This window comes from Thamnophis elegans, chromosome Z (genome assembly GCF_009769535.1).
Source record: "Thamnophis elegans isolate rThaEle1 chromosome Z, rThaEle1.pri, whole genome shotgun sequence".
NCBI lineage: Eukaryota > Metazoa > Chordata > Lepidosauria > Squamata > Colubridae > Thamnophis > Thamnophis elegans.
In genome coordinates this window covers 124863615-124935703 of record NC_045558.1, presented here as the reverse complement: position 1 = coordinate 124935703, position 72089 = coordinate 124863615, and the positions used below count along the sequence as shown (strand labels likewise).

At 38.7% G+C, this 72089-nt stretch overlaps 3 protein-coding genes and 1 pseudogene across 3 annotated transcripts in view; all 4 read left to right on the top strand.

Annotated features, from left to right (window-relative positions):
- The window catches only part of LOC116521640 (vomeronasal type-2 receptor 26-like), a 13793-nt gene extending 8909 nt beyond the window's left edge, over positions 1–4884 (top strand). The window contains exons 3-4 of the mRNA XM_032236300.1: positions 2993–3119; positions 3962–4884. Coding sequence (XP_032092191.1) covers positions 2993–3119; positions 3962–4884 — 1050 coding nt within the window. The remainder of the gene's footprint in view (positions 1–2992; positions 3120–3961) is intronic.
- A 15771-nt stretch (positions 4885–20655) lies between these two features.
- LOC116521639 (vomeronasal type-2 receptor 26-like) lies at positions 20656–29547 on the top strand. Its single transcript, XM_032236298.1, has 6 exons — positions 20656–20692; positions 21291–21459; positions 22485–22776; positions 26166–26393; positions 27717–27843; positions 28625–29547. Exons 1-6 carry the CDS (start codon positions 20656–20658, stop codon positions 29545–29547), a joined length of 1776 nt encoding a protein of 591 aa, XP_032092189.1.
- Positions 29548–37121: 7574 nt separating this feature from the next.
- Positions 37122–54915, top strand: LOC116521638 (annotated as a pseudogene).
- A 4184-nt stretch (positions 54916–59099) lies between these two features.
- LOC116521637 (vomeronasal type-2 receptor 26-like) lies at positions 59100–69084 on the top strand. Its single transcript, XM_032236297.1, has 6 exons — positions 59100–59148; positions 60387–60555; positions 62109–62400; positions 65898–66125; positions 67216–67342; positions 68162–69084. The coding sequence occupies exons 1-6, from the start codon at positions 59100–59102 to the stop codon at positions 69082–69084; spliced, it is 1788 nt and encodes a 595-aa protein (XP_032092188.1).
- Positions 69085–72089: the final 3005 nt, after the last annotated feature.

Genomic DNA, 72089 nt, shown 5'->3' with positions numbered 1-72089 from the left:
TCTCCTCAGGCAGCCCCCTTACTCTTAATGCCAGTTCCATTTGTCTGTACTGTATCATAATAATTTCTTTTTCAGCATTTTCAACTTTTTGTTCCACCACCTCTGTTTTCAATGTCAAGTTGGTATTAGCCTCATTAAGATCCTCTAGACTATCTTCAATTCCGGAAACATGTTCTGTCAATACAGTTACAAGTCCCAGAATTTCATCTTTAATTTTAACAACCCTGGCATCGATTTTATCAGACAACTCCTGTTTAAGTTGTTTTATTTCCCCTTTTATTTCTTTTATTTCTTCTTTTCCCTCCTGTTTTATCTCCTGTTTTATCTCCTCTTTAAGATCTCTAAGTTTATCTTCCATTTTAATTGTCTGAGCGTTGAGAGCCACACTTAATTCACTCAAGAAGAATTCTTTCGTTAACAAATCTCCAGCAGGGGGTGTAGGGAGCAGAGGCTGCAACCTTGTGCCAGGCACTGGGGATGGGCCCCTGGGAATAGAGGGCGACGGTTTCAGATTAGGATTTGATTTTGAGGCCATTCCAAATTTTATCTTCCAGCAGTTAATAAAACTCTACTGGCTGACTGTGCAGCTATAAGAAAAGATGCTGAATTTCTCCCTTTGTTTTGAAATTTGAGGCTTGACAAAGCTTTACCAAGGATTTCAGAAAATAAGCATTGTAACAAGACAGTTCAGCAGATTCATCACCATTTAATTTCCAGATAAGCAAGATTAATGAGAGAAAGGAAGTCTTGTAAAAATGAAACTAATTAAAAAGTTTCTGCTGGCCGATTGTGAGGCAGGGTGATAAGACACTCCTTTGAAGTTTTAGAACTCTGTAGCGTTTAACAAGGAGATTAAGAAAATAATCATTGTTACAGGAGAATCCAGCCAGCTTGGCACCATTTTAAAAGCCACTAAGTAAATAGATTTTCAGAAGAAGATCTTGTAAAAGAAAAAGAGAAGCTAGGATCTTGGTAAACAATTAATGTCCTCGTAAACAGATTCAGCTCGTATTAAAATCAAATAAATCAAAGCTGTGAACTGAGTGGGAGAGATCTTACTTTGTACTGCACAAGGCAGTTTGAAGTTCCCAGCACGGATGCCGTTCTGCCTTGGGCTGGCCCCCCTCTCTCTGCAGACACAGAAGCTGCAAAAATTGAAGGGCATTTGCCACAAAACTATATCTTCTTCCCTTCTTGCCTGAAGGATAAGAAACCTGTTAAGACGTCAGATAGATGATCATCTAAATAGATACGTGACCAGGAATTCGGGGGCAGCTATTTTAAGCTGCCACCATCAGCAAGCTCCTCCCAGGAAGCCCGATCATTCGATATCTTCTTAATGATGTTAGAACACTCTTGTATTCTGGAAAAATGAAGAAGTTCTCAAATGTACATTACACTTTCAGATTGTAGGGAAAGGGAGCTCTGATCACTGGGGTTATGGACCCTCTGGGTTTAGGAACTTCTTCAGAGCTTAGTGAAGTGGAAGATTCAGCTTTTGAAAGGTAACATTGAATGGATGATTTACCTTTCTCCTTTAAAATAATATATGAAAAATTACAGTTACATTAATAAAAACAAAAAGGGAAAGATTTTATATATATAGAGAGAAGATAGATAGATAGATAGATAGATAGATAGATAGATAGATAGATAGATAGATAGATAGATGGATGGATGGATGGATGGATGGATGGATGGATGGATGGATGGATGATAGAAAGATAAATAGATAGATAGATGATTGATATATATATATGATAGATAGATAGATAGATAGATAGATAGATAGATAGATAGATAATTGATAGATAAATGACAGATAGACAGATAGACAGATAGACAGATGGATGGATGGATGGATGGATAGATGGATAGATGAATGCATGCATGCATGCATGGACGGAGGGAGGGAGGGAGGGAGGAATGGAGGGATGGAGGGATGGATGTTTGATATATAGAAGATAGACAGACAGACAGACAGACAGACTTCCCACTGATGAGTTTATCTGAGTTTGTAGTCAATGTTTGAATCAACTGAGGCACAAAGTCATCACAACTATTTTCCATTTCAGTCTAACATAAACATCTCATTTCCCTGGAGCTTCACAGGAAATATTTTTCTTGCCACTATCTCCTTTTGCTTCCCATTGCCAAATCAAAAATCCGGGGAAGCTTCTAGCCATTTAGAGATTCAGTGGGTTTTTTCTCTTCTTTTTCTCAGAAAACTAAATAACTTTTCAGCAGGCACTAGTGCTTATGTGTTTTGAAATGCAGGCAAGATTGGACTATTGTGTTATCCCATTTTATTGTTCGTCACAGAATACTAAAGATGGACTGTGGACATATACCAAAGTTGGCATCACCCAAGTCCTGTGCTCACCACACTTGCAACACTCTTAATTGTCTGGTGGTTTTTTCATAATTGAGTATGTTCAAAAAAAGGGAGGCAACTGAAGCTGGACAATCTCTTTGCCTTGCTTGATCCATCCTGTGCAATGAAATTTGGGAAACCACCCTTGAGTGGCAACATAACACAGAAATAATTGGAAAAGGATACCAAATGCTAAACAGGAATATTTTTGCTGTCAGCTCAGCAGTTTCAACACTCTTTCCCATACATCACAAATTTATTTTGGATTTTCATATTACTATTCAAATTTAAAACAGCTCATTAAGGTCATGAGAAACATACTCTTTCATGATCCTCTTTAGGACATCTCAAGTTTCTTTATGTAATGTGAAGAGGTGTCCGAATTTGGATTTGTCTTCAAATTTTCAATAGCAGTTCAAAGACTTTTCAGATTTTAACTGCTCCTCTGACTGAGTCTAGCAATCAGTCCTAGGAATTCAAAATTTTGCATTCTTAGAAATTACAAGAATCTGATTGTGGGGGAGGATTGGATTCATTTAAAGAGAATGACTGCTGACTGATTGGTTCAAAGCTTGATTCTAATCTATTTTAATGTCTTCCTCTGGCCATTCTCATTAGACACCACCTTCTGCCACCTGTGTAGAAAGCTGCCATCCTGGGTACCGGAAATTGATTGAGAAGGGAAAACAGGTTTGCTGCTATGACTGTGTCAAGTGTTCAGAGGGAAGCATTTCCACCATGGTTGGTAAGAAAAAAAGATCTGTGTTTCTTTAAAAATACATTTTGTTCTAACCAAGTTTGGGTTATTGAATGTACCATATTTTTCAGAGTATAAGACACACCATTTCCCCCCACAAGAGGGTGAAAATCTGGGTCCATCTTATACATTGAATACAGGGTTTTTGGCCTCCAGAAACCCCACCCCTCTTTCACAAAAATGGATGTGCAGAGCATTTGGGAGGCTTGCAAAATGCTCCTGGGGACTGGGGAGGGCAAACACAAGTGAAAAGTGGGCTGGTTTTTGCTCATTCTCCGCCCCCCTGCCAGCCCCCAGGAGCACTCTACAAGTCTCCTAAAAGCTATGCATGCTCCTTTTTTGGCAAAAAAAAAAAAAACCCTGGGTCATTTTTCGCTTGTTTTTGCAAAAAAAAAAAAAATACAGCCACAGGATCACTTTGCAACCCTCTCAAACTCTCTGCATTCCTTATTTTCTTACAAAAAAATGAGGTATGCATAGGTTTGCGAGGACTGCACAGTGCAAAAATAAAATTTTTAGTTCACCTCTTAAAAATCTTATACTCCCAAAAATACGGTGGTTTTACAGAAAAGCATGGATTGATTGGGATCTCTCACCACCCTTGTTCTCTTTCTTCTTTTTTAAGTAAAAACATTTCTTTATTTAATTCTGTAATCTCTTGTTCAGGAAATGTAGTCTATTGAATAAAAATAAACTTTAAAAGGATTTTCTTAAAGCAAAATTTTTAAGAGGTTTATTGTCTCCCAAAATAACTTCAGGATGGAATAATTTTTAAGAACTTAATTCTATTCAATGTGTAGACTTTTTAGAGCGTTTATTTATGGTTTCAGATTCCAACCAATGTGCGAGTTGTCCCGCAGAGCAATATCCAAATGAGAAACACCATCAATGTATTCCCAAAATTATCACCTACTTATCCTACAAAGAAGTCCTGGGAGAAGTCCTGACTGGGTTTGCTGTTTCTTTTGTTGTCATCACAATTGCGGTGATGGGGACATTCATCTTCCACCAGAACACTCCCATCGTCAAAGCCAACAATTGGGATATCACCTGCACCCTGCTTGTCTCGCTCCTGCTGTGTTTTCTTTGCTCCTTCCTCTTCCTCGGATGTCCAGGGAAAGTCACATGTCTGCTCCGGCAAGCAGTTTTTGGAGTGGTCTTCTCCATTGCAGTGTCTTGTGTGTTAGCCAAAACCATCACTGTGGTTCTGGCCTTCATGGCCACAAAGCCAGGGAACCGCATGAGGTGGTGGGTGGGGAAAAGGCTGTCTGTCTCAGTCATTGTTTTTTGCTCTCTTATTCAAACAAGCATCTGTGCTGCCTGGTGGACCATTTCTCCTCCTTTCCCAGAGTTGGACATGCATTCCCAGCTGGATGAGATCTTAGTGCAATGCAACGAAGGCTCGGAGATCATGTTTTACCTTGTGCTGGGCTACATGTGGCTTCTGGCCCTCATCAGCTTCACAGTGGCCTTCTTTGCCCGGAAGTTGCCCGACACTTTCAATGAAGCCAAGCTCATCACCTTCAGCATGCTGGTCTTCTGCAGTGTTTGGGTGTCCTTTGTGCCCACGTACTTGAGCACCAAGGGGAAATCCATGGTGGCTGTGGAAGTCTTCTCTATCTTGGCCTCAAGTGGTGGATTACTAGGTTGCATTTTCCTGCCCAAGTGCTACATTATCATACTGAGGCCAGAGCTGAATACGAGAGAACAGCTAGTTAGGAAAAAGAATGGTGTGATTTCAAGAGCAACATGAATGATGGCTGAATTCTATGATGCTATAAAAAGAACATGACAATAATTGGCCAAAGAATTTGGCCAATTATTGGCCAATGTCTTCTCCCATTTTTTAATAGCAATAACATTTAGATGTGTATACTGCCCCATAGTGCTTTATAGCATTGTCTGGGTGGTTTACTAGTAAGTATTATTTGCATACTGCACCCAAAATCTGGGTCCATCCTTCCATTCTTGGAAGTATGGAAGGCTGAGTCAACCTTGAGTGCCTTCAGGATTGAAGTCAAGGCTTTGGGCAGAGTTTAAAGGCAAATTTGCTCTTACTGTGCCCCCTGGGTTCTTAATGTAAGAAACTTCACAAATACACAATATCAAGGAGAAAAAAATGTACACAACATTTTCAAGATGAAACTTCTTTGTTCAGAAATGAAGTTCTTGGGTTTTCCAGAACTGATCTTGTTTATTGTGTAAGATTTTATCTCATTTATATTTAGACTTAAACTTAAACTTAGAATAACTTTATTGTCACTTGAAATGTACGCTAATCACCATACATTAAAATGAAATTTCATTCCTTACAGCAGTCAAAGGGTCATCTACAATATACACTACATAAACATAAGAAATAAGTAAATAAATAGGTAAATAAATAAATGAGCATATGCCCATAGACTCACATATATTGTATGACACAGAGAAATAACACAGTCTAGTTTGGATTTATAAATGTACATGGTGAGAAAAACAAATCTTGCGAGTTTAACGGACAGATGGCATAGGGAACAAAGCTGTTACAGAATCAGCTAGTCCTGGTAGAAATACTTCAAAACCTCCTCCCAGAGGGGAGCAACGGAAACAGACCATAAAGTGGGTGTGTGGGATCTCTAACAATGCTTTAAGCACATAGAATTTATAAGCAGTATCCTGAATAACAGGAATGGGCCTTCCTATAGCCTTCCTGGCTGTCCTTACCACTCTCTATATGGACTTTCTGACTGAGGCACTACCACCAACCAAACAGTGATAAAGAGATTGTTTGTTAAAATGATCTCAATCATCCCTCTGGAAAAAGTGACCAGAACCGAAGGAGAAAGCTGTGGTCTCATCGTCTGACACAGGAAATGCAGGTGCTGGTTTGCTTCACTAAGGATGACATGTGGAGAGACCAATTCGGATTGTTAATTGTCTGCACCCCCAGATACTTAATGCTATTGATCACCTTTAGAACTGCATTCTTGATACTGAGTGGAATATGACAATGCCGGCTCTTTTTAAAATCTACAATGATCTCTTTGTTTTATTAATATTTAGAATCTAGTTACTTTAATTACAATAAAATGCTAATATAATTTATAGTCATGTATTTAGGGGGACGCAATAACTCAGGGGCTAAAACACATAGCTTATAGATCAGAAGGTCGATAGTTCGGTGGTTTGAATCCCTAGCACTGCATAATGGAGTGAGTTCCCATTACTTGTCCCAGCTTCTGTCAACCTAGCAGTTCGAAAGGACCTAAAAAGTGCAAGTAGAAAAATAGGGACCACTTTGGTAGGAAAGGAACAGTACTCTGAGTACCTCCATACGCCTTCATGAGTCACATGACCATGGAGTCTACAGACAACGCTGGTTCTTTGCCTTGGAAACAGAGATGAGCACAGCCCCTAGAGCTGGAAACAACTAGCACGCATGTGTGGGGGATCTTTATTTTCACATATTTATTGGTACCTTCTTTCCAACACATTTTCTTTTTAATATGGTATTTAAAATTTATGGGACGGGGATCATATTCAAAACTTTGGAAACTGCAAGACTAATAGCAGTAGCTCTTAGACTTATATACTGCTTCACAGTGCTTTACTGTCCTCTCACAGCAGTTTACAGAGTCAGCCTATTGCCCCCAACACTCTGGATCCTCATTTTACCCACCACAGAAGGATGGAAGGCTGAGTCAACCTTGAGCCTGGTGAGACCCAAACTGCCAAAGAGCTAGCAGCCAGTGATCAAGAGAAGTAGCCTGCAGTACTGGACTCTAACCACCGCACTACTGCAGCTCTTGAATGTTATCCTCTGCTATACAAGATGATAAGTTGAGCCAACCAAATTACTTCTGTACTTGTGGAAACATTTTCTGCCCAGGAACTTCAACAAAATTATGGTTCATTATTAGTGATGTTACTTCAGCTTGCAATATTTATGCAATTTTAGGATCATTTGCTTTGCCATCTTATCCCTTATTTTGTTTATTTATTTGTTTATCAAATTTATAAACCCAGCCATCCCATATGGAAGGCAGTCCTCAGTAATACACAAAAAAAATTAAAACCACAAATAAAAACAACCGATATACAAATATGTAAAAATCATTTGAATGGTAAATATAAAAACATAGCTACAAGTTCTAGGTGAAGAGGGATTGAAAACAGCCATATCAGCAATAAAGCCAACTAAACATGTCTCCCATTCCCTGGGAGCCCCAGGTTTGACAATATAATCAGTTCTTGAGGGCGTTCAGGAATAAAACAGGATGGCTCATCTAATTTTAAGGACAAAGAACATTCCATAAGCAGGGAAACACAAACAGAGAAGATCAATTCCATGGAAACCACTGAATGCATGTCCTTATGTAACAGTCCCTACAGGATGTATTCTCTGGCAGATCTAATTAGGTGACCTGATGTAATCAGGGAGACGGAGTCCATAAAATAGCCTGGCCCCGTCTCATGAAGGGCTTTATAGATCAAAACCAGCACCTTGAATTGAATTGGTAATCAATGCAGCTCACAGAGCAGAAGTATAGCATGGGCTGTTTTAGCAGTGCAAGTGCTGTTGCATTCTGTACCAGGTGAAGCTTCCACATTCAAGGGCAGCCCCATGTGGAATGCATTGCAGTAGTCCAATATGGAGGTGACTTGAGCATCAGTAGCTATGATCATGGCCTACCAATGCAGAAATAAGTTGTACAAAGGATCTCCTAGCCATAGCTGCCATCTGCTCATTTAGCAGCAGTTATTTGAAGGACCTCCAGGTTGGATCAATCTGGGGCGGTGTAACACTCCATCCAGTGCTAAGATTGCAAATTGTGCAACCAGTGGGTCCCCAAATTCAGAGTCATTTCCAGACTTCAGCTGGTATCATATAAGAATCACCAAGATTCAAACTGAAGAACAAATCCCAGTTAATAAGGACAACAGAGAGAGACATATTTACTCATTCAGGTGTGGGGTTGCCAATATTTTAACTACAGGTTCGAGTGAGCTCACACATACGCAGTTGCGCACAATGCTTCTGTGCATGCGTAGAAGTTTCTGGGTGGGTGGGCGGAGCCTCCTGCCACCAATGCTACCAGTTCGCCAGATCCGGGCTGAACTGGCAGCAACCCACCTCAGCCGGTTAGAAAACATAGTTCTCGCTCAGTCTTGATGCAAACATCTCCATTGTGGGAAGAATTCATAAATATTATAACTGTTAGAAATAATTTATAGGGATTCAGATGTTAACTAGCCCCACCTTCCAAGACAGGTTCTTGGTTAACAGTCTCAAAGATCCTTTAAGTTCGCAGAAAACATAACATAATTAATTAAACACTTATTTCAAATTATAAATTTGACACAAAAGCAAACACACAAAACTCAATTAACATGAAAACATAATTATAATGCTCACAGTTGAAAGGAAGAGACCCGATCCATAACACTTGATTTAAACAAAGTGGGTCAACATGTATAGGCGTCCATGCCCCTCAAGTGTCACCCTAGAATCAGCCCAAACACAGTTGCGCACCCAGGATAAACTCCCTTTTTGTATCCACTTTCTCTGCAACTGTCCCTATGGGCAACCTCTTTGATTGGAAATAAATAATTTTCCTTTCCTCACAAATATCTACATTTCATTTTTATTTATTTTTATTATTGTTATTAATTTTTCTTTTCTGCATGTGCAGTCTGTGATCCTTGAGTAGGAGAATGTTGATGTCCATAATTCGGTTCCACCACAAAACCGTGTTCGACTAAAGGGCGCTCGACGAAACCACGTAGCTGACGACATCACAGGGCGACAACAGCACGGAGACAGAAGCACGCTCTAAACGCTAAACCTAAAATTAACCCCTAAACCTAAACCTAACCCCCCTAAACCTAATCCTAAACCTAACCCTAAACCTAACCCTAAACCTGTATATATATATATATATATTATTATGTTTTCATTCTATACAATCACATATTTACTGTGCTTGATCAGGGCATATAACATTGAGTAATAAACACAGCCCTCACTTATATAGAAAATGCCCTCTACAATACAAACCCAATATACCACCTTGGCCCACCATACACCCTCTTTCAACCCCCTCCAACTTTCATTCTTCCTTCTCACACACCCCTCTACGCCTACTTCCCCTCCCCTTCTTTCTAACCCTAACCCTATCACTCCCTCTAATCCATTCCCTCCCTCCCTTCTCCTCCTCCTCTCTCTCACCCTCTCCACCCTCCTTCTTCTTTCACTCGACTCTTTCCTTCGGTATATTTCTACCTTCCAGTATATTCGGTTTGTTCTATTTTCGCACTAACATTGAAAAGCCACAGTATACAAATGCTATCATGGAATTTAACACATATTGTATTTCCCCCCTCCCCCCTCCCCCTAAATCCCCACCTCCCTTCCCTCCCCCCGACTTCCCAAAGACCATACGTGGTATAACTTTTGGACAATCACAGTCTAAAATATCTCTACATTGAACTCAGCTTCTTACTGTTACCCAAATTTTAAACAATTTAAATTGTTACTGATACTAAGCATAAGCTATCTGGAGTTTCTTAGTCCCATATTTACTTTTTATGTAATCAATCCATTTTTTCCAGTCTCGTTTATATCTCTCGTTTGAATGTTCTTTGAGATATGCTGAAATTTTGGCCATTTCGGCTAAGTTCATAACTTTCAAAGTCCATTCTTGAATTGTAGGTAAATCTTTCTTCTTCCAATACTGCGCCACCAAGAGTCTTGCTGCCGTTATTAAGTACAGAACCAAATTAGTCTCTGCTGCTGTAAAGTCAATACATATACCCAGTAAGAACAACTGGGGGGTGAATTTTATCCTTCTTTTGAAGATGTTTTGCAGGATCCACCATATTTTTATCCAAAATGCCTTGACATTACGACATGTTCACCATATATGAAAATATGTAGCATCACAAGAACCACATCTCCAACATTTAGGTTGAACATTTGGATACATAGAGGCAAGCTTTTTAGGATCTAGGTGCCATCTATAAAGCATCTTATAAAAATTTTCTCTCAAGTTTTGTGCTTGTGTAAATTTCACATTTCTTACCCAGATTCTTTCCCATGTTTCAAGCATTATTGGTTCCTCGATATTCTGAGCCCATTTTATCATACAATCCTTAATCAGTTCCGTTTCAGAATCCATCTGTATTAGTACATTATATATCCTCTTTATATGCATTGAGCTTTGATCTCTTATTTGTTTAAACAAATTATCCTCAACTTTTACAAAGCCAATTTTTTGATCTGTTTTCCACCTAGCCTGTAGTTGACCATACTGAAACCACGTTTGAACTACCTTCTCTTCTTTAAGTACCTCTAAAGATTTTAGTTGCATCACCCCTCTTTCTGAGATAAGAAGTTGTCTATAGGTGGTTCTATTGTGTTTTTGTTCTACATTCATATTTTCAATTGCATGTCTAGGAATTTCCCACATGGGCACTTTATCATTTAATTTATGTTGATATTTTTTCCAAACCCGCAATAAAGCATTTCTTAAGATATGATTTTTAAATTTCTTATCCATTTTTTTGTTAAATAACAGGTAAGCATGCCAACCATATAACAAGTCATATCCCTCGATATTCAAAATTCTGTCATTAGTTAGATGAATCCAGTCACTAATTGCAGATAATGCCACTGCGTCATAGTATAATTTTAAGTTAGGTAATTTCAATCCTCCTCTTTCACGTGCATCTTGCATTATTTTCATCTTTACCCTCGGCTTCTTTCCTGCCCACACAAATTTGTTAATACCCTTCTGCCATTCTGAAAGATTCGCATCTCTTTTAAGTATTGGTAACATTTGAAAAAGAAATAAAAATTTTGGTAAAATGTTCATTTTTACTGCCGCTATTCTACCCAGCAAGGACAAATGCAGTTTTTCCCACCTTTTCAACTCCAACTGTATACTATGCCAAAGTGGTTCATAATTATGCTTATATAATTTCCCATTTGAGATTAAAATATTAACTCCAAGATATTTAACTTTTTTAACTACCTCACATCTTAGCATCGCCCCCAGTTCTTCCTTCTGTTTGATAGTCATATTTATAGCTAATATTTTGGTTTTTCCTAGATTTATTTTAAATCCCGAGACTTGACCATATTGATTGATCGTGTTCAATAATACCCTACTAGATTCCTGCGGTTGTTCCAATATTATGACCAGATCATCCGCAAATGCACGGACTCTATATTCTTGCTGTCTAATTTTAATCCCTTTTAGACCGCCCAAGCCCCGTATCTTATTCAACAGTATTTCCAAAGTTATAATAAACAATAATGGGGACAGAGGACAGCCCTGTCTTGTACCTTTTTCAATTTGAAAGGAGTCTGTCAGACTTCCATTGACAATGATCTGGGCTGTTTGCTGCTGATATATTGCACCAATTGACCGTAAAAAGCCATCTCCTATCTGCATTTTTTGCAATGTCTTCAGCAGGAATTGCCAATAAACTCGATCAAAGGCTTTCTCCGCATCCAAAAATATGAATGCGGCTGGGATTTGATTGTTCTTTCCCAGGTATTCTAAAGCGTTAATAATTAATCTAACGTTGTTCTTCATCTGTCTGCCCTGTATAAAACCAGTTTGATCGGTATGTATCAATTGTTGAATTACCACCATTAGCCTATTTGCTAATATTTTAGTAAAAATTTTATAATCTACATTGAGTAATGAAATAGGTCTATAATTTTTTGGTTGGGTAAGGTCTTGGTCTTCTTTGGGTATCAACGATATGAACACAGTCTTCCACGAAGGGGGCACTTTCCCGCCCGATTGAATTTTATTGAATAGTTCTCTGAGGGGTTCTACCATTTCTAACTGTAAATTTTTATAATAAACAGCTGTTAAACCATCTGTGCCTGGTGCTTTCCCTAACTTTAATTGTTTAATTGCCTGCAAAATTTCCCCAGAGGTTATAGGTTGATTCAGCTTATGCCTATGTTCTTCTCTAACTAGGGGAATTTTCTCTTTATCTAGGTATTTGTCTATATCTACGTCCTTAATTTTATCCCCTTTATACAACTCTGTAAAAAATTCCCGAAATACCTTTTGAATCTCTTCCTGTTGAAACACTTCCTTCCCTCTGTAACACAATTTGGATACATTTCGAGCTTTCCTTTTTTTTCTAATCTGATAAGCCAACCACCTACCGGGTTTATTTGCATTGCAGAAAGTATTATGTTTAGCATATAATAAACTGGTGGCTACCTGGTCAGAGATCAGCATATCAAACTGAGATTTTAATATAGCAATTGTTTCCCTAATCTTTGTATCTCCTGGATTCAATGTTAATTCTGACTCTTTCCCTTTAATTTCCTCTTCCAATTCTTTTCGTTTTTGCCCTTGTTTGTGTCTATGTATTTTGTTTATATTCATTAATACTCCTCTCATATACGCTTTGCTTGCATCCCATACATATTCCATAGATGTACCCTTATTCATATTGAGAACAAAATATTCCGATAGCAATTTTTTACAATCATTAACATACTTTTCATATCTAAATAAGTTTTCATTCAACCTCCAGGACCTTCTTGCCTGGGCTACCCTTCCCAATTCCATCCAGACTGGATTATGATCTGAAAGAACTCTCGCCATAATCTTTGTCTTCTTCACCCTGCAAAGTAAATCATTTGTAATTAGTATAAAATCAATCCTTGAAAGAGATTGATGTCTGTTGGAAAAAAAGGTAAAGTCATATTCTTCTGCATGCCTCTCGCGCCAAGCGTCTCGCAATTCAAAGTCATCCAGCATGTCAAAAAAGGGTTTGGGTAACTTAGCTCGGAATTTGGTGTTCGGGCGAGATGTCTTCTTATCTCTTTTGGTGTCGATCACGCCATTCCAGTCACCCAATAATATACAAGACTCAAAGTCCCACTGTACTAATTTAGCATGGAGATTTCTATAAAATCCATCTTGTTGTTGGTTAGGAGCATAAATTCCCAAAAGTAACGTCTTTTTCCCTTCTAAGATTAAATCTAATGCAATATATCTTCCGAAGGGATCTGCTTCAATTAGCTCAGCTTTAATGTCTTTTCTTAAGTATACTACTATGCCGTTTTTCTTTTCCATGGCTGAGGTCACAAAATGTTGGCCCAGTTTGGGGTTAAACAAATATTTTTGATCGGTTGATTTGATATGAGTTTCTTGCAAACAAATTATGTCATTCTTAAACTGTTTGAGATAATGAAATATTTTCTTTCTTTTCTGTGGAGAGTTCAGTCCGTTAACATTCCATGTCAAAATCTTAGTTGTCATTTTTGGTTGCCTGAAGCTTTTTTAGAGCCTCCCGCAAGGCCTGTCTCACCTTTGGTTTGGCTCCTCCCACAGCTTCTGAGCTTGTTGCAGTAGCTCCTTGATCAGTGGCCAACGATTGTTGAGATTGTTGCATGGTAGTTTGTTTATCCGTTTGTCTGGTGGTCATACGGTTGGATCTTTTTTCCTTGACTCCTTGCCCTTCCGGGAGAGGGAGATGATACATTTTATCTGATGGTTGTGTGGTTTGCTGTTTATCTTGTTCGTCTCGTGGTTTTTCACCATATCCCGAAGATTCAGGGTATCCCATCTTCAGAATCTTATGATAGAAATCACAAGCTTTCCATACAGAACTGAGACGATATCTTTGTTTGTCCATTGTAACTATAATACCGAATGGGGCATCCCATCTGTACTGTATCTGATGCTTTCTGAGCTCTTCCACCAGAAAAGCATAATCTCTTCTGGCTCTTAGCATTTGAGGTGGTATTTCTTTCAAGACAATCAGATCCTGTCCACCAATTTGAAGCTTAGTATTATAAGACTCTTGTAATATCATATTTCTAGATTCTCTTGTAACAAAGTATATTACTACATCTCGAGGAAGTTGCCTTTGTTTTGCCGCCCATGAGTTAACACGAAAAGTCTTGTCAATCTGCCAATCAAAATTGGATCCCGGTTTTCCCACCAGACGGTCAAAAGCTTCAGAAAACATATGCTTTAAGTTCTCCTGCTTTTCTTCACGCAGCCCCTCACTCTTAATGCAAGTTCCATCTGCTTATACTGTATCATAATAATTTGTTTTTCAGCATTATCAATTTTTTGTTCCACCACTTCAGTTTTGGATATCAGGTTAGTTTTAGCTTCATTGAGAATTTCTAAATTATCTTCCATTCCAGAAATATATTCTGTTATCACATTTACAATTCCCATCATATTATCATTCATTTTAGTGACCCTAGTATCGAATTTGTCATATAGAACTTCCATCTCATTCCTTATTTCATCTTTGAACTCTCTAAGCATTTCTAGATTCTGTTCTCTGGATTCTCTAAACATTTCTAAGTTCTGTTCTCTGGATTCTTTGAACATTTCCAACCTAACCCTAAACCTAACCCTTAACCTAACCCTAAACCTAATCCTAACCCTAAACCTAACCCTAACCCTTAACCTAACCCTAACCCTAACCCTTAACCTAACAGTAAACCTAACCCTAACCCTAAACCTAACCCTAAACCTAACCCTTACCTTAACTTGAATCGGCTTGCTTTCAAAGCGCTATTTAAAGCGCCCTTCTTTCTCCGCGCTCGCTGTTGTCGCCCTGTTGATGATGTCAGCGAAGCGGTTTAATCGGGCGTGCTTTAGTCGAGCGCGGTTTTGTCATGCCACGCATAATTCAGGGAGAAAATAAAGTCTATGTCAGATTTTGAAGCAGGAATCACATCCTGAAAGCGCAAACAGGTAACTGATTCAGAAGGATTCATTAACTTCTCTTTATATATAACATAACACGGCAATATCCAATATCAAAAGCAGGTTTTCCAATGTGGTAGTATATACAAGCAAACACAGGCAGAGGAGAGAACAGTTTCAGTTTCAGTTCAGAGCAGCAGACTAGTTTAGAGCTCAGCACAGGCTCAGGGCTTTAGTACAGAACAACTGAGGGCTCCTTGCTGTCTCTTTATGGCTCACACAGCAAATACCATTTCAGTTTCCAAGCAGCCCTCATTGGCTGACCCAGTTGCCATTTCTATTCATTGACTGACCTTATTAGCATGTCTCTGACAGTCATAAACTCTCACACACTCTAACAGTCTAGACTTAAGGGGATTTGTTAATTTAATACAATTTTGAAATCCTGGCACCACTTTGTATGGAGTGAGAATATACAGGGTGCCATTGTAGCAGTGGTGGGTTTCTGCCAGTTCACATCAGCTCGGGAGAACTGGGTGGTGAAATTTACCAATCCGGTGAGAGGAGGTCCAACCGGTGAACCCGGAAGTCACACGTGCAACAGCCTGGTCGCTCACTCGCCCTGGCCGTCCCATCGCAGCTCACTTGCTTCCCCACCCATCCACACTAAACTAGCCTAGCCCGCTGCTCACTGATTGGCTGGAGTCCAGCCAATCAGTGAGCAGGCTGGAGGCGACTGATTTAAAAGCCTGGCGCCAGAGTCTTTCTTTTTCCCAAGCAGCTGTCACATTGCACTTGCTGATTGGTCCTCCCTTCGCTTCGATTCGCCTTCCAGCAGCTTGTTGCATCCCTCAGGTAAGCAACCAAGTGCGAGGGGGGCATCGGGTGGCTAGCTCACGCCAGCTCATGGCTTTCATGAGGGAAGGCCTTCTAGGCCTTACCTTGCAAAAGCCACGAGCTGCTGTATGCAGCCTGGCTGAACAGTGATGGTCAGCGATGGTGCCGGAGCCTGCTTTCGCACACAGTCAAAAGCGGGTGGGCGGTGGCCGGCTAGCTTTCATGAGCTGGCATTAGCTATGTGGCTGAAAGCGGGTGAGTGGCAGCGGCGGCCGGCTAGCTTTCGTGAATTTCCTATTAATGGCTAGGTCGAAGTGACCCAGACTATCAGCAACACATGAACAGGTTTATTCCAGTCTAAGCAGAATAAATATTCCTTTATTCAAAATGGAGTCTATCAGGTTCCTCAAATATCCTCAACCACTTTACTCAAATAACTAGGATTTCATCCCTATTCTTTCAGATGGACCACAAAGTACTCTGGCAAGTTTTTAAAGAGATGGGAGTACCAGACCTGACTTAGCAACTGAACAACAACAGGGCACCTTTCACATTGATTTGTATCTGAAATGTACAAGATCTTTTCATTTCCAATTATTTATAAAATTTTATTAATTGAGACAAATCATTCCTGTTGATAACATCCCCTTCAATTTATACAATAATATTTTCTTAATCCTTAGCAAAGACATTTATTTTATGCATAAAATAAAAGTATTTACGCAAACAGTATCATTTTCTAAGAGCTGAAAAGAAGCAAAAGCCATGAAAAGTTCAAAAAAAATTTTAACAAAAGATTTCAGTGAGCTGTTAGAAGAGACAAGAAGCAATGTGACATCTGAAAAGATATGAAAGATGGAAACAGGAATTAAAATTCTTTGCAAAGATATTTAAAATCCTAAACAAAATTCCAACCTTGAACTGTTATGCTAAATGACACAAATGAACAGATAGTAAATGGATTTAAGGAAGATATTTTTTTCATGAAAAGATATCTTATAAAACATATCAATGAACTTAAAAAAGAATCTAGATAAACCTCAAGCTCTCTTAGATGAGAGAAAAGGAAAAGAAGAACAATTAAAGAAGGTTCTAGAGAATAAATTATTTTTCAACAAATTAAGTTTCCACCACAACAATTATTTATAAATGTTAATTACACAAAACAAAACAAAACTTTGATTTTTTTTTTTTTTGCTTTATTTGTATGCCGCCCTTTTCCCTGAAAGGGACTCAGGGCGGCTTTTGCAAACAAACAAGGGAAATGGCTGGTATACAAATTAGGGGAGGAGAGAAAAGATACAAGGGAAATAAAAAAGGGAAAATTTGTAATAACAGATAAGATGAATAGGCAAAAAGTGTTTAATTTTGCAAGCAATACTACTAGATGCAACATTATTATTCAATGAATCCCTCAGTGAATAAATGGGGTGTAATCTATACATACAGTACTCTATTGTTACGCATGATATGTTTCGGTAAATTTGAAGATATACTTAGTATTTATCTTGTCATTATTAAGTGAAAGACCATTGTTTAGAGGAGGTGAGAAGTATCCAACTACCCTTCCCAAAGGGGAGTTTGTTGAGAAAACAGAGGATGAAGATGGAAAAGGTAGGATTTTGGGGGGAATTTCTACCTATCTAACCCCACCTTCCCTTCGACAGTCACCCTTGTTTCCCCTCCTTTAGTGGTCCTGGCCCTGGCCCTGCTTCCTCCTCCATCACTGCCTCTTTGTTTGGGCTGCTTACCTTCCGTGATGGCTGGTCCACAGCCACAAAGCGGCTCTCAAAGAGGTGATGGCTGTCTGCAGGCCACCAAGAAATACCAGAGGTCACCAAAAAAGCTGCTGCCATCGCCGCCATGTTCTTCGTGCACATGCATCTCATTGCCTTGCAATTCCGGCTTGTGGTGCCTTAGCTACGAATACAACATTTATTGTTATAATAATAATTATAGGTATTACAATTGCAAAAAAAGGCATTCCCAAGAAGTAGAAGAAGAGTTAAAGCCAATAAAAAAGCAGAAACAATTTCCAGAGGTCAGATGGAGAGGTGTTATCTGTGTTAAGGTCTTCCAGCGGAAACAATTTCATGATGGGTGTTGCCTGCCTGTAAAAGCCTTTGTTGTCTGCATCCTTGATTCTGAGTGGAGTATGAAATGCTGGTTCTTTCTATAATCTGCAATGATCTCCTTTGTTTTATTAACATTTAGGACCAGATTACTTTTATTGCACCAAACCACCAGAGCCTTCACCTCTTCCCTACAAGCATCTTCATTGTCATCCCAGATAAGACACACCACTGCCGTGTCGTCCGCATACTTCACAATATGATTTGTATTACATATGGCACACCAGTCATCAAGGTGAACAGTAATTGACTTAAGACACAGCCCTGTGGGGAATCTGTACTCAAGGAGATGGAGAGGGAAACTTTTCTTCCAACTCGCATAAACTGAGGGCTATCAAGAAGTAAATCAAGTATCTCGTTACATAAAGAGCAGAGGTGGTATTCAGCAGGTCCTGGCCAGTTCTGGAGAACCAATATTGGAAATTTTGAGTAGTTTGGAGAACCGGTAAATACTACTGACTGGCTCCATCCCCATCTATTCGCAGCCTCTCAAATCCCAGCTGATTGGGAAGAATGGAGGCTTTTCAGTATCCTTCCCCTGCATAGCCACTGTTTGCTGAAGTTACTTTGTTTTTCTCCTGTTTCCAAACATTGCAGTTTATATATTTTCCGCATAGTTTTAATTTTACTCCTTCTGCTAACTTTACAGTTTGTTGCAGCATCTTGAAATGAATGTGCCCCATGCGTCTATATAGTAAATGTATGCATTCGTCACGGAGTTTAACATTATGATAAGCTGTGTTAGCCATCTGGCCATCCGGTATAACATACAAACTGTTTTTTAAAGTAGCAGTAACCCTGATATCCTCCTTTTCAATGATACAGATATCTCCCCTAAAGGTTACCACATAGCCAATGTTAAACAGAGCCCTAACTGATAGTAAATTGAATTTCAGGTTAGGTACATATAACATTGGTAACGGCTCATTTAGGAATGAACAACATGCATTACCTTCACCAGACGCCCTCACCTTCCATCCATTTGCCAAAAATACACGTTCCTTGCTTGTGGTCATTTTTACAAACCTTTTTCTATCTCTAGCAATGCACTGTGATGCTCCACTATCAACAACTCACAAATCATGGTTTTCAGGTGCATTGCTAGACATAGCAAAAGTAGACATAGCTAAGTTGACATTAGCATTTTTCTAGCTCTTCCAGCATTCTGTTATTTTGCCTTTTTACAGAATCTAGCGATATGTCCCTTGGCTCCACAAGAAAAACATTTTCGAACAGTATAGGCAGTAGAAGGTGACTCCTCATGTTGTGATGGTTTCTTTCTCAGTTGTTCCCTCTCCATCCTTCTTCTTAACTCTTCCAACAGTCATGCAGTAATGTCAGTCAATGTTAATTCATTTCGGGTTATTCAAGAGAAGATACAAATCATCATAACTCTCATCCAGTGAGGAGAGTATGATATAAACTTGCTGTAGCTCAGAAAAAAAATAGTTCTTTTTCATGTAGCTCTTGGAAAACCCCTTTCATAAATGTTAAATGAGCTAACATATCTCCACCTTTCAGAAGACGTGCCCTAAACAGTTTGAGTGTAAGATGTATCTGTGCACCTACAGTGTCATGTACAAAAATCCTCTTCAAATTCTCCCAACATTTTGCAGCAGAATTTTCTCCATGAATATGTATTAATTGTTGGTCGTTCAGTGTTAGACCAATAATACACAACACCCATTCATTGCATCGCTGAAAATCTGCTATCTTCTTGGCATCATCATCATTATCTGGATTCCAAGCAGTTACATCCGGTGGATTCTGTTGCAAAATTTACAATAGCTCATGACACTTTCTAACAGCCAGCTTCCAAAACACTCAGATCAGATCAGACCAGCACCTAACAAACAGAGAGCTAACAGTCATTCTGGCTCCCTCTTATGGCCGATTGAGGAAAACAGCAACCAATCACATTTTACAGTATGATTTAAAGAAACAGGTTCAGCATTGCTATATGATTTATATATTGCCAACCCAACGGTTAGATTATATTCCTAACACTCATCAAGCCATGTGCACAGAACCAGTAGTAAAATAATCCCACCACTGATAAAGGAGTATCAAAACCTAATAGGCCCAGTTTGTTCACCAAATGCTGAGGAATGATTGTATTGAGTGCTGAGCTAAAACCAACAAACAGCATTCGCACATGAGTATTCTCCTCCAGCTGCACCAAGCTAACAAGAAGCACACACAAAAGTGCATCAACTATAGAGCGGTTCTTCCATTAGGCAAGCAGTAATGAGTCAAAAGGCATGAAACCATATACCATATTTTTAAGAATATAAGACGCATCATTTTCCCTCAAAAAAGAGGCTGAAAATCTGGGTGTGTCTTATACACTGAATACAGCATTTTTCCCTCTCAAAACTCCACTCCTTCACCAAAATGGCCATGCAGAGCCTTTAAAAGGTTTCAAAAAGCTCCTGGAGACTGGAGAAGGCAGAAATGAGTGAAAAACTGGCAGTTTTTTGCTCAATTTTGCCCAGCCACCAGCCCCAGGAGCACTCTATAAGCCTCCTAAAGGCTATCCATGCCCCTTTTTTTGACAAAAACACGGGCCCATTTTCATGAAAAATGGGCCTATTTTTGCTTGTTAATGCCCCCCCCCCCAGCATTCTACAAGCCTCCTTAAGGGCTATTCATGCCCTTATTTTCAAAAAAACGGGCCCATTTTTGCAAAATGTGGGCCGTTTTTGGGAGGTTTCCAGAGTGCAAAAACTTTTTTTTATTTGCCTCTACAAAACCTTGGTGTGTCTTATATTCCGGTGTGACTTATACTCCAAAAAATACGGTAGTCCATTACCAAACTCTCAAATGTTTAATCATAAGAGAAGTGAGTGTGACTGGATCTTAATCATGAAGGCATGTGATGATAGTTATGGAGGGGGCACTGGTACAACATCTACCATGTCTTAAAACATGTCAGCAAAATGGAGGGGCAGAAGAGATATGCATTTAACTGAATTGGCAGATTGTGAGATGAGAAGGGAGAATTTATCTGGCTACTAATCAATCTCTTGCTCTTTTATTCAGCATTGCTTTCCTTGGATTGAGAAAGCAAGACTCAAAATCTGTTATGATCCCAAGATCATTTCTTTATTCCCTGAGTAGGAGCTGTCAAGAGATGGGTCACATAATCTTGTCAACTGGAAAAATATTTGAATAGCTTTGGGAAAGGGAATTGCCTACCTACCTAAATTAATTAAACTTGTTTTTTGGGCATACACAGAACCTAGGGGGACGGAGCAGTTTAAGTTTACCATTAGCAACAACTCCAGGAGGCTCAGTAGGTGGCATTATGAATCACTCAGATGATAATTATTGTAATCTACAACTTTAGATATGCATAAAAACAATAGAGAGTCTATTTCATTGTCCCAGGGAAAGTGTTGTGAAAAAGATGTGGCTGCACTCCTATGAATGGAGCCAAATTACCTTGGCATTCAACATACTTTGCCATGGATTTCTACTCTCTTTTTTTGTCCTCCAAGCTTCTTTCAACAAGACCTTTAACCCCATTTGCAGTAAGAAACTTCGTTTTCGGCTTAGTTTCCCTGCTCATTTCAGTGATGTAGTCATTGGAGAATTTGTATCTACTGTATATTCTGAATTGCCTTTACTGCACTTTATGGAATTTCCAGAAGGATCTTTGAGAGGATGGCAAGTACTCTTTTGAAAGAAAATGATCTGCCCTTGAAGGGTTGGGTTTTTTTTTAAGGGGATTGTATTCAAGATATAAGGGACACAGAGGCTCAGTGACTAAGACACTGAGCTTGTCAATCAGAAAGTTCAGCAGTTCGGCGGTTCAAATCCCTAATGCTGTGTAGAGGAGTGAGCTCCCATTATTTGTCCCAGCTTCTGCCAGCCTACCAGTTTGAAAGCATCTAAAAGTGCAAGTATAAAAATAGGCCCTACCTTTGGTAGGAAGGTAACAGCATTTTGTGCACCTTCGGCGTTTAGTCATGCTGGCCACATGACCACGGAGACGTCTTCGGATTCTTTGGCTTAGAAACGGCAAACTGTCCCTACCAGTTTGGCAAGTATATCTTAAGTATTTGGATTGTCATTAACAGATGGCACAATCCATCAGCTTCTGCCCTCCAGTTGCATTGTTGCCCTACATACATGAAACAATCCTAGCAATTGCATTAAACTTCTGTTTTAAACTTCTCAAAATGTGATACACAAATGCTGTCAGATCCTCAAGTGAGATTCAGACCCTCCAATTCAGTTCCTCACTCGATGCCTTCCCCACTTCTGGAATGTCTTAACTTCTGAAATTTAAGAATCAAAGCTTTTGTCCCCATTACTTTTCCTGCCACATTTGTTAAGTGAATCACTACAGTTCTCAAATTAGTAATTTTTGTGAGGTGAATCTGGCTTCCCCATTAACTTTGCTTGTCAGAAGTTCCCAAAATGTGATCATGTGATCCCAGAACACTGCAACTGCCATAAATATGAATCAGTTGCTATGCATCCAAATATAAATCAGGTGACCAAGGGGATGCTGTAATGGTTCTAAGTGTGAGAAATGGTCATAAATCACTTTTTTCAGTGCCATTGTAACTTTGTATGGTCTGTTATGAGCTGAGGACTTCCTGTACTCATTCAAGCAGACAAATACATCATTTGAGGTGTGGAGAAATATATTAATGTTGTAGAACTAAATGAAATTCTTCTTGCAGGCCATTGCCTAAAAACTTATTGCATGTCCTAGCCTTCAGTTTTGCCATTCAGGAGATCAACATGAATGAGGACTTGTTACCCAACATCACCTTGGTCTCCAAGATACATGATAATGGTTTTCAGGCAATGAAAGCCTCCGAGAACCTTTTGGATTTCCTCTTTCTTGGAAGCTACTGCCCCTTCAATTACAGAAAGGGAAAGGACCAAAACATTATGGCTGTCATTGGTGATCTTCCTTCCCAGAACACCATCCAGATAGCCAACATCTTAAATGCCTACAAAATTCCACAGGTAAGGATCTGGGTTCACATAGATGCTCAAGCAGGAAGAGGAAAAGGTGGTAGTTAAAAAAAACTATAGGAGGACCAAAATTGGGGGTAATCTCTCAAAAGCAGATCAAGGTTTTATTTGTTTATTTTGTCAGAGAATTGCAATGCATCAATTACTATTGCAACAGGAGTAATTCTTAATAAGCGCAAACATTTCATTTGGAATGTAAGAAAAGGTGTAACTGTCCTTCTTGCTATCTTCATTCTTCTCCTTCTCCTTCTCCTTCTCCTCCTCCTCCTCCTCCTCCTCCTCCTCCTCAGTCTCAAGCTTAGCCATTATTAACTGATATGGTAGCAATGTGTCTGATTTTGTCTTTCATTCTTCTGGGCATGCCTCTTGTTATTTCATTTTCTTCTCTTGTTCTTTATGCCTTAACAATTTTAAATATATTGATCAGTAAAGTAATAGATATGTTGCCCTCATAATGTACAGAAAAAAAGTTATTTGGGTATGAAGATGAGAAATTAATACTGTCCAATCCTTGAAGAATAAGCCTCCTCTTTTTTACACATTCCTATCTGCTGTCTATTTCTGCTTAGCACAATCAAAAAGTAAGAATATTTGGTCTAAAAATTGATGAATGGAATACTAATGGTGGTTTTATAGCAAAAGCTATAAGGAAAGACTTGTTGATCCCCAGATTTAACATTTAACATCAGGATTTTTGATTGAAATAAGGTGCAAAAGAAATGTACTTCCTTCCTTCTTGTTGACATATCTGCAAAAACAGTACATTGTCTAAAAGCACATCATTATTATTCCCACTCTGCAGCTCAGTTTTGGCACTTTTGACCTGGCATTGAGTGATAAACAGCAGTTCCCTTCTTTCTTTTGGATGACTCCAAATGAAAACCTCCAGTATGCTGGGATTATTCAGCTCCTGAAATATTTTGGATGGAATTGGATTGATCTTCTCATTCCAGAAGATGCCACTGGAGAGAGATTTCTCAGAATTCTGAGACCAAAATTCATCCAGAGTGACATTTGCATTTCTTTAATTCAGTTTGTTCCAAGAGTGATTACTTATAACCCCAGTTTCTTATGGAAGAGTAATCTAAATAACATAGGACGTCTCTTGTGGTATAGTAAAACCAATGTAATACTTGTTTATGGGGACATGGAATCTATAGAAGGTTTACGAATAATTCTTGAAAGCTATGAAATTCATAGCAGGTGCCCAATAGAAAGGGTTTGGATCATAAGTGCTCTCTGGGATGTCACATCTGTCTTTGAGTCAAAGAAATTCACCACATTCTCCTTCAATGGCAGCTTGTCTTTTGCCCTACATACAAATAGGGTTCCAGGCTTTCAAGAGTACCTGGAGAACCTAAATCCATATCACTCTAAAGTCCCGTTGCTACCTGTGTTCTGGAGTGCCGCATTTCTCTGTACACTTCCAAGATACAGTATACCAGGAAAAAGAAAATGCACTGGGAAAGAGGATTTGGGGAGTCTCCCTGGAACTGCCTTTGAAATGGAGATGTCTGGCCAGAGCTACAGTATTTACAATGCTGTATATGCTGTAGCACATGGTCTCCATGCTATATATTCATCCAGAGCCAAGCAGAAGACAAGAGGCAATGAAGAGAAGTGGAATTTTCTGAAAGTCCAACCTTGGCAGGTGAGTTACGTTGCCTTTCAATGGGAACGTAGCCATAATAATATAGTTATTTTAATGTTTACAAAATTCACTAAGTATACTTTTATGAATGAAGACAAATATACACGTCCCAGGATAATGATGAGAGATTGAATCAAGGTCGGTGAATGGGACCAGAGATTTACTCATCCGAGCTTCCAGGCTCATTCTGGAGACGATCTTAATGATATTTATGTCTATTGAAATATATGCTTTGGGCTGTTTATTTTATTTTTTGTATTTTTTTATTTTTTTTAACAATTTAAAACATAAAAATTCAATATCTATATAAAAAGTGTGTTTGCAGATTCATTCCTTGATTACCTTTTCCACCATCTTCCCAGGTATTGAGGTCAGGCTGATAGGTCTGTGGTTTGCTGGATTTATCTTTTACCCCTTTTTTGAGGATGGGGACTACATCAGCTATTTTCCAGTTCTCTGGAAGTTCCCCAGTACTCCAGGATCTTCAAAAGATATAGTTCAGTGAGATCATGTCTGCCAGTTCCTTCAGAATCTTGGGATTTAATCCATCTGGTTCTCATGATTTGAATTCATCTAGGGTGGACAGGTGCTCTCTTACCATTTTCTTGTCTATTTTAAATTCTATTCCTGATATGTTTTTCATGGTTCTGTTTTTGATAGATTGAATTGTTTTTTTTCCTTTTGTGTAAAGCCAGATGTAAAAAATGAATTAAGCCGTTCTTCTTCCTCTCTGATCCTCATCATCTTCTTGCCATTTTCTCCCACTAATGGACCAATTGTTTCCTTGACTTTTTTCTTGTTTTTTACATGTTAAAAGAAGGGTTTTTTCTCACAAGATTTTGAGCCTTAGTTTTCCTGATTTCATATTTGAAGCCTTGGGTTATTTGTTGATATTCTGCCTTAATTGGGTACCCCGCTTTCCACTTTTTATACCTATTATTTTTGTCTTTCAAATTTATAATTTTAGTTGTGTAGAGGCTTAATCCTTGTGGAAATTAGATTTTTATTTACAGATATTATGTTAGATATAGGGAAGTAATCTTTTCCCAGTGATGTTCTGCTTCAAGGTCATCATTTAACTTCTTAATCGTGTTTTCTGGAATGGAACTCCAATAAATAAGTTTTCTTGTGATATCCATAATATATATAACGGGCTTGCCACAAAGAAGAGGGAGTCAAGATATACTCCAAAACACTTGAAAGCAGGACAAGAAGCAATGGATGGAAAATAATCAAGGAGAAAACCAATCTAGAACTAAGGAGAAATTTCTTGATAGTTAAAACAATTAATCAGTAGAATGACTTGCTTCCAGAAGTTGTGGGTGTGCTAACACTGGATGATTTTAAGAAGAGATTGGATAACTATTTTTCTGAAATGGTACAAGGTTTCCCGGTGGAGCAGGGAGTTGGACAAGAAGAGATGAAAATATCCAAGTTCCCTTCCAAATCTTTTATTCTATTATTGTGTTATATTTCTTGGCAATTGTTTTTATCCATCATGAAGTACAAATAAGAAATATATGTACAAATATATCTATTAGTAATACTTAAACATAAAATTATGAATATAATCCTGCAAAACAGAATTATGCCGTTGGAACATTAAAAAATACTTTCAACTCAAATGTTTGATTGTTCATTAAAAACTGGTTGAGCACCATTTGATGAATCCCATATTGTATTGCCTGCTATGGACACCAATTTCTCATTTGTCTCTCTTATCTTTTAGCTTCGTTTATTTCTGAAAAACCTCCATTTCAACAATAGTGTTGGGGAAGAAATAGCTTTCAATGAGAATGGAAACCTGGCAGCAGCATACGATATCATCAACTTGATTACTTTCCCCAATCGATCCTTTAAGAAGGTCCAAGTTGGACGTATTGAACCTCAGAGTTCTCAAAAGGAAGACTTCGCCATAAATACATCTGTCATTGTATGGAACCCCAAATTTAAGAAGGTGAGTTAAACAAACCAAATAAAACATGGGGATATTTTCTCAAATTTCTATAATTTTAAACCAGTAATCTTAGAGTAGTTCCAAGATCATTTGATATCTTCTGAATGTTGTTAGAACACTCGTGTATTGTGGAAAAATGAAGAAGTTCTCAAATCTACATTACACTTTCAGATTGTAGGGAAGGGGAGCTCAGATCACTGGGGTTATGGACCCTCTGGGTTCAGGGGCTTTCTGAGAGCTTAGTGAAGTGGAAGATTCGTCTTTTGAAAGGATGATTTACCTTTCTCCTTCAAAACAAATATGAAAAATTACACTTACATTAATAAAACAAAAAGGGAAAGATTTTATATAAGGAGAGAGAAGGTAGGTAGGTAGCTAGATAGGTAGATGGGTGGATGGAGGGATGGAAGAAAGGATGATTGATAGGTAGAAATGTTAGATATTAGTTCTAACTACAGTGGTTTCCACCAGGGTCCTCTGTTCCAGTGGGAACAGAGGGTTAATCCTATTTGTCGAAGTATCTGACAGCTCACTATAAAAGGGCTGTTGTCAGACTCAACCTTCGCTGGATTGTTCTCACTTGTTGTACTTAATAAAGAGCTGTTGTTACCATTAACCCTGTGTGTGCCTATCCATTACCCAATCTAACAAGAAGATAGATAGATAGATAGATAGATAGATAGATGGATGGATGGATGGATGGATGGATGGATGGATGGATGGATGGATGGATGGATGGATGATCGATAGATAAACAGACATACCGACAGACAGACAGACAGACAGACTTTCCCACTGATGAATAGTCTGTAGTTTGAATCAGCTGAATCAATGAAAATTGTGATACCACCCTTGAGTGGCAACATAACACAGGAATAATTGGAAAAGGATACCAAATACTAAACAGGAATATTTTGGCTGTCAGCTCGGCAAGTTTCAACATTCTTTCCCATCATCACAAATTTATTTTGGATTTTCTTATTACTATTCAAATTTAAAACAGCTCATTAAGGTCATGAGAAACATACTCTTTAATGGTCATCTTTAGGACATCTCAAGTTGCTTTATGTAATGTGAAGAGGTGTCCGGATTTGGATTTGTCTTCAAATTTTCAATAGCAGTTCAAAGACTTTTCAGATTTTAAATGCTCCTCTGACTAATTCTAGCAATCGATCCTAGGAATTCCAAATTTTGCATTATTAGAAATTACAAGAAACTGTGGTGGGCGGGTTTGGATTTATTTAAAGACCGTGACTGCTGACTGATTGATTCAAAGCTTGATTCTAATCCATTTTAATGTCTTCCTCTGGCCATTCTCATTAGACACCACCTTCTGCCACCTGTGTAGAAAGCTGCCATCCTGGGTACCGGAAATTGATTGAAGAGGGAAAACAGGTTTGCTGCTATGACTGTGTCAAGTGTTCAGAGGGAAGCATTTCCACCATGATTGGTAAGAAAAAAAAGATCTATGTTTCTTTAAAAATACATTTTGTTCTAACCACGTTTGGGTTCTTGAATATACCATATTTTTCAGAGCATAATACACACCATTTCCCCCCAAAAAAGTGGGTGAAAATCTGGGTGCATCTTATACTGTGAATACAGGGGTTTTGGCCTCCAGAAACACCACGGCCCCTTCAGAAAAATGGATGTGGAGAAGGTTTGGGAGGCTTGAAAAAAGCTCCTGGGGACTGTGGAGGGCAAACAGGAGGAAAAAGTGGACTGGTTTTTGCTCATATCGCCCCCCCCAGCCCCCAGGAGCACTCTACAAGCCTCCTAAAAGCTATACATGCTCCTTCATTTTTTTGTTTGTTTTTGACAAAAAAAACCCTCAGCCCCAGGATCACTTGGCAGGCCTCTCAAACACTTTGCATGCAGAGGTTTGGGGAGGGGGTCTGCAGAGTGCAAGATTTTTTTTTAGTTTACCTGTTCAAAATCTTATACTCCCAAACGGTGGTTTTAAAGAAAAGCATGGATTGATTGGGATCTCTCACCAGCCTTGTTCTCTTTCTTCTTTTTTTAAGTAAAAACATTTCTTTATTTAATTTTTTAATCTCTTGATCAGGAAATGTAGTTTATTGAATACAAAATAAACTTTAAAAGGATTTTCTTAAAGGGAAACATTTAAGAGGTTTATTCTCTGCGAAAACAGCTTCAGGATGGAATAATTTTTAAGAACTTAATTCTATTCAATGTGTAGACTTTTTAGAGCGTTTATTTATGGTTTTCAGATTCCAACCAATGTGAGAAGTGTCCCGCAGAGCGATATCCAAATGAGAAACACCATCAATGTATTCCCAAAATTATCACCTACTTATCCTACAAAGAAGCCCTGGGAGAAGTCATGACTGGCTTTTCTGTTTCTTTTGCTGTCATCACAATTGCGGTGATGGGGACATTCATCTTCCACCAGAACACTCCCATCGTCAAAGCCAACAATTGGGATATCACCTGCACCCTGCTTGTCTCACTCCTGCTGTGTTTTCTTTGCTCCTTCCTCTTCCTTGGATGTCCAGGGAAAGTCACATGTCTGCTCCGGCAAGCAGTTTTTGGAGTTGTCTTCTCCATTGCAGTGTCTTGTGTGTTAGCCAAAACCATCACTGTGGTTCTGGCCTTCATGGCCACAAAGCCAGGAAACCGCATGACGTGGTGGGTGGGGAAAAGGCTGTCCGTCTCAGTCATTGTTTTTTGCTCCCTTATTCAAACAAGCATCTGTGCTGCCTGGTGGACCATTTCTCCTCCTTTCCCAGAGTTAGACATGCATTCCCAGCTGGATGAGATCTTAGTGCAATGCAATGAAGGCTCGGAGATCATGTTATACGTTGTGCTGGGCTACATGTGGCTTCTGGCCCTCATCAGCTTCACAGTGGCTTTCTTTGCCCGGAAGTTGCCCGACACTTTCAATGAAGCCAAGCTCATCACCTTCAGCATGCTGGTCTTCTGCAGTGTTTGGGTGTCCTTTGTGCCCACGTACTTGAGCACCAAGGGGAAATCCATGGTGGCTGTGGAAGTCTTCTCTATCTTGGCCTCAAGTGGTGGTTTACTAGGTTGCATTTTCCTGCCCAAGTGCTACATTATCATACTGAGGCCAGAGCTGAATACGAGAGAGCAGCTAGTTAGGAAAAAGAATGGTGTGATTTCAAGAGCAACATGAATGATGGCTGAATTCTATGATGCTATAAAAAGAACATGACAATAATTGGCCAAAGAATTTCATTCAGGAATAGTTGTCTTCTCCAATTTTTTAATAGCAATAACATTTAGATGTGTATACTGCCCCATAGTGCTTTATAGCATTGTCTGGGTGGTTTACTTTGTACACATTCTTTGCATACTGCACCCAAAATCTGGGTCCATCCTTCCATTCTTGGAAGGACGGAAGCCTGAGTCAACCTTGAGTGCCTTCAGGATTGAAGTCAAGGCTTTGGACAGAGTTTAAAGGCAAATTTGCTCTTACTGTGCCCTCTGGGTTCTTAATGTAAGAAACTTCACATATACACAATAACAAGGAGAAAAAAATGTGCAGAACTTTTTCTAGATGAAGACTTCTTTGTTCAGAAATAAAGTGCTTGGGTTTTCCAGAACTGATATTGTTTATTGAGTAAGATTTTTTCTAATATATATTTAGACTTAAACTTAGAATAACTTTATTGTCACTTTAAATGTACGCTAATTGGCATACATTCAAATGAAATTTCATTCCATACAGCTGTCAAAGGGTCATCTCCTCCAAAATACACTATATAAAGATGATAAATAAATAAGTAAATAAATAAATGAGCATATGCCCATAGACCCACATATATTGTATGACACAGAGAAATAACACAGTCTAGTTTGGATTTATAAATGTACAGAGTGAGAAAAACAAATCTTGCGAGTTTACCGGACAGATGGCATAGGGAACAAAGCTGTTACAGAATCAGAAGTCCTGCTAGAAATACTTCAAAACCAGAGGGGAACAACAGAAACAGACCATAAAGTGGGTGTGTGGGGTCTTTAACAATGCTTTAAGCACATAGCACTTATAAGCAGTATCCTGAATAACAGGAAGCAGCCTTCCTATAACCTTCCTGGCTGTCCTTACCATTCTCTATATGGACTTTCTGACTGAGGCATTAACACCAAACCAAACAGTGATGAAGAGATTGTTTCTTTAAATGATCTCAATCTTCTCTCTGGAAAAAGTGACCAGGACAAAAGGAGAAAGATCTGCTCTCCTCATCTGACACAGGAATGCAGGTGTTGGTTTGCTTCACTCAGGATGACATGTGGAGAGACCAATTCAGATTGTTAATTGTCTGCACCCCCAGATACTTAATGCTATTGATCACCTTTAGAACTGCATTCTTGATACTGAGTGGAATATGACAATGCCGGCTCTTTTTAAAATCTACAATGATCTCTTTGTTTTATTAATATTTAGAATCTAGTTACTTTAATTACAATAAAATGCTAATATAATTTATAGTCATGTATTTAGGGGGACGCAATAACTCAGGGGCTAAAACACATAGCTTATAGATCAGAAGGTCGATAGTTCGGTGGTTTGAATCCCTAGCACTGCATAATGGAGTGAGTTCCCATTACTTGTCCCAGCTTCTGTCAACCTAGCAGTTTGAAAGGACCTAAAAAGTGCAAGTAGAAAAATAGGGACCACTTTGGTAGGAAGGTAACAGTGCTCTGAGCACCTCCATACGCCTTCATGACCATGGAGTCTTCAGACAACGCTGGTTCTTTGCCTTAGAAGCAGAGATGGTTTCCAGCCCCTAGAGCTGGAAACAACTAGTATGCACCTCTTTATCTTTACCTATTTATTGGTACCCTCTTTCCAACACATTTTCTTTCTAATATCATTTTTTAAATTTATGGGATGGGGATCATATTCAAAACTTTGGAAACTGCAAGAGTAATAGCAATAGCACTTAGACTTATATACTGCTTCACAGTGCTTTACAGTCCACTCACAGCAGTTTACAGAATCAGCCTATTGCCCCCAACACTCTGGGTCCTCATTTTACACACCTCAGAAGGATGGAAGGCTGAGTCAACCTTGAGCCTGGTGAGACCCAAACTGCCAAACAGCTAGCAGCCAGTGATCACCAGAAGTAGCCTGCAGTACTGGACTCTAACCACTGCACTACTGCAGCTCTTGAGTGTTATCCTCTGCTATACAAGATGAAAAGTTGAGCCAACCAAATTACTTCTGTACTTGTGGAAACATATTTTGCCTAGGTATTGCTTCAGTTTGCAATATTTATGCAATTTTAGGATCATTTTCTTTGCCATCTTATCCCTTATTTTGTTTATTTATTTGTTTATCAAATTTATAAACCCAGCCACCCCATATGGGAGGCAGTCCTCAGTAATACACAACAAAAAAATTAAAACCACAAATAAAAACAACCGATATACAAATATGTAAAAATCATATGAATGGTAAATATAAAAACATAGCTACAAGTTCTAGGCGAAGAGGGAGGAAAAACAGCCATCCCAGCAATAGAGCCATCTAAACACGTCTCCCATTCCCTGGGAGCCCCAGGTTTGATGATATAATCAGTTCTTGAGGGCCTTCGGGAATAAAACAGGATGGCTCATCTAATTTTAAGGACAAAGAATGTTCCATAAGCAGGGAAACGCAAACAGAGAAGTTCAACTGCATGAAAACCACTGAGCGCATGTCTTTATATGACAGTCCCTACAGGCTGTATTCTCTGGCAGATCTAATAAGGTGACCTGATATAATCAGGGAGACGCAGTCCATAAAATAGCCTGGCCCCGTCTCATGAAGGGCTTTATAGATCAAAACCAGCACCTTGAATTGAATTGGTAATCAATGCAGCTCACAGAGCAGAAGTATAGCATGGGCTGTTTTAGAAGTGCAAGTGCTACTGCATTCCCTACCAGGTGAAGCTTCCACATTCAAGGGCAGCCCCATGTAGAATGCATTGCAGTAATCCAATATGGAGGTGACTTGGGCATGTGTAACTATGATCAGAGTGTACCAATGCAGAAATAAGTTGCACAAAGGATCTCCTAGCCAGAGTTGCCATCTGCTCATTTAGCAGGAGTTATTGGAAGGATCTCCAGGTTGGGTGAATCTGGGGCCATGTAACTCCATCCAATGCTAAGATGGCAAATTGTGCAACCAGAGGGTCCCCGAATTCAGTGTCATTTCCAGACTTCAGCTGGTATCATATAGGAATGACCAAGATTCAAGCTGAAGAACAAATCCCAGTTAATAAGGACAACAGAGAGAGACATATTTATTCATTCAGGTGGTGGGTTGCCAATATTTTTACTACCGGTTCAGGTGTGCTCCCACATATGCACGTGCACACAATGCTTCTGTGCATGCGCAGAAGTGTCTGGGTGGGTGGGCGGAACCTCCAACCACTCCTCCAACAGTTTGCCAGATCTGGGCCCAACCAGCAGCAACCCACCTCAGCCAGTTAGAATACATATTTCTCGCTCAGTCTTGATGAAAATATCTCCATTGTGGGAAGAATTCATAAATATTATAACTGTTAGAAATATTTTATAGGGATTCATATGTTAACTAACCCAGCTTTCCAAAACAGGTTCTTGGTTAACAGTCTCAAATATCCTTTAAGTTCACAGAGAACATAACATAATTAATTAAACACTTATTTCAAATTATAAATTTGACACATAAGCAAACACACGAAACTCAATTAACATGAAAACATAATTATAATGCTCACAGATTAAAGGAAGAGACCCAATCCATAACACTAGGTTTAACCTCCTTTCCTCACATCTATCTAGATTTTATTTTTATTTATTTTTATTACTTTTATTACTTTTTACTTACTCTTTTTTGCACTTGCAGTGTGTGATCCTTGAATAGGAGAGTGTTGATGTCCATAATTCAGGGAGAAAATAAAGTCTATGTCAGAGTTTGCAGCAGGAATCACATCCAGAAAGCACAAACAGGTAACTGATTCAGCAGGATTCATTAACGTGTCTTTATATATAATATAACACAAGAAGTCAATATACAATATCAAAAGCAGGTTTTCCAATGTGGTAGTATATACAAGCAAACACAAGTAGAGGAGAGAACAGTTTCAGTTTCAGTTCAGACCAGCACACTAGTTTAGAGCTCAGCACAGACTCAGAGCTTTAGTACAGAACAACTGAGGGCTCCTTGCTGTCTCTTTATGGCTCACAGAGCAAATAACGCTTCAGTTTCCAAATAGCCCTCTTTGGCTGGCCCAGTTGCCATGTCTATTCATTGACTGACCTTATTAGCATGTCTCTGCCAGTCATAAACTCTATTTTATACTGACAGTCTAGACTTAAGGGGATTTGTTGATTCAAAACAATTTTGAAATCCTGGCACCACTTTGTATGGAGTGAGAATATACAGAATGCCATTGAAGCAGTGGTGGGTTTCTGCCAGTTCGCACCAGCTTGGGAGAACCCGTTCATGAAATTTACTGTTCCAGTGAGGGGAGCTCTGACTGGTGGACCCAGAAGTAACTTTCGGAACACCTGCCCTGGCCCTGTCACTCGCTCGCCCTGGCAGTCCTGTCGCAGCTCGCTCGCTCCCCCACCTGTCCACACTAAACTAGGCCAGCCTGCTGCTCACTGATTGGTTGGAGTCCAACAGTTTTTACACTTCCATACTTGTAGGTCATTCCGTACACTTGAAATAAACTTACAAGAACTTGGAATTGGCTCTTCGTAAACTTAAATATGAAGACCATGGTTGGCAAGTGTGTGGGGACTTGAAGGTCTTGTGCATGTTGCTTGGGCAGCAAGCTGGGTATACCAAATACCCTTGTTTTCTGTGTCTATGGGACAGTCGAAACCAACAAAATCTCTGGACCAAGAAGAGTTGGCAGATGAGGGTGTTAACAGTGAACAAAATGTCCTCCGAGAAACTTTGGTACCTTCCCATAAAGTTCTTCTACCACCTCTCCACATAAAATTGGGATTGATGAAGCAATTCGTAAAATCACTTCCAAGAGATGGAGAATGCTTCAAATACTTGATCACCAAGTTTCCATGCCTTGAAGGAAGGTGTGTTCGTCGGACTAGACATTAGAAGGCTTATAGCTGATCAAGAATTTGTCAATACCATGATGGATCCTCAAAAAGAAGGATGGACTGCATTTACATAAGTCATACAGAAATTTTTAGGCAATAACAAAGATCCTCACTACAAAAAGATTGTCGGAAGAATGCTGAAAGCATTTCAAGATTTAGGTTGCCTGATGAGTTTGAAAGTGCATTTCCTCCAGTACCACCTTGACTACTTTCCTGAAAATTTGGGAGCTGTGACTGAGGAACAGCTGAACAGTGAATGATTCCCACAAGACATTAAAGAGAGGGAAAGGAGATACTAGGGGAAATGGAGCATTACAATGATGGCAGACTACTGTTGGATGCTTCAGAGAGACATTCCAGATGCTACTCACAAGCGTAAATGCACCAAGAGGAGCCTCACAAGGAAGAAGAATCGAGTTTAGTGTGTGTAGATAAGCTCATTTCAGTTCAAAAAAGGATTTTCATGAAAATATTATAATAAAATTTAATTTTATAAATCTATTTCCATTTATTTTACGGTATTGCCTTATTTAACATAGTTACCTAAATTGTAAGGAAACATGATGTCCAATGACAAAGGGGAGGTCATTTTCGGTTTCAGTGCACAAAAAACCTAAAAATTATGTGGAATAATCAAAACAGCTCTCGAAAAAAAAAGATCTGCAGACCTGTGGAGTGATGTTACTTCAGCTTGCAATATTTATGCAATTTTAGAATCATTTTCTTTGCCATCTTATCCATTATTTTGTTTATTTATTTGTTTATCAAATTTATAAACCCACCCACCCCATATGGAGGGCAGCTCTCAGTAATACACAACAAAAAATTAAAACCACAAATAAAAACAACAGATATACAAATATATAAAAATCATAATGGTAACTATAAAAACAGAGCTACAAGTTCTAGGCAAAGAGAGAGTAAAAACAGCCATCTCAGCAATAGAGCCATCTAAAGTGTCTCCCATTAAGAGGTGGGTTCCTACCAGTTCGCACCTATTTGGTAGAACCGGTTCGTCAAATCTACCGAACCGGTTAGAAGAGATTCCACCAGTGGACCCGGAAAGCAGGCCACACCTATAGAAGAGGTTCCCAATTTTTTTGAAACGCACCACTGGTCCTTGGATATGATTATTCTACACTAACATGCTCATATTTATAAAACTCAGTGCCTCTGTGAAAGGTAAGGATGACTACTGCATTTGTGGTGCAATCAGAACATTGCATGTGTTGAAGTCGTTTTAACGCAAACCAAAGATGCCTTTTAAAAAACAACTTTACATCATATTCTTATGCATGCCAGTACTGTGTGTGAGGTAATTTAAGGTGGTTCTGACAAGTGTCGTCGGCATCTTCATATCCAGTCACATGGGTGGCAAGTCACTCCCATCCGGTCACATGGGCGGCAAACCACTCCCACAAAGGAGGCCACACCCACAGACTAGGTTCAAACAATTTTTGAAACCCACCACTGCTCCGATTCCCTGGGAGCCTCAGGTTTGATAATATAATCAGTTCTTGAGGGCCTTCAGGAATAAAACAGGATGGCTCATCTAATTTTAAGGACAAAGAATGTTCCATAAGCAGGGAAACACAAACAGAGAAGTTCAATTGCATGGAAACCACTGAGTGCATGTCCTTATATGACAGTCCCTACAGGATGTATTCTCTGGCAGATCTGATGAGGTGACCTGATATAATCAGGGAGATGCAGTCCATAAAATAGCCTGGCCTGGCCTCATCAAGGGCTTTATACATCAAAACCAGCACCTTGAATTGAATTGGTAAACAATGCAGCTCACAGAGCAGAAGGATGCGGCGCGGCGGCATGCACTTTGAAGACAGCGTTGTGTGTCCCCTTCTTTCTCCTCCCCCTGCAAAAGCCGCCTCTGAAGCCCCGACGTGAGTGGCTGGCGCTGGCAGACATAGGACGGCTTTTGCCTGCTTGCCTCACTGGCCATGAACCTCACCGCACATCACTGCATCTGGTATACTCTGGGCCTATAACCAGTGTTAGGTAGCTCCCCGCAAGTGCGTTCAGAGAAGCGTTGTGAGAGTTGTGTTGGAGAACACACAAACCAGCATACAGAGACACTGCAGTTTAAATAGGCTTTTACTTTTGTGGAAATAGAAGTATCAGAATCCATCAAACAGTCCAAGTCATACACGGATAAGACAGTCAGTCATCAATGTCTTTCAGTTAAGGCATAATCCAAATAACATAGTCCATATACATACAAACAGTCTGATACCCAAAGTTTGCTAGCAGTTGCAAAACTTACAATAGCTCACGGTACTTTCTAATAGCCAGCTTCCAAAACACTCAGATCAGATCAGCCCAGCATCTAACAAACAGAGAGCTAACATTGTGGCTCCCTCTTATGGCCGATTGAGGAAACCAACAACCAATCACATTTTACAGTATGATTTAAAGAAGCAGGTACAGCATTGCTATATGATTTATATATTGCCAACCCAACTGTTAGATTATATTCCTAACACCCACCAAGCTATTCCCACAGAACCAGTAGTAAAATAATCCCACCACTGATGAAGGAGTATCAAAACCTAATAGGCCCAGTTTGTTCACCAAATGCTGAGGAATGATTATATTGAGTGCTGAGCTAAAATCAGCAAACAGCATTCGCACATGAGTATTCTCCTCCAGCTGCACCAAGCTAACAAGAAGCACACACAAAAGTGCATCAACTATAGAGCGGTTCTTCCATTAGGTAAGCAGTAATGAGTCAAAAGGCATGAAACCATATACCATATTATTCAGAATATAAGATGCACCTTTTTCCCTCAAAAAAGAGGCTGAAAATCTGGGTGTGTCTTATACACTGAATACAGCATTTTTGCCTCTCAAAACTCCGCCCCTTCACCAAAATGGCCATGCAGAGCTTGTACAAGGCTTTCAAAGAGCTCCTGGAGGCTGGGGAAGGCAGAAATGTGTGAAAAACAGGCAGTTTTTTTCCTCAATTTTGCTTCCTAAAGGCTATCTGTGTCTTTTTTTGCCAAAAAATGGGCCTGTTTTCATGAATTTTTGCTCGTTAATGCCCCCTCTTTTTGGGCTATTCATGCCCTTATTTTCAAAAAAAAAAAAAAAAGAGTCCGTTTTTGCAAAATGTAGGGCATTTTTGGAAGGTTTGCAGTGCAAAAACTTTTTTTATTTGCCTCTTCAAAGCCTTGGTGTGTCTTATATTCTAGTGTGTCTTATACTCTGAAAAATATGGTAATCCATTACCAAACTCTCAAATGTTTAATCATAAGAGAAGTGAATGTGACTGGATCTTAATCATGAAGGCAGGTGATTATAGTTATGGAGGGGGCACTGGTACAACATGTACCATGTCTTAAAACATGTCAGCAAAGTGGAGGGGCAGAAAAGATATGCATTTAACTGAATTAGGAGATTGTGAGATGAAAAATCAATCTCTTGTTCTTTTAATCAGCATTGCTTTCCTTGGATTGAGAAAGCAAGACTCAAAATCTGTTATGATCCCAAGATCAGTTCTTTCTCCCCTGATGAGGAGCTGTCAAGAGATGGGTCACATAATTTCTCCAATTGGAAACATATTTGAATAGCTTTGGGAAAGGGAATTGCCTACCTACCTAAATTAATTAAACTTGTTTTTTGGGCACGCACAGAACCTAGGGGGACGGTGCAGTTTAAGTTTACCATTAGAAACAACTCCATGAGGCTCAGTAGGTGACATTATGAATCACTCAGATGATAATTATTGCAATCTACAACTTTAGATATGCATAAAAACAATAGAGAGTCTATTTCATTGTCCCAGGGAAAGTGTGGTGAAAAAGATGTGGCTGCACTCCTATGAATGGAGCCAAATTACTTTGGCATTCAAAGAGACTCACATACTTAGTCATGGGTTTCTACTCTCTTTTTTTTTCCTCCAAGCTTCTTTCAAAAAGACCTTTAACCCTATTTGCAGTATGAAACTTAGTTTTCGGCTTAGTTTCCCTGCTCACTTCAGTGATGTAGTCATTGGAGAATTTGTGTCTACTGTATATTCTGAATTGCCTTTACAGCACTTTATGGAATTTCCAGAAGGATCTTTGAGAGGAAGGCAAGTACTCCTTTCAAAGAAAATGATGTGCCCTTCAAGGGTTGTTTTTTTTAAAGGGAATTGTATTCAAGATATAAGGGACACAGAGGCTCAGTTACTAAGACACTGAGCTTGTCAATCAGAAAGTTCAGCAGTTGGGCAGTTCAAATCCCTAATGCTGTGTAGCGGAGTGAGCTCCCATTACTTGTCCCAGCTTCTGCCAACCTAGCAGTTTGAAAACATGTAAAAGTGCAGGTAGAAAAATAGGAACTACCTTTGGTAGGAAGGTAACAGCATTCTGTGTGCCATCGGCATTTAGACATGCCGGCCACATGACCATGGAGATGTCTTTGGATTCCTTGGCTTAAAAACGGACATGAGCATCATCCAACTAGACTCAGGAATGACTAACACATATGTACGAGGGGAAACTTTACTTTTACTATTCAAGATACTCTGATTACATTTTTTCCTCTTTAAATGAGAATTAAACTGGTTTAAACATGTTTTTTATTTATTCATTTGTCTTGGTTAATGATGTTTCAGGTGCTGTAATATAGCAGTTGAATGTAGCCATATAGACCTGGTTTTCCATGTGGCTGTTGTTATTCATGAATTAATCTCTTCGTGAGTAGATTTGGTTTTTTTTTTAAATGAAAATTTTGAAAAAAATTGGTTTTAATTACACTGTTCCACTATTTTTTTTAATTTAGTATTCAAAAGAAAAAGAAACCACATCAAAGCTGTTTAGCGTGAATATTTTATGAGCCAAGGTGGCGCAGTGGTTAAATGCAGCACTGCAGGCTACTGCTAGATCAGCAGGTCAGCGGTTCAAATCTCACCGGCTCAGGGTTGACTCAGCCTTCCATCCTTCCGAGGTGGGTAAAATGAGGACCCAGATTGTTGGGGGCAATATGCTGACTCTCTGTAAACCGCTTAGAGAGGCCTGAAAGGCCTATGAAGCGGTATATAAGTCTACTGCTATTGCTATTGCTATTTTAAAAAAGTTGTAAATCCTCTACATCTATGATTCCCATATTATATAATGACACTGTTAGGATTTTTTCACTTATTCCTTATTTGCAAACCCTTCTATATACCAAGACTTTCATTTTATTTTATAACTATTGTAGTTACTTGAGTTTTCTACTTATCATGCAGTGAGTCTCCTTAGTACTTTAAGGCACACAAAGAAGGGACAGATTTAAATACATGAATGTGTAAAAATGATATATCTTAAGCAGGGATTGGTCGATGCTGGCATTGCTGCCAGTTCGCTTTGCACATGATCCGTACACTGTCAGGTGTAAATTGTTCTGCGCATGCAGAGAACATGAAAAAATGACTGAAAAACAAACTGGCAGTGGCAACTGGGAACCGATTCAGGGGCGTGGCTAGCAAGCTGTCCCTACCAGTTTGGCAAGTATATCTTAAGTATTTGGATTGTCATTAATTGATGGCACAATCCATCAGCTTCTGCCCTCCAGTTGCATTGTTACCCTACATACATGAAACAATCCTTGCAATTGCATTAAACTTCTTTTTTAAGCTTCTCAAAATGTGATGCACAAATGCTGTCAGATCCTCAAGTGAGATTCAGACCCTCCAATTCAGTTCCTCATTACACTGCAACTGCCATAAATGTGAATCAGCTGCCAGGCACCCAAATATAAATCATGTGACCAAGGGGATGCTGTAATGGTTCTAAGTGTGAGAAATAGTCATAAATCACTATTTTCAGTGCCGTTGTAACTTTGAATTGTCTGTTGTAAGCTGAGGACTTCCTGTACTCATTCAAGCAGACAAATACATCATTTTAGGTGTGGAGAAAAACATTAATATTGTAGAACTAAATGAAATTCTTATTACAGGCCATTGCCTAAAAACTTACAGCATGTCCTAGCCTTCAATTTTGCCATTCAGGAGATCAACATGAATGAGGATTTGTTACCCAACATCACCTTGGTCTCCAAGATACATGTGAATGGTTTTCAAGCAAATAAAGCCTCTGAGAACCTTTTGCATTTCCTCTTTCTTGGAAGCTACTGCCCCTTCAATTACAGAAAGGAAAAGGACCAAAACATCATGGCTGTCATTGGTGATCTTCCTTCCCAGAACACCATCCAGATAGCCAACATCTTAAATGCCTACAAAATTCCACAGGTAAGGATCTGGGCTCCCATAAATGCTCAAGCAGGAAGAGGAAAAGGTCATAGTAAAAAAAACTATAGGAGGACCAAAATTGGGGGGAATCGCTCAAAAGCAGATCAAGTTTTTATTTGTTTATTTTGTCAGAGAAATGAAATGCATATATTACTATTGCAACAGGAGTAATTCTTAATAAGCGCAAACATTTCATTTGGTATGTAAGAAATGGTGTAACTGTCCTTCTTGCTATCTTGATTCTTCTCCTTCTCCTTCTCCTTCTCGTCCTCCTCCTCCTCCTCCTCTTCCAATTCCTCCTCCTCCTCCTCCTCCTCCTCCTCCTCCTCCTCCTCCTCCTCCTCCTCCTCCTCCTCAGTCTCAAGCTTAGCCATTATTAACTGATATGGTAGTTATGTGTCTGATATTGTCTTTCCATCTTCTGGGCATGCCTCTTGTTATTTGATTTTCTTCTCTTGTTCTTTATGCCTTAACAATTTTAAATATATTGATCAGTAAAGTAATAGAAATGTTGCCCTCATAATGTACAGAAAAAAGGTTATTTGGGTATCAAGATGAGAAATTAATACTGTCCAATCCTTAAAGAATAAGCCTCCTCTTTTTTTACACATTCCTATCTGCTGTCTATTTCTGATTAGCACAATCAAAAATTAAGAATAATTGATCTAAAAATTGATGAATGGAATACTAATGGTAGTTTTATAGCAAAAGCTATAAGGAAAGACGTTGATCCCCAGATTTAACATTTAACATCAGGATTTTTTTATTGAAAAAAGGTCCATAAGAAATGTACTTCCTTCCGTCTTGTTGACATATCTGCAAAAACAGTACATTGTCTAAAAGCACATCATTATTATTCCCACTCTGCAGCTCAGTTTTGGCACTTTTGACCTGGCATTGAGTGATAAACAGCAGTTTCCTTCTTTCTTTTGGATGACTCCAAATGAAAACCTCCAGTATGCTGGGATTATTCAGCTCTTGAAATGTTTTGGATGGAATTGGATTGATCTTCTCATTCCAGAAGACACCACTGGAGAGAGATTTCTCAGAATTCTGAGACCGAAATTCATCCAGAGTGACATTTGCATTTCTTTAATTCAGTTTGTTCCAAGAGTGATCACTTATAACTCCAGTTTCTTACGGAAGAGTAATCTAAATAACATAGGACGTCTCCTGTGGTATAGTAAAACCAATGTAATACTTGTTTATGGGGACATGGAATCTATAGAAGGATTACGAATAATTCTTGAAAGCTATGAAATTCATAGCAGGTGCCCAATAGAAAGGGTTTGGATCATAAGTGCTCTCTGGGATGTCACATCTGTCTTTGAGTCAAAGAAATTCACCACATTCTCCTTCAATGGCAGCTTGTCTTTTGCCCTACACACAAATAGGGTTCCAGGCTTTCAAGAGTACCTAGAGAACCTAAATCCATATCACTCTAAAGTCCCGTTGCTACCTGTGTTCTGGAGTGCCGCATTTCTCTGTTCACTTCCAAGATACAGTATACCAGGAAAAAGAAAATGTACTGGGAAAGAGGATTTGGGGAGTCTCCCTGGAACTGTCTTTGAAATGGAGATGTCTGGCCAGAGCTACAGTATTTACAATGCTCTGTATGCTGTAGCACATTGTCTCCATGCTATATATTCATCCAGAGCCAAGCAGAAGACAAGAGGCAATGAAGAGAAGTGGAATTTTCTGAAAGTCCAACCTTGGCAGGTGAGTTACGTTGCCTTTCAATGGGAACGTATCCATAATAATACAGTTATTTTAATGTTTACAAAATTCACTAAGTACACTTTTATGAATGAAGACAAATATACACGTCCCAGGATAATGATGAGAGATTGAATCCGGGTCGGTCAATGGGACCAGAGTTTTACTCATCCGAGCTTCCAGGCTCATGCTGGAGTCGATCTTAATGATATTTATTTCTATTGAATTATATGCTTTGGGCTGTTTATTTTTTTTGTATTTTTTTAACAATTTAAAACATAAAAATTCAATATCTATATAAAAAGTGTGTTTGCAGATTCATTCCTTGATTGTCTTTTCCAGAATCTTACCAGGTATTGAGGTCAAGCTGATAGGTCTGTAGTTTGCTGGATTTATCTTTTACCCCATTTTTGAGGATGGGGACTACATCAGCTATTTTCCAGTTCTCTGATAGTTCCCCAGTACTCCAGGATCTTTGAAAGATATAGTTAAGTGAGATCATGTCTGCCAGTTTCTTCAGAATCTTGGGATTTAATCCATCTGGTTCTCATGATTTGAATTCATCTAGGGTGGACAGGTGCTCTCTTACCATTTTCTTGTCTATTTTAAATTCTATTCCTGATATGTTTTTCATGGTTCTGTTTTTGATAGATTGAATTGTTTTTTTCCTTTTGGGTAAAGCCAGATGCAAAAAATGAATTAAACAGTTCTTCTTTCTCTCTGATGCTCATCATCTTCTTGCCATTTTCTCCCACTAGTGGACCAATTGTTTCCTTGACTTTTTTCTTGTTTTTTCTTGTTGAAAGAAGGGTTTTTTGTCACAAGATTTTGAGCCTTAGCTTTCCTGACTTCATCTTTGCAGCATTGGGTTATTTGTTGATATTCTGCCTTAATTGGGTACCCTGCTTTCTACTTTTTATACCTATTCTTTTTGTCTTTCAAATTTATAATTTTAGTTGTGTAGAGGCTTAATCCTTGTGGAAATTTAGATTTTTAATTACAGATATTATGTTAGATATAGGGAAGTAATCTTTTCCCAGTGATGTTCTGCTTCCTTTCCAATCTTCAATCCCAAAAAACCCTCAAATCCAATAAAAGACTCAAATTTTGCAACATTTTGAAGTTGAATAGCAGAAGAAAAATTCACCAAAGTAGACAGAAGGAAGAATTTTGCAAAATAATAATAATAATTGATGAAATGAAAGGCAAGGGTAGGATAGAATGACAAAACTTGTCTTTCTCTGAGATATGTTTGGTGTAGGCATTTTCTGTCCCATGCCTGAAGAAAATTTGATTTAATATATCAAGGTCATCATTTAACTTCTTAATCGTGTTTTCTGGAATAGAACTCCAATAAATATGTTTTCCTGTGATATTCATTATATATAAAGGGCTTGCCACAAAGAAGAGGGAGTCAAGATATACTCCAAAACACTTGAAAGCAGGACAAAAAGCAATGGATGGAAAATAATCAAGGAGAAAACCAATCTAGAACTAAGGAGAAATTTCTTGATAGTTAAAACAATTAATCAGTAGAATGACTTGCTTCCAGAAGTTGTGGGTGTGCTGGATGATTTTAAGAAGAGATTGGATAACTATTTTTCTGAAATGGTACAAGGTTTCCCGGTGCAGCAGGGAGTTGGACAAGAAGAGATGAAAATACCCAAGTTCCCTTCCAAATCTTTTATTCTATTATTCTGTTATATTTCTTAGCAATTGTTTTTATCCCTCATGAAGTACAAATGAGCAATATTTCCAAAAATATCTATTAGTAATACTTAAACATAAAAATATGAATATAGTCCTGCAAAACAGAATTATGCCGTTGGAACATTAAAAAATACTTTCAACTCAAATGTTTGATTGTTCATTAAAAACTGGTTGAGCACCATTTGATGAATCCCATATTGTATTGCCTGCTATGGACATCAATTTCTCATTTGTCTCTCTTATCTTTTAGCTTCGTTTATTTCTGAAAAACCTCCATTTCAACAATAGTGTTGGGGAAGAAATAGCTTTCAATGAGAATGGAAACCTGGCAACAGCATACGATATCATCAACTTGATTACTTTCCCTAATCGATCCTTTCAGAAGGTCCAAGTTGGACATATTGAACCTCTGAGTTCTCAAAAGGAAGTCTTCGCCATAAATACATCTGTCATTGTATGGAACCCCAAATTTAAGCAGGTGAGTTAAACAAACCAAATAAAACATGGGGATATTTTCTCACATTTCTAGAATTTTAAACCAGCAATCTTAGAGTAGTTCCAAGATCATTTGATATCTTCTGAATGTTGTTAGAACACTCTTGTATTGTGGAAAAATGAAGAAGTTCTCAAATCTACATTACACTTTCAGATTGTAGGGAAAGGGAGCTCTGATCACTGGGGTTTTGGACCCTTTGAGTTCAGGGGCTTCATGAGAGCTTAGTGAAGTGGAAGATTAATATTTTGCAAGGTAACACTGAATGGATGATTTACCTTTTTCCTTTTAAAAAATTATGAAAAATAACACTTAATCCTATTGGGTGAAGGGTCTGACAGCTCATTATAAAAGGGCTGTTGTCAGACTCAACCTTCGCTGGATTGTTCTCACTTGTTGTACTTAATAAAGAGCTGTTGTTACCGTTAACCCTGTGTGTGCCTATCCATTACCCAATCTAACAAGAAGATAGATAGATAGATAGATAGATAGATAGATAGATAGATAGATAGATAGATAGATGGATGGATGGATGGATGGATGGATGGATGGATGGATGGATGGATGGATGATAGATAGATAGATAGATAAACAGACATACCGACAGACAGACAGACAGATTTTCCCACTGATTAATAGTCTGTAGTTTGAATCAGCTGAATCAATGAAAATTGGGATACCACCCTTGAGTGGCAACATAACACGGGAATAATTGGAAAAGGATACCAAATACTAAACAGGAATATTTTGGGTATCAGCTCAGCAAGTTTCAACATTCTTTCCCATACATCATAAATATATTTTGGATTTTCTTATTTCTATTCAAATTTAAAACAGCTCATTAAGGTCATGAGAAACATACTCTTTAATGGTCCTCTTTAGGACATCTCAAGTTGCTTTATGTAATATGAAGAGATGTCCGGATTTGGATTTGTCTTCAAATTTTCAATAGCAGTTCAAAGACTTTTCAGATTTTAAATGCTCCTCTGACCAATTCTAGCAATCGGTCCTAGGAATTCCAAGTTTTGCATTATTAGAAATTACAAGAAACTGTGGTGGGCGGGGTTGGATTTATTTAAAGACCGTGACTGCTGACTGGTTGATTCAAAGCTTGATTGTAATCCATTTTAATGTCTTCCTCTGGCCATTCTCATTAGACACCACCTTCTGCCACCTGTGTAGAAAGCTGCCATCCTGGGTACCGGAAATTGATTGAGGAGGGAAAACAGGTTTGCTGCTATGACTGTGTCAAGTGTTCAGAGGGAAGCATTTCCACCATGATTGGTAAGGAAAAAAAGATCTATATTTCTTTAAAAATACATTTTGTTCTAACCAAGTTTGGGTTCTTGAATATACCATATTTTTCTGAGCATAATACACACCTTTCCCCCCCCCCCAACAAGTGGGTGAAAATCTGGGTGCATCTTATACTGTGAATACAGGGGTTTTGGCCTCCAGAAACCCCACTCCCCCTTCACAAAAATGGATGTGCAGAAGGTTTGGGAGGCTTGAAAAATGCTCCTGGGGACTGGGGAGGGCAAACAGGAGGGAAATGTGGACTGGTCTTTGCTCATATCCCCCCCCAGCCCCCAGGAGCATTCTACAAGCCTCCTAAAAGCTATGCATGCTCCTTCATTTTTTTGCTTGTTTTTGACAAAAAAAAAAAAACCTCAGCCCCAGGATCACTTGGCAGGCCTCTCAAACACTTTGCATGCAGAGGTTTGGGGGGGGGGTCTGCAGAGTGCAAGATTTTTTTTTAGTTTACCTGTTCAAAATCTTATACTCCCAAATGGTGGTTTTAAAGAAAAGCATGGATTGATGGGGATCTCTCACAAGCATTGTTCTCTTTATTCTTTTTTTAAGTAAAAACATTTCTGTGATCTCTTGTTCAGGAAATGTAGTTTATTGAATACAAAATAAACTTTAAAAGGATTTTTTTTAATAATTTTATTTTTTATTACATAGACAACATCACATAACAATAGAAAAAAAACAAAGGGAAACGGAGAGAAAAAAGAGGGGGAAAAAACCCCATCATCCCATACAATATGTCATTTGATCACAGGTGCATCCCTACTACGTTTCCCCCCATACACACATCCGTATCTCTCTTTTGTATATTTAATAGACACCACAATAACCTAGGGTTTAAAAAAAAAGGGGGGGGAGACAAAAAAGAAAAAAAACATCATCACATAAAGCATGTCATTTGGTTACAAGTGTTTTAACATCTGCATCTTCAAATAATATTTACCGTCTCAATTATTTCATCTAATATAACTAAAGGCCTCATTTTCATTCTACAATATATATTCAGTTAACATTAGCATTATTTTTCCCCAAAAAGTATACTTATATTTATTGTTAACCTTGCATTTCATACCTTCAAACAGAGATCTTATTCCTTCATTTTTCAACAAAGCATCGCTACCTATATATACCAGTTTTCATTTGTTCCCCCATTAGAATTGCTTATCAGCAGCAAAATATCATTATAATAAGTTCTTAACCTTATACATTATATCCCCAGACATTATATTAATACTGCATTGTGTCATTATTAGATTATTTCACAGCATAATTATATCATCATTTACTTTCTTCAATTAAGGTATAAGTATATCATTTTTCATTTCTAAAGTTTTTTTCCCCCCTAGCCACCGATAAAACAAATCCCATATCTTATAAAATTGTTCATCCTCTTGCTCTCTAATTTCAAATGTCAATTTACTCATTTCAGCACAGTCCATTATTTTTCGGATAACTTCTTCCTCTTTTGGTATTGTTTCGTTTTTCCAGTTTTTTGCAAATACAATTCTGGCTGCTGTTAACACATTTACAATCAGATATTTTAAGTCTTTGTTGTAGGTTTCTGGTATGATCCCCAATAAAAAAATCTCTGGTTTAAAGTCTATTTGTTTGTGTGTCATTTTCTCCAACCACATGTGGATTTTAGTCCAGTATCTTTTAGCTTCAGTACAAGTCCACCACATGTGGTAGTATGAGCCAGGTATCTGGTGACATTTCCAACATTTTTCTGATTTATTCTTGAACATTCTTGCAATTCTGGTCGGGGGTAGGTGCCACCTGTAAAACATCTTATACAAGTTTTCTCTATATGCAGTAGACATTGTCATTTTGTAATTTTGAGACCCCAATTTCTGCCAATTCTCTAAATCAATCCCATACCTAAAGTTTTTTCCCCAAGCTATCATAGTTTCTTTAACTTGTTCTTCATGCAATTTAAACTCCAATAAATATCCATATAGTTTTTAAATTACTTTTTCATCAATGCCTGTTAAAATTTTGTCTAACTCCATCATTTTATTATAAAGACCTTTAGTTTTTCTATCTTCATTATATCTAGATTGTATCTGTACATATGAATACCAGTTCATTTCCATCCCTTCTTGTTTCAACTCTTGAATAGATTTGAGCTCACCCTCTGTATTTAATAATTCTGTATATCTAACTATTTGTTGCTTTTTATATATTATTGGATGTGAAAATGCTTCAATTGTTGATATCCAGACTGGAATTTTTTAATAATGTAGTCTTTTAACCTTTTCCCAGTTTAACAACAACGCCTCCCTTATATAATGTCTTCTAAAGTAACCATGTGATTTAGTACCCTTATACCATAAGAAAGCATGCCATCCCAACAGTAAGTCGTGACCTTCTACATTCAATAATCTAGAGTTTTTTTAATAATATCCATTCCTTAATCCACATCAAGTTTGTTGCCTTATAGTATAGCTCCCAATCAGGTAGCCCAAATCCTCCTCTAGATCTAGCATCTTGTAGTAATTTAAGTTTTATTCTAGCTTTTTTCCCTTACCAAATAAATTTCAAAACTATTTTATTTAAATCTTGAAAAAAATCCTTACCCAATCTGATTGGGATTGTCTGAAACAGGTATAGAATTCTAGGTAGAATGTTCATTTTAATTGTAGAGATTCTTCCCATCATTGATAAGTGCAAATTTTCCCATTTCTCCAAGTCAATTGCTATTTGTCGTTTTAGTCTGGTATAGTTATCCTCTTTAAGAGTGCTACATCTAGGTGATAAGTATATCCCTAAATATTTAACCTTACTTGTATTTTGAATCTGCAACGTTTCTGACAGCTCTTCCTTTTGTGTTGCTGGGATATTCTTCGTCATGATCTTTGTTTTATCTTTGTTTATTTTCAAGCCTGCTACTTCTCCGTATTCCTCTATTCTTTCCAGCAATTTGGATGCTGTTTCTAATGGATCTTCAAGAATAAAAACTAAGTCATCTGCAAACGCTTGTAGTTTATACTCTTCTCTCATAATTTTCATACCTCTTATTTCTTCTTCTTCTCTGATCTTTCTGTTTAAGACCTCTAGTGTTAGGACAAAGAGTAGTGGTGATAGTGGGCAGCCTTGTCTTGTACCTCTCTTTATTTCAGTCGGATCTGTTAGTTCTCCATTTACCATTATCTTTGCTGCTTGTTTCTGGTATATCATTCGTATAGTTTGAGTGAATTTCTTGCCAAAATTCATCTGCTCCAGTTGCAAAAACATAAATTGCCAAGTCACATTGTCAAAGGCCTTCTGCGCATCGAGGAACATCAGTGCCATTTGTTTTTCAGGATGGGCCTCATAGCATTCCAAGGTATTCAAAATCATTCTCATATTGTCTTTAATTTGTCTTTTAGGTAAAAAGCCATTTTGATCTGAGTGGATGAAGCCATTTAAATATTTTTTAAGTCTCTCAGCTAGTATAGATGCAAATAGCTTGTAGTCTGAATTTAATAAAGAGATTGGTCTATAATTCTTGATTTATGTTAGATCAGTCTCTTCCTTGGGTAATAGTGTGATATACGCTTCTGACCATGACTTCGGTATTTTGCTCTCAGACATCACTTCATTCATGACTTGTAGGAGTGGGAGGGTCAATGTTTCTTCAAATGTTCTGTAGAATTCCACAGGTAGTCCATCTGGTCCTGGAGCTTTCCCATTATTTTGTTTTTTAAGTGCCTCTGTTAGCTCCATCATTGTTATTTTACTTTCTAACATTGTTCTAGTTTCGTCTGGTACCTGGGGGAGATTGGCATCTTGTAGGTACTTTTTAACTCTTCCCTCCTCCACCTTTTCTTGTTCATAGAGTTTAGTATAATAGTCTTGTATAATATTTTTTTCTCAGTATTTCCATACTGAATTTCTCCTTGTTTATCTCTTAGTTGAAGTATTTTCTTTGTTTCTCTCTCTTTTTTCATCTTATATGCCAACCACCTGCCTGGCTTGTTCGCATTTTCAAAATAATTCTGTTTGGCACCTCTAATTTTTTGTGCCAGCTCTTCCTTTTCTAATAGGTCCATTTTGTGTTTAATTATGTCCATTTTTATTTTGACATCTTTTTTTTGTGGTGCTCTCTGTAGTTCTCTTTCAAGTATTTTATAGTCGTTATCTAGAGCTTTATGCATTTGTCTTTTCTTTAAGTTTCTCTTCCTTGTGTAGTCTATTGTCAAACCTCTGATAACAGCTTTGATTGTATCCCAGAGGTTCTGCAATGACGTATCTTCTTTCCTATTTTCTTTAAGGAAAAGGACTAGCTCTTTTTCCATTTTTTGTACAAACTCTTTTTCTTTCAATATAGTGTTATTTAGTGTCCATCTAGGTCTTGCCCTTTGGCCTTTCCATTTAATTAAAATTGGATTGTGGTCCGCCTAGGTACTTGCTCCAATCTCAATTTCTTTTATGTTGGAGCTCAACTCCGCTGAGACCCATATCATATCTATTCTAGAGAATGAAGAATGTCTGTTTGAGTAGAAAGTGTATTGTTCTTTTTTAGCATTTCTTTCTCTCCATATATCTTTTAGATTTACTTCATCTGTCATCCTAAAAAAAGATTTCGGCAGGGGATTCCTATTTAATTTTTTTTGTTTTATGTGTTTTATAGTCCATATTTTGATTCACAATGCCATTAAAGTCTCCCATCATACAAATATCAGCATAGTCTAGTTCCAAAACTTTTTTGTGTAGTTTTTTGTAAAATTCATCTTGTTTTTCATTGGGGGCGTAGATTCCAATTAGGAGTGTCTTTTTGGTATCCATAATTTCCACCATCAAAATTCTTCCCTCTTCCTCTGCATAGACTACTTTTGCTGGGATGTTGCCTTTAATATAAAAGACCACTCCTCTTTTCTTGCAGTTTGCCACTGATGAAAACATTTTCCCAAGCTTTGGTTGAGTTAATAAATGTTCATATTTCTTTTGGATATGTACTTCTTGCAGGCAAATTATGTAAAGTTGTAATTTCTCTGGTTTATAAAACATTTTCTTTCTTTTAATTACCGAATTAAGTCCATTAATGTTAATTGTAATCATTTTTCTTTCTTCCATGTTTATACTTTATATACAGGATTTATCGTTCTAGTAGATCTGGGTTCTCGTTTTTCTTAAGGCTTCCATTCCCTGTCGCCCCTTCTTTCTCACTTCCACCTACTGCTCCTTCTATTTTTTTCGGTCGCGGTTGCAGGTGGTTCCAGTATTTGTACCGCTGAGTCGTTTTTCCCAGCTTTCTCAGCCATTTCTCTAAAGTATTCTTCATAGAAAGCTTCTGCCTTCTCAATTGTATCTATCCTATGTCTTTGTCCTTGCCATGTACATAGTAAACCTTCCGGTATGAGCCATCTCTAATTAACACCTTTTTATCAATACTTTAGTCAGAAATTGATATTCTCTTCACCTCTCTCTCACCTCTCTCGGAATTTGTTTGAGAACTACAATCTCCTTACCGTTATATTCTAATTTTCTATCTCTCAATTTCTGTAAGATTTTTGGTTTAATTGTTTTCTTAGTAAATCTTACATGCACCTCCCTTGGGAGAGCATTTCTCATTGCATATCTTGTGTATACTCTAAAATTCTCATCTATATTTTCTATTATTTTGTCCTGGGACATCTCCAGAACATCTATCAAAATATTTGAAATTATCTGAACTAAGTCCTCTCCTTTTTCTTCTTCTATGATTTGAAATCTTAAGAAGAATTCAGACTTATCCATCTCCCATCTTAATATTCCACTGCTCTCTCTTTCTACATCACTTAGTCTGGTCTCTAGCTTCTCGATTTTCTTCTCTCCTTCTTGGATTTTATTTTCAATTTTTTGAATCCTGTCTTCGTATTTCAGCATCCAATTGTGCATGCTTTCAACTTTCCCTTCCATTTTATCAACTTTTTGCACTATGCTTTGATTTTGTTGTTCCATTACCTCCATTTTTTTTACAGGGGTGTCTAACTTGCTATCTTTACTGTAAATTCCTGGTTGCATTTTCTGCATCATTTGCATAAGTGTTTCAAAATTTGCTTCCTTCTCTTTTTCATGCTGGGACATTGTCTGTGTTGTCCTCTGACCTCCCACAGGTGAGGAGGCGGAGGTTGATGTAGAGCCAAAAGCAACTGCTTTTCTACTCATAGCCAATTAATATTAGAGGGTGGAAGATTATAAGTACAATGGATGAAGTACGTAGAGTACACAGGGGAGAGGAGGGAGAGATGTGGAAAAGGGGAGAGAGAGAAAAGAAAAGAAAGAAGGGAGAAAAAAGGAAAGGAAAAAAAACTCTTCCAACTATTTTGTTCAAAATTTAAATTGGATCATCTGCTGATGTCCCAATTTCTTCAGAAAAGAAAGAAATACAAAAGAATATATATATATATATATATATATATATATATATATATATATATATATATATATATATGTGTGTGTGTATATATATATATGTATATATATATATGCTGATAAATAAATAAAGGGAGACTAGTATAGATCTATTTCAAGCGATTTAGCTCTCATCAGCTAGCCATACCCTTGCTGGGAATCGAACCTGTGCTCTGTTGCCTCTTAGGCAGATGTGTTAACCATTGAGCTACAGAGCTCGACTCCATATTAGCCAGGCCAGGGTGAAAGGTATATATTTAAAGTCACAACCCCTGGTATGCCCAAATATGGGAGGAAGATCACACTTCCATTCTCTGTCCTTCATCCTTCATGGCTCATCACAAGAGACCATCCAGACAGAAACCCAATATTTTTTTTACTGTTGCCTTTTGTTACATTTGTTATATTTGTGCTGATAAATAAATAAAGGGAGACTAGTATAGATCTATTTCAAGCTATTTAGCTCTCATCAGCTAGCCATACCCTTGCTGGGAATCGAACTAGTCTATAATATACTAGGCAGAGATCTCTGCCTAGTATGCCTAGTATGCAATATAGCCCAGGTTCAAATCCCAGTAAGGGTATGGCTAGCTGATGAGAGCTAAATAGCTTGAAATAGATCTATACTAGTCTCCCTTTATTTATTTATCAGCACAAATAAAAAAACACAAATATAACAAAGGGAACAGTAAAAATATTGGGTTTCTGTCGTGATGGACTCTTGTGACGAGCTGAATGACAGATGATGGAAGCAGTTAGCTTCCTCCCATAATTGGGGCTTACCAGGGGTTGTAAAAATCTTTTATTTATATATATATATATATATATATATATATATATATATATATATATATATACATACATACATACATACATACATACATACATACGTGTGTGTGTGTGTGTGTGTGTGTGTGTGTTTGTAATTTGTGCTGATAAAAATCTAATAGATATATATATATATGTGTGTGTGTGTGTCTGTGTCTGCGTCTGTGTCTGTGTCTGTGTGTGTATGTGTGTGTGTTTCATATATATATGAAAGAACCCCCCCCTCCAAAAAGAAAAGGAGAGGTGCTTCAGCTACAAGTGGGAAAAAGAAAAAAAATGTAAATAGTCAAAGGGTCAAAAAGAATAATCCAAAGGTTAAAAAGAATAATCAAAACAGAAAAAATATGTAAAAGATCAAAAAGTCAATAAGGATGATCAAAAAAGAAAAAATCAATGTCATTTTTTGATTCTTTTTGCCAAAAAAACCTCAGCCCCAGGAGCACTATGCAACCCTCTCAAACTCTCGGCATGCCTTATTTTTTCACAAAAAAGGAGGTGTGCAGTGGTTTAGGAGGTCTGCAGAATGCAATTTTTTTTTTTAGTTTACATCTTCAAAATCATATACTCCCAAATATACGGTAGTTTTAAAGAAAAGCATGGATTGATTGGGATCTCTCACCAGCCTTCTTCTCTTTCTTTTTTTTTAAGTAAAAACATTTCTTTATTTAATTGTGTAATCTCTTGTTCAGGAAAAGTAGTTTATTGAATACAAAATAAACTTTAAAAGGATTTTCTTAAAGCAAAACATTTAAGAGGTTTATTCTCTGCCAAAACAGCTTCAGGATGGAATAATTTTTAAGAACTTAATTCTATTCAATGTGTACACATTTTAGAACATTTATTTATGGTTTTCAGATTCCAACCAATGTGAGAGGTGTCCCGCAGAGCAATATCCAAATGAGAAACATCATCAATGTATTCCCAAAATTATCACCTACTTATCCTACAAAGAAGTCCTGGGAGAAGTCCTGACTGGCTTTGCCATTTCTTTTGCTGTCATCACAATTGCGGTGATGGGGACATTCATCTTCCACCAGAATACTCCCATCGTCAAAGCCAACAATTGGGATATCACCTGCACCCTGCTTGTCTCGCTCCTGCTGTGTTTTCTTTGCTCTTTCCTCTTCCTCGGATGTCCAGGGAAAGTCACATGTCTGCTCCGGCAAGCAGTTTTTGGAGTTGTGTTCTCCATTGCAGTGTCTTGAGTGTTAGCCAAAACCATCACTGTGGTTCTGGCCTTCATGGCCACAAAGCCAGGGAACCGCATGAGGTGGTGGGTGGGGAAAAGGCTGTCCATCTCAGTCATTTTTTTTTGCTCCCTTATTCAAACAAGCATCTGTGCTGTCTGGTGGACTATTTCTCCTCCTTTCCCAGAGTTGGACATGCATTCCCAGCTGGATGAGATCTTAGTGCAATGCAACGAAGGCTCGGAGATCATGTTATACGTTGTGCTGGGCTACATGTGGCTACTGGCCCTCATCAGCTTCACAGTGGCCTTCTTTGCCCGGAAGTTGCCCGACACGTTCAATGAAGCCAAGCTCATCACCTTCAGCATGCTGGTCTTCTGCAGTGTTTGGGTGTCCTTTGTGCCCACGTACTTGAGCACCAAGGGGAAATCCATGGTGGCTGTGGAAGTCTTCTCTATCTTGGCCTCAAGTGGTGGTTTACTAGGTTGCATTTTCCTGCCCAAGTGCTACATTATCATACTGAGGCCAGAGCTGAATACGAGAGAGCAGCTAGTTAGGAAAAAGAATGGTGTGATTTCAAGAGCAACATGAATGATGGCTGAATTCTATGATGCTATAAAAAGAATATGACAATAATCAGCCAAAGAATTTCATTCAGGAATAATTGTCTTCTCCCATTTTTAATGGCAATAACTTTTAGATGTATAAAACACCCCATAGTGTTTTATAGCATTGTCTGGGTGGTTTACTTTGTACGCATTCTTTGCATACTGCACCCAAAATCTGCGTCCTTTCATTCTTGGAAGGATGAAAGGCTAAGTCAACCTTGAGTGCCTTCAGGATTGAAGTCAAGGCTTTGGGCAGAGTTTAAAGGCAAATTTGCTCTTACTGTGCCCTCTGGGTTCTTAATGTAAGAAACTTCACATGTACACAATAAAAAGGAGAAAAAAATGTGCAGAACTTTTTCTAGATGAAGACTTCTTTGTTCAGAAATAAAGTGCTTGGGTTTTCCAGAACTGATATTGTTTATTGAACAAGATTTTTTTAATATATATTTAGACTTAAACTTAGAATAACTTTATTGTCACTTTAAATGTATGCTAATTGGCATACATTAAAGTAAAATTTCATTCCATACAGCTGTCAAAGGGTCATCTCCTCCAAAATACACTATATAAAGATGATAAATAAATAAGTAAATAAATAAATGAGCATATGCCCATATACCCACATCTAATGCATGACACAGAGAATTAACAGTCTAGTTTGGATTTATAAATGTACAGGGTGAGAAAAACAAATATTGCGAGTCTACCGGACAAATGGCATAGGGAACAAAGCTGTTACAGAATCAGAAGTCCTGCTAGAAATACTTCAAAACCAGAGGGGAACAACAGAAACAGACCATAAAGTGGGTGTGTGGGGTCTTTAACAATGCTTTAAGCACATAGCACTTATAAGCAGTATCCTGAATAAAAGGAAGTGGCCTTCCTATAACCTTCCTGGCTGTCCTTACCATTCTCTATATGGACTTTCTGACTGAGGCATTAACACCAAAGCAAACAGTGATGAAGAGATTGTTTGTTAAAATGATCTCAATCTTCTCTCTGGAAAAAGTGACCAGGACAGAAGGACAAAGATCTGCTCTCCTCATCTGACACAGGAATGCAGGTGTTGGTTTGCTTCACTCAGGATGACATGTGGAGAGACCAACTCAGATTGTTAATTGTCTGCACCCCCAGATCCTTAATGGTGTTGATCACCTTTAGAGCTGCATTCTTGATACTGAGTGTACTATGACAAGGCTGGCTCTTTTTAAAATCTACAATGATTTGTTTGTTTTATTAATATTTAGAATCTAGTTACTTTAATTACAATAAAATGCTGATATGGTTTATAGTCATGTATTTAGGGGGACTTACTAACTCAGTGGTAAAACACATAGCTTATAGATCAGAAGGTCAACAGTTCAGTGGTTTGAATCCCTAGCACTGCATGATGGAGTGAGTTCCCATTACTTGTCCCAGCTTCTGTCTACCTAACAGTTTGAAAGCACGTAAAAAGTGCAAGTAGAAAAATAGGGACCACTTTGGTGGGAAGGTAACAGTGCTCTGAGCACCTCCATACGCCTTCATGACCATGGAGTCTTCAGACAACGCTGGTTCTTTGCCTTAGAAGCAGAGATGAGCACAGCCCCTAGAGCTGGAAACAACTAGCATGCATCTCTTTATCTTTACCTATTTATTGGTACCCTCTTTCCAACACATTTTCTTTCTAATATCATTTTTTAAATTTATGGGACGGGGACCATATTCAAAACTTTGGAAACTGCAAGAGTAATAGCAATAGCACTTAGACTTATATACTGCTTCACAGTGCTTTACAGTCCACTCACAGCAGTTTACAGAATCAGCCTATTGCCCCCAACACTCTGGGTCCTCATTTTACACACCTCAGAAGGATGGAAGGCTGAGTCAACCTTGAGCCTGGTGAGACCCAAACTGCCAAACAGCTAGCAGCCAGTGATCACCAGAGGTAGCCTGCAGTACTGGACTCTAACCACTGCACTACTGCAGCTCTTGAGTGTTATCCTCTGCTATACAAGATGAAAAGTTGAGCCAACCAAATTACTTCTGTACTTGTGGAAAAATTTTTTGCCTAGGTATTGCTTCAGCTTGCAATATTTATGCAATTTTAGGATCATTTTTTTTGCCATCTTATCCCTTATTTTATTTATTTGTTTGTTTATCAAATTTATAAACCCAGCCACCCCATATGGGAGGCAGTCCTCAGTAATACACAACAAAAAAATTAAAACCACAAATAAAAACAACCGATATACAAATATGTAAAAATCATATGAATGGTAAATATAAAAACATAGCTACAAGTTCTAGGCGAAGAGGGAAGAAAAACAGCCATCCCAGCAATAGAGTCATCTAAACACATCTCCCATTCCCTGGGAGCCCCAGGTTTGATAATATAACCAGTTATAGAGGGCCTTCAGGAATAAAACAGGATGGCTCATCTAATTTTAAGGACAAAGAATGTTCCATAAGCAGGGAAACACAAACAGAGAAGTTCAATTGCATGGAAACCACTGAGTGCATGTCCTTATATGACAGTCCCTACAGGATGTATTCTCTGGCAAATCTAATGAGGTAACCTGATATAATCAGGGAGACGCACTCCATAAAATAGCCTGGCCTCGCCTCATCAAGGGCTTTATACATCAAAACCAGCACCTTGAATTGAACTGGTAAACAATGCAGCTCACAGAGCAGAAGGATGCAGCGCAGCGGCATGCACTTTGAAGACAGTGTTGTGTGCGCGCCTTCACAATTCAGTGCAGCCACTCCATCCCGTTAAACCGCCTCACGGTTAAAGAAATGGAAACCCCGACTTGGGTTTAATGAAGGCGGCACTCTGCACACACCCAGAGGATCTCCCCACTTTTACAACCAACCAAAGTGGCACGCTGGAGCGGGAGCGGCAAGTGGGCTCGTCATCACATGACGGCTTTATCTTTTGCCGCCCGTCAGTCCCTTTAAACCCTCTTTTTGCCATGCAAGTTGGGAGGAGACGGACGGAGGGAGGCTGGAAGGCAGCGAGGTGCCCCTTGTGCCGCTGCTTCTCAGAGTGGTGTGTGTGGCTTGCTCACCCGAGTCTCTCCAGCTGTGCTTCCGCCCTGACTCAGAGGCCACTGAGGGAGGAGGATCGAGCCAGGAAGCCCCCACCCTACTGTCCATGCCTCTCCAAGCCAGGTAAGAAGCGCTGCACCCTGCTCCTCACCGGCCCCTCGTTTACTCTTTAACCAAACTGCCTTTGGGTCTGGCTCTTCTTTCCCCGCTTTTGCTTTGACCTCCTTTTTGCAAAGGGGGAAATGTGTGGTCGGGGGTGCACTTGTAGGAGTGGACTACCTAGCCCTGGGTTTCCCCTTCTTTCTCCCCTTCTTTTGCTCCCCCTGCAAAAGCCGCCTCTGAAGCCCTGACGCGAGCGGCTGGCGCTGGCAGACATAGGACGGCTTTTGCCCGCTTGCCTCACTGCCATGAACCTCACCGCACATCACTGCATCTGGTATACTCTGGGCCCATAACCAGTGTTAGGTAGCTCCCCGCAAGTGCATTCAGAGAAGCGTTGTGAGAGTTGTGTTGGAGAACACACAAACCAGCATACAGAGACACTGCAGTTTAAATAGGCTTTTACTTTTGTGGAAATAGTGGTATCAGAGTCCATCAAACAGTCCAAGTCATACACGGATAAGACAGTCAGTCATCAATGTCTTTCAGTTAAGGCATAATCCAAATAACATAGTCCATACACATACAAACAGTCTGGTACCCAAAGTTTGCTAGCAGTTGCAAAACTTACAATAGCTCACGGTACTTTCTAATAGCCAGCTTCCAAAACACTCAGATCAGATCAGCCCAGCATCTAACAAACAGAGAGCTAACATTGTGGCTCCCTCTTATGGCCGATTGAGAAAAACAAGAACCAATCACATTTTACAGTATGATTTAAAGAAACAGGTACAGCATTGCTATATGATTTATATATTGCCAAGCCAACCGTTAGATTATATTCCTAACACCCACCAAGCCATGCGCACAGAACCAGTAGTAAAATAATCCCACCACTGATAAAGGAGTATCAAAACCTAATAGGCCCAGTTTGTTCACCAAATGCTGAGGAATGATTGTGTTGAGTGCTGAGCTAAAACCAACATACAGCATTCGCACATGAGTATTCTTCTCCTCCAGGTGCACCAAGCTAACATGAAGCACAGACAAAAGTGCATTGTCTATAGAGCGATCCTTCTGATAGGCAAGTTGTAATGAGTCAAAAGGAATGAAACCATATACCATATTTTTCAGAATATAAGATGCACCTTTTTCCCTCAAAATAGAGGCTGAAAATCTGGGTGTGTCTTATACACTGAATACAGCATTTTTGCCTCTCGAAACTCTGCCCCTTCACCAAAATTGCCATACAGAGCTTGTACAAGGCTTTCAAAGAGCTCCTGGAGGCTGGGGAAGGCAGAAATGTGTGAAAAACAGGCAGTTTTTCCTCAATTTTGCTTCCTAAAGGCTATCCATGTCTTTTTTTTTTTAACAAAAAACAGGCCTGTTTTCATGAAAAATGGGCCAATTTTTGCTCGTTAATGCCCCCCGGAGCACTCTACAAGCCTCCTTATGGGCTATTCATGCCCTTATTTTTTTAAAAAAAATGATCCCGTTTTTGTAAAATGTGGGCCGTTTTTGGAAGGTTTGCAGTGCAAAAACTTTTTTTATTTGCCTCTTCAAAGCCTTGGTGTGTCTTATATTCCGGTGTGTCTTATACTCCAAAAAATATAGTAATCCATTACCAAACTCTCAAATGTTTAATGATAAGAGAAGTGAGTGTGACTGGATCTTAATCATGAAAGCAAGTGATTATAGTTATGGAGGGGGCACTGGTACAATATGTACCATGTCTTAAAACATGTCAGCAAAGTGCAGGGGCAGAAAAGATATGCATTTAACTGAATCAGGAGATTGTGAGATGAGAAGGGAGAATTTATCTGGCTACTAATCAATCACTTGTTCTTTTAATCAGCATTGCTTTCCTTGGATTGAGAAAGCAAGACTCAAAATCTGTTATGATCCCAAGATCAGTTCTTTCTCCCCTGATGAGGAGCTGTCAAGAGATGGGTCACATAATTTCTCCAACTGGAAACATATTTGAATAGCTTTGGGAAAGGGAATTGCCTACCTACCTAAAGTAAATAAACTTGTTTTTTGGGCATGCACAGAACCTAGGGGGACGGTGCAGTTTAAGTTTACCATTAGCAACAACTCCATGAGGCTCAGTAGGTAGCATTATGCATCAATCAGATGATAATTATTGTAATCTACAACTTTAGATATGCATAAAACCAATAGAGAGTCTATTTTATTGTCCCAGGCAAAGTGTGGTGAAAAAGATGTGGCTGCACTCCTATGAATGGAGCCAAATTACTTTGGCATTCAAAGAGACTCACATACTTTGCCATGGGTTTCTACTCTCTTTTTTTGTCCTCCAAGCTTCTTTCAGCAAGACTTTTAACCCCATTTGCAGTAAGAAACTACATTTTCTGCCTAGTTTCCCCGCTCACTTCAGAGATGTAGTCATTGGAGAATTTGTGTCTACTGTATATTCTGAATTGCCTTTACAGCACTTTATGGACTTTCCAGAAGGATCTTTGAGAGGAAGGCAAGTACTCCTTTGAAAGAAAATGTTTTGCCCTTCAAGGGTTGTTTTTTTTTTAAGGGGATTGTATTCAAGATATAAGGGACACAGAGGCTCAGTGACTAAGACACTGAGCTTGTCAATCAGAAAGTTCAGCAGTTCTCCAGTTCAAATCCCTAATGCTTTGTAGCGGAGTGAGCTCCCATTACTTGTCCCAGCTTCTGCCAACTTAGCAGTTTGAAAGCATGTAAAAGTGCAAGAAGAAAAATAGGAACTACCTTTGGTAGAAAGGTAACAGCGTTCTGTGCACCTTCAGCATTTAGTCATGCCGGCCACATGACCATTGAGATGTCTTCGGATTCCTTGGCTTAGAAACGGACATGAGCATCACCCAACTAGAGTCGGGAATGACTAGCACATATGTACGAGGGGAACCATTACTTTTACTATTCAAGATATTCTGATTATACTTTTGATGAGAATTAAAGCTGGTTTAAGAATGGTTTTTATTTATTCATTTGTCTTGGTTAATGATGTTTCAGGTGCTGGAATATAGCTGGAATGTAGCCTTTTAGACCTGGTTTTGTGTCTGTTGTTATTCATGAATTAATCTCTTCGTGAAAATATTTGGTTTTAATTACATTGTTCCTCTATTTTTTTATTTAGTATACAAAAAGAAAAAGAAACCACATCAAAACTATTCAGCATGAATATTTTAATAAAAGTTGTAAGTCCTCTACATCTATGATTCCCATACTATATAATGACACTGTTCGTATTTTTTCACTTATTCCTTATTTGCAAACACTTCTAATACCAAGACTTTTATTTTATAACTATTGTAGTTACCTGAGGTTTCTACTTATCATGCAGTGAGTCTCCTTGGTACTTTAAGACACACAAAGAAGGGACAGATTTAAATATATGAATGTGTAAAAATGATATATCTTAAGCAGGGATTGGTTGATGCTGGCATTGCTGCCAGTTCACTTTGCACATGCTTCATACACTGTCGGCTGTAAATTGTTCTGTGCATGCAGAGAGCATGAAAACATGACTAAAAACAAGCCGGCAGGGGCAACCAGGAACCGATTCAGGGGCATGGCCAGCAAGCTGTCCTTACCAGTTTTGCAAGTATATCTTAAGTATTTGGATTGTCATTAATTGATGGCACAATCCATCAGCTTCTGCCCTCCAGTTGCATTGTTGCCCTACATGAAACAATCCTTGCAATTGCATTAAACTTCTGTTTTAAACTTCTAAAAATGTGATGCACAAATGCTGTCAGATCCTCAAGTGAGTTTCAAACCCTCCAATTCAATTCTTCATTCCACTGCAACTGCCATAAATGTGAATCAGTTGCCAGGCACCCAAATATAAATCACATGACCAAGTGGATGTGGTTATTGTTCTAAGTTGTATGGATGGTCATAAATAACTTTTTTCAGTGCCGTTGTAACTTTGTATGGTCTGTTGTAACTGAGGACTTCCTATACTCATTCAAGCAGACAAATACATCATTTTAGGTGTGGAGAAAAACAGTAATATTGTAGAACTAAATGAAATTCTTCTTGCAGGCCATTGCCTAAAAACTTACAGCATGTCCTAGCCTTCAATTTTGCCATTCAGGAAATCAACATGAATGAGGATTTGTTACCCAACATCACCTTGGTCTCCAAGGTACATGAGAATGGTTTTCAGGCAAAGAAAGCCTCTGAGAACCTTTTGGATTTCCTCTTTCTTGAAAGCTACTGCCCCTTGAATTACAGAAACGGAAAGGACCAAGACATTATGGCTGTCATTGGTGATCTTCCTTCCCAGAACACCATCCAGATAGCCAACATCTTAAATGCCTACAAAATTCCACAGGTAAGGATCTGGGCTCACATAAATACTCAAGCAGGAAGAGGAAAAGGTGGTAGTTTAAAAAAACTATAGGAGGACCAAAATTGGGGGTAAACTCTCAAAAGCAGATCAAGGTTTTATTTGTTTATTTTGTCAGAGAAATGCAATGCATCAATTACTATTGCAACAGGAGTAATTCTTAATAAACACAAATATTACATTTGGTATGTAAGAAATGGTGTAACTATCCTTCTTGCTATCTTGATTCTCCTCCTCCTCCTCCTCCTTCTCAGTCTCAAGCTTAGCCATTATTAACTGATATGGTAGCAATGTGTCTGATATTGTCTTTCCATCTTCTGTGCATGCCTCTTGTTATTTGACTTTCTCCTCTTGTTCTTTATGCCATAACAACTTTAAATATATTGATCAGTAAAGTAATAGATATGTTGCCCTTATACTGTACAGAAAAAGTTATTTGAGTGCCAAGATGGGAAATTAATACTGTCCAATCCTTAATGAATAAGCCTCCTTTTTTTACCCATTCCTATCTGCTGTCTATTTCTGCTTAGCACAATCAAAAACTGAGATGACTTGGTCTAAAAAGTGATGAATGGAAAAGTAATGAAGGTCTTATAGCAAAAGCTATAAGGAAAGACTTGTTGTTCCCAGATTTAAAATTTAACATCAGGATTTTTGATTGAAATAACGTCCAAAAGAAATGTACTTACTTCCTTCTTGTTGACATATCTGCAAAAACAGTACATTGTCTAAAAGCACATCATTATTATTCCCACTCTGCAGCTCAGTTTTGGCACTTTTGACCTGGCATTGAGTGATAAACAGCAATTCCCTTCTTTCTTTTGGATGACTCCAAATGAAAACCTCCAGTATGCTGGGATTATTCAGCTCTTGAAATATTTTGGATGGAATTGGATTGACCTTCTCATTCCAGAAGATGCCACTGGAGAGAGATTTGTCAGAATTCTGAGACCGAAATTCATCCAGAGTGACATTTGCATTTCTTTAATTCAGTTTGTTCCAAGAGTGACCACTTATAACCCCAGTGTCTTACGGAAGAGTAATCTAAGTAACATAGGACGTCTCCTGTGGTATAGTCAAACCAATGTAATACTTGTTTATGGGGACATGGAATCTATAGAAGGTATACGAATAATTCTTGAAAGCTTAGAAATTGGTAGAAGGTGTCCAATAGAGAGGGTTTGGATCATAAGTGCTCTCTGGGATGTCACTTCAGTCTTTGACTCAAAGAAATTCACCACATTCTCCTTCAATGGCAGCTTGTCTTTTGCCCTACACACAAATAGGGTTCCAGGCTTTCAAGAGTACCTGGAGAACTTAAATCCATATCACTCTAAAGTCCCTTTACTACCTATGTTCTGGAGTGCCGCATTTATCTGTTCATTTCCAATAGACAGTATACTTGCACCAGGCCAAAGAAAATGCACTGGGAAAGAGGATTTGGGGAGTCTCCCTGGAACTGCCTTTGAAATGGAGATGTCTGGCCAGAGCTACAGTATTTACAATGCTGTGTATGCTGTAGCACATGGTCTCCATGCTATATATTCATCCAGAGCCAAGCAGAAGACAAGAGGCAATGAAGAGAAGTGGAATTTTCTGAAAGTCCAACCTTGGCAGGTGAGTTATGTTGCCTTTCAATGGGAACCTAGCCATAATAATATAGTTATTTTAATGTTTACACAATTCACTAAGTAAACTTTTATGAATGAAGACAAATATACATGTCCCAGGATAATGATGAGAGATTGAATCTGGGTCGGTCAATGGGACCAGAGATTTACTCATCCGAGCTTCCAGATTCATGCTGGAGACTCTCTTCAGGATATTTCTCTCTACTATAATGCATGCTTTGGGCTGTTTATTTTATATTTTTTTGAATATTTTTTTTATAATTTTAACAATTTAAATATAAAAATTCAATATCTATATAAAAAGTGTGTTTGCAGATTCATTCCTTGATTATCTTTTCTAGAATCTTTCCAGATATTGAGGTCAGGCTGATAGATCTGTAGTTTACTGGATTTATTTTTTATTCCTTTTTTGAAGATGGGAACTACATCAGCTATTTTCCAGTTCTCTGGTAGTTCCCCACTACTCCAGGACATTCGAAAGATATAGTTCAGTGAGATCATGTCTGCCAGTTCCTTCAGAATCTTGGGATTTAATCCATCTGGTTCTGATTATTTGAATTCATGTAGGGTGGACATGTGCTCTCTTACCATTTTCTTGACTATTTTAATTTCTATTCCTGATATGTTTTTCATGGTTCTGGTTTTTTTTTTTCAGAGTGAGAAGAAATTTATTATCAGCTTATTCAATATATGCCTAATATCTCAGTTAATTCATTTTTAGTGTATCTTTTTAACAAATTTGTTTCCGAGTTTAAAATATTTTATTTCCTTTTTCATAACACACACTCACATGTATATTATACATAGCCCATATCATATAGTATTAAGTAATAATTACATCAGTTCCTCTTGTCAACAATGCCCCAAAAAATAAAAACCCATTATAGGTCTTCTGCTCTCCATACACCTCTTTCTTCTACCACCCTCCAATTTTCTATCTTCCCTCCATCATCCTTTCCTACTTTACTTCCCCTCCCTTTCTATTGCTCCTCTCTCTACAATCCACTCCTCCTTATCCTTTTCATCTTCCTCCCTTATCCTCTCTCCTATCCTTTTCTGCCCATCCTTCTTCTTTCCCACTCCTCCTCTCCTTGGTGTATTTCCGCTACATGTCAATATACTTAGCTTATCCTATTTTTAAAGAAAAAAATAGTAATAGTAATAAAAATATAAGATAAAGAAAGAAAAAAAAGGAAACAGTATACATGTGGTGTCAAATTACATTGAGATCTAACACATCTCGTCTAATCTGATATATAACCCTTGTGATATCCTTATATATAACGGGCTTGCCACAAAGAAGAGGGAGTCAAGCACTTGAAGGCAGGACAAGAAGCAATGGATGGAAAATAATCAAATAGAAAACCAACCTAGAACTAAGGAGAAATTTCTTGATAGTTAGAACAATTAATCAGCGGAATGATTTGCTTCCAGAAGTTGTGGGTGTGCTAATACTGGAGGTTTTTAAGAAGAGATTGGATAACTATTTTTCTGAAATGGTACAAGGTTTCCCGGTGGAGCAGGGAGTTGGACAAGAAGAGATGAAAATATCCAAGTTCCCTTCCAAGTCTTTTATTCTATTATTCTGTAATATTTCTTAGCAATTGTTTTTATCCATCATAAAGTACAAATAAGCAATATATATACAAAAATATCTATTAGTAATACTTAAAACATAAAAATATGAATATAGTCCTGCAAAACAGAATTATGCCGTTGGAACATTAAAAAATACTATCAACTCAAATGTTTGATTGTTTATTAAAAACTGGTTGGGCAGCATTTCATAAATCCCATATTGTATTGCCTGCTATGGACACCAATTTCTCACTTGTCTCTCTTATCTTTTAGCTTCGTTTATTTCTGAAAAACCTCCATTTCAACAATAGTGTTGGGGAAGAAATAGCTTTCAATGAGAATGGAAACCTGGCAGCAGCATATGATATCATCAACTTGATTACTTTCCCCAACAGATCCTTTCAGAAGGTCCAAGTTGGACATATTGAACCTCAGAGTTCTCAAAAGGAAGACTTCGCCATAAATACAACTGTCATTGTATGGAACCCCATATTTACGCAGGTGAGTTAAACAAACGAAATAAAACATGGGGATATTTTCTCAAATATCTAGAATTTTAAACCGGTAATCTTAGATTAGTTCCAAGATCATTTGATATCTTCTTAATGTTGTTAGAACACTCTTGTATTCTGGAAAAATGTACATTACACTTTCAGATTGTAGGGAAAGGGAGTTCAGATCACTGGGGTTTTGGACCCTTTGAGTTCAGGGGCTTCTTGAGAGCTTAGTGAAGTGGAAGATTCATCTTTTCAAAGGTAACACCGAATGGATGATTTACCTTTCTCCTTTAAAAAATATATCAAAAATTACACTTACATTAATAGAAACAGAAAGGTGTGTGTGTGTGTGTGTTTGTGTGTGTGTGTGTGTGTGTGTGTGTGTGTGTAAGATAAATAGATGATTGATTGATAGATAAATTACAGATAGACAGATAGATAGATGGATGGATGGATGGAGAGATGGAGAGATAGATGGAGTGATGGAGGGATGGATGATTGATATATAGAAGATGAATAGATAGACAGACAGGCAGGCAGACAGACTTTCCTACTGATGAGTTTATCTGACTTTGTAGTCAAAGTTTGAATCAGCTGAATCAATGAAAATTGGGATACGACCCTTGAGTGGCAACATAACAAAGGAATAATAGGAAAAGGATACTAAATGCTAAACAGGAATATTTTTGCTGTCAGCTCAGCAGTTTCAACACTCTTTCCCATACATCACAAATTTATTTTGGATTTTCTTATTACTATTCAAATTTAAAACAGCTCATTAAGGTCATGAGAAACATACTCTTTAATGGTCCTCTTTAGGACATCTCAAGTTGCTTTATGTAATGTGAAGAGGTGTCCGGATTTGGATTTGTCTTCAAATTTTCAATAGCAGTTCAAAGACATTTCAGATTTTAACTGCTCCTCTGACTGAGTCTAGCAATTGGTCCTAGGAATTCCAAATTTTGCATTATTAGAAATTACAAGAAACTGTGGTGGGCGGGGTTGGATTTATTTAAAGACCGTGACTGCTGACTGATTGATTCAAAACTTGATTCTAATCCATTTTAATGTCTTCCTCTGGCCATTCTCATTAGACACCACCTTCTGCCACCTGTGTAGAAAGCTGCCATCCTGGGTACCGGAAATTGATTGAGGAGGGAAAACAGGTTTGCTGCTATGACTGTGTCAAGTGTTCAGAGGGAAGCATTTCCACCATGATTGGTAAGAAAAAAAAGATCTGTGTTTCTTTAAAAATACATTTTGTTCTAACCAAGTTTGGGTTCTTGAATATACCATATTTTCCAGAGCATAATACACACCATTTCCCCCCAAAAAAGTGCGTGAAAATCTGGGTGCATCTTATACTGTGAATACAGGGTTTTTGGCCTCCAGAAACCCCACGCCCCCTTCACAAAAATGGATGTGCAGAAGGTTTGGGAGGCTTGAAAAATGCTCCTGGGGACTGGGGAGGGCAAACAGGAGGGAAATGTGGACTGGTCTTTGCTCATCCCCCCCCCCCACCGGGCCTCAGGAGCACTCTGCAAGCCTCCTAAAAGCTATGCATGCTCTTTTTTTGGCAAAAAAGGGTCATTTTTTCTTGTTCCCCCCCCCCAAAAAAAATGCAGCCCCAGGCAATCCTCTCAAACTCTCAGCATGCCTTATTTTTTCACAAAAAATGAGGTGTGCAGTGGTTTGGGAGGTCTGCATAATGCAATATTTTTTTTAGTTCACCTCTTCAAAATCGTATACTCCCAAAAATACGGTGGTTTTAAAGAAAAGCATGGATTGATTGGGATCTCGCACCAGCCTTGTTCTCTTTCTTCTTTTTTTAAATAAAAACATTTCTTTATTTAATTGTGTAATCTCTTGATCAGGAAACGTACTGTATTGAATACAAAATAAACTTTAAAAGGACTTTCTTAAAGCAAAACATTTAAGAGGTTTATTGTCTCCCCAAACACCTTCAGGATGGAATAATTTTTAAGAACTTAATTCTATTTAATGTGTAGACTTTTTAGAGAGTTTATTTATGGTTTTCAGATTCCAACCAATGTGAGAGGTGTCCCACAGAGCAATATCCAAATGAGAAACACCATCAATGTATTCCCAAAATTATTACCTACTTATCCTACAAAGAAGTCCTGGGAGAAGTCCTGACTGGCTTTGCTGTTTCTTTTGCTGTCATCACAATTGTGGTGATGGGGACATTCATCTTCCACCAGAACACTCCCATCGTCAAAGCCAACAATTGGGATATCACCTGCACCCTGCTTGTCTCGCTCCTGCTGTGTTTTCTTTGCTCCTTCCTCTTCCTCGGATGTCCAGGGAAAGTCACATGTCTGCTCCGGCAAGCAGTCTTTGGAGTTGTCTTCTCCATTGCAGTGTCTTGTGTGTTAGCCAAAACCATCACTGTGGTTCTGGCCTTCATGGCCACAAAGCCAGGGAACCGCATGAGGTGGTGGGTGGGGAAAAGGCTGTCCATCTCAGTCATTGTTTTTTGCTCCCTTATTCAAACAAGCATCTGTGCTGTCTGGTGGACCATTTCTCCTCCTTTCCCAGAGTTGGACATGCATTCCCAGCTGGATGAGATCTTAGTGCAATGCAACGAAGGCTCGGAGATCATGTTTTACCTTGTGCTGGGCTACATGTGGCTTCTGGCACTCATCAGCTTCACAGTGGCCTTCTTTGCCCGGAAGTTGCCCGACACTTTCAATGAAGCCAAGCTCATCACCTTCAGCATGCTGGTTTTCTGCAGTGTTTGGGTGTCCTTTGTGCCTACGTACTTGAGCACCAAGGGGAAATCCATGGTGGCTGTGGAAGTCTTCTCTATCTTGGCTTCAAGTGGTGGTTTACTAGGTTGCATTTTCCTGCCCAAGTGCTATATTATCATACTGAGGCCAGAGCTGAATACGAGAGAGCAGCTAGTTAGGAAAAAGAATGGTGTGATTTCAAGAGCAACATAAATGATGGCTGAATTCTATGATGCTATAAAAAAGAACATGACAATAATCGGCCAAAGAATTTCATTCAGGAATAGTTGTCTTCTCCCATTTTTTAATAGCAATAACATTTATACTGCCCCATAGTGCATTATAGCATTGTCTGGGTGGTTTACTATGTGAGCATTACTTGACTTAGAATAACTTTATTGTCACTTTAAATGAACACTAATCGGCATACATTAAAATGAAATTTCATTGCATGCAGCTCTCAAAGTGTAATCTCCTCCAAAATACACTACATAAACATGATAAATAAGTATTGGATTGGAATGGATTGGATTTATTCAATTTGTATGCCGCCCCATTCCCGAGAGACTCAGGGCAGCTAACAATCGAAGAGGGGAGGGGGTACAAAATAAAAATAAAAAGACAAACACATTTTAAAAACACAACAGTCATACCATCGAGTGGGGCTGAGAGATTCAGTAGCCCCAGGCCTGCCGGAACAGCCAGGTCTTAATGGCTTTGCGGAAAGCTGGAAGGGTGGTGAGGGTCCGAATTTCAATGGGGAGATCGTTCCAGAGGGCCGGAGCAGCCACAGAGAAGGCCCTCCCCCGGGGAGTTGCCAGCCGACATTGGCCGGCAGATGGGATTCGGAGGAGGCCTAGTCTGTGGGATCTAATCGGTCTGTGGGAGGTAATTGGCAGGAGGCGGTCTCTCAAGTACCCAGGTCCGACACCATGTAGGGCTTTAAAAGTAACAACTAGCACCTTGAAGCGCGTCCGAAGACCAATGGGCAGCCAGTGCAGCTCGCGGTGGATAGGTGTGACATGGGTGTACTGAGGTGCATCCACAATCGCTTGTGCGGCTGCATTCTGGACAATCTTAAGGCTCCGAATACTCTTCAAGGGCAGCCCCATGTAGAGCGTGTTACAGTAGTCCAGTCTTGAGGTCACGAGGGTGTGAGTGAGTATCCGAAGGGCCTCACGGTCCAGATAGGACCACAATTGGTGCACCAGGCGAACCTGGGCAAAGGTGGAACTACAAGAATAATAGGAATAGCACTTAGACTTATATACTGCTTCACAGTGCTTCCCAGCCCTCTCTAAGCAATTTACAGAGTCATTGCCCCCAACACTCTGGGTCCTCATTTTACCCATCTCAGCAGCCAGTGATCAACAGAAGTAGCTTGCAATACTGGACTCTAACCACTGCACTACTGCAGTTCTTGAATGTTATCCTCTGCTATACAAGATGATAAGTTGAGCCAACGAAATTACTTCTGTACTTGTGGAAACATTTTCTGCCCAGGTATTTCAACAAAATAATGGTTCGTTATTAGTGATGTTACTTCAGCTTGCAATATTTATGCAATTTTAGGATCATTTTCTTTGCCATCTTATCCCTTATTTTATTTATTTGTTTGTTTATCAAATTTATAAACCCAGCCACCCCATATGGAGGGCAGCTCTCAGTAATACAGAACAAAAAATGAAAACCACAAATAAAAACAACAGATATACAAATATATATAAAAGAATATGAATGATAAATATAAAAACAGAGCTACAAGTATCAGTTCTTGAGGGCCTTCAGGAATAAAACAGGATGGCTCATCTAATTTTAAGGACAAAGAATGTTCCATAAGCACGGTAACACAAAAAGAGAAGTTCAATTGCATGGAAACCACTGAGTGCATGTCCTTATATGACAGTCCCTACAGGATGTATTCTCTGGCAGATCTGATGAGGTTACCTGATGTAATCAGGGAGATGGAGTCCATAAAATAGCCTGGCCCCATCTCATGAAGGGCTTTATGGATCAAAACCAGCACCTTGAATTGAACTGGTAATCAATGCAGCTCACAGAGCAGAAGTATAGCATGGGCTGTTTTAGCAGTGCAAGTGCTGTTGCATTCTGTACCAGGTGAAGCTTCCACATTCAAGGGAAGCCCCATGTAGACTGCATTGCAGTAGTCCAATATGGAGGTGACTTGGGCATGAGTAGCTATGATCAGGGCCCACCAATGCAGAAATAAGTTGTACAAAGGATCTCCTAGCCATAGCTGCCATCTGCTCATTTAGCTTGAGTTATTTGAAGGACATCCAGGTTGGATCAATCTGGGACGGTATAACACTCCATCCAGTGCTAAGATAGCAAATTGTGCAACCAGTTGGTCCCCAAATTCAGAGTCATTTCCAGACTTCAGCTGGTATCATATAGGAATGACCAAGATTCAAGCTGAAGAACAAATCCCAGTTAATAAGGACAACAGAGAGAGACATATTTACTCATTCAGGTGGTGGGTTGCCAATATTTTTACTACAGTTTGGGTGTGCTCCCACATAACCACATGAACAAAATGCTTCTGTGCATGCACAGAAGTGTCTGGGTGAGTGGGCGGGGCCTCCTGCCACCACTACTACCAGTTCACCAGATCTGGGCAGAACCGGCAGCTACCCACCTCTGCAGGTTAGAATACATAGTTCTCGCTCAGTCTTTATGCAAACATCTCCATTGTGGGAAGAATTCCTAAATATGATCACTGTTAGAAATATTTTATAGGGATTTGTATGTTAACTATCCCAGCTGTCCAAAAGAGGTTCTTGGATAACAGTCTCAAAGATCCTTTAAGTTCATAGAAAACATAACATAATTAATTAAACACTTATTTCAAATTATAAATTAGACACATAAGCAAACACACAAAACTCAATTAACATGAATACATAAATATAGAGCTCAATTAACATGAAAATATGTAATGTAACATGAAAACAGTGTAATGCTCAAAGGTAGAGACCCAATCCATAACATTTGATTTAACAAACGTGGGTCGACATGTACAGGTAGCCACACCCCATAAGTGTCACCCTAGAATCAGCACAAACACACTTGCGCACCCAGGACAAACTCCCTTTTTGTATCCATTTTCTCTGCAACTGTCCCTATAGACAATTTCCTTGATTGGAAATAAATAATTCTCCTTTCCTCACAACTATCCACATTTCATTTTTATCTATTTT

What these genes read in the sequence shown, in the direction of transcription:
- LOC116521639 (XM_032236298.1), top strand. Translation starts at nt 20,656, where the DNA reads ATGAAGGCATGTGATGATAGTTATGGAGGGGGCACTG. An exon ending in GAAGGATCTTTGAGAGGATG is followed by an intron (nt 21,460 to 22,484) that starts GCAAGTACTCTT and finishes TTCTTCTTGCAG; the next exon opens with GCCATTGCCTAAAAACTTAT. An exon ending in ATGCCTACAAAATTCCACAG is followed by an intron (nt 22,777 to 26,165) that starts GTAAGGATCTGG and finishes CTTATCTTTTAG; the next exon opens with CTTCGTTTATTTCTGAAAAA.
- LOC116521637 (XM_032236297.1), top strand. Translation starts at nt 59,100, where the DNA reads ATGAAGCACAGACAAAAGTGCATTGTCTATAGAGCGATCCTTCTGATA. An exon ending in TAGAGCGATCCTTCTGATAG is followed by an intron (nt 59,149 to 60,386) that starts GCAAGTTGTAAT and finishes TTGTCCTCCAAG; the next exon opens with CTTCTTTCAGCAAGACTTTT. An exon ending in GAAGGATCTTTGAGAGGAAG is followed by an intron (nt 60,556 to 62,108) that starts GCAAGTACTCCT and finishes TTCTTCTTGCAG; the next exon opens with GCCATTGCCTAAAAACTTAC.